The sequence below is a fragment of the Callithrix jacchus genome, chromosome X, assembly GCF_049354715.1.
Source record: "Callithrix jacchus isolate 240 chromosome X, calJac240_pri, whole genome shotgun sequence".
In the NCBI taxonomy this organism is placed as follows: Eukaryota; Metazoa; Chordata; class Mammalia; order Primates; family Cebidae; genus Callithrix; species Callithrix jacchus.
In genome coordinates this window covers 18,646,971-18,718,017 of record NC_133524.1, presented here as the reverse complement: position 1 = coordinate 18,718,017, position 71,047 = coordinate 18,646,971, and the positions used below count along the sequence as shown (strand labels likewise).

At 43.1% G+C, this 71,047-nt stretch overlaps 3 protein-coding genes across 22 annotated transcripts in view; all 3 read left to right on the top strand.

Annotated features, from left to right (window-relative positions):
- The window catches only part of SCML2 (Scm polycomb group protein like 2), a 128,778-nt gene extending 124,448 nt beyond the window's left edge, over positions 1-4,330 (top strand). For 11 of the 13 annotated variants that reach the window (XM_054250760.2, XM_035288247.3, XM_054250764.2 and 8 more), the window contains 2 exons: positions 1,043-1,194; positions 2,251-4,330. In XM_054250760.2, coding sequence (XP_054106735.2) covers positions 1,043-1,194; positions 2,251-2,379 — 281 coding nt within the window. In that variant the 3' untranslated portion in view covers positions 2,380-4,330. The remainder of the gene's footprint in view (positions 1-1,042; positions 1,195-2,250) is intronic. The other 2 variants (XM_054250765.2, XM_078363429.1) reach the window with 1 other exon arrangement.
- Positions 4,331-18,076: 13,746 nt separating this feature from the next.
- Positions 18,077-34,760, top strand: LOC144581105 (sex comb on midleg-like protein 1). Of its 4 annotated transcripts, none has more exons than XM_078363426.1 (8): positions 18,077-18,223; positions 25,829-25,906; positions 27,126-27,221; positions 27,709-27,789; positions 30,548-30,652; positions 31,052-31,424; positions 33,033-33,181; positions 34,497-34,760. In XM_078363426.1, the coding sequence occupies exons 2-8, from the start codon at positions 25,874-25,876 to the stop codon at positions 34,629-34,631; spliced, it is 972 nt and encodes a 323-aa protein (XP_078219552.1). In that variant the 5' UTR covers positions 18,077-18,223; positions 25,829-25,873; the 3' UTR covers positions 34,632-34,760. The 4 variants fall into 4 exon arrangements, with proteins under 4 accessions (XP_078219552.1, XP_078219548.1, XP_078219551.1 ...); XM_078363422.1 differs by having other exon boundaries at positions 27,706-27,789; XM_078363425.1 differs by lacking the exon at positions 18,077-18,223 and adding an exon at positions 18,602-18,680 and having other exon boundaries at positions 27,706-27,789.
- A 15,343-nt stretch (positions 34,761-50,103) lies between these two features.
- On the top strand, positions 50,104-67,060 carry LOC144581203 (sex comb on midleg-like protein 1). Of its 5 annotated transcripts, none has more exons than XM_078364105.1 (8): positions 50,104-50,249; positions 58,133-58,210; positions 59,430-59,525; positions 60,013-60,093; positions 62,852-62,956; positions 63,356-63,728; positions 65,333-65,481; positions 66,797-67,060. In XM_078364105.1, the coding sequence occupies exons 2-8, from the start codon at positions 58,178-58,180 to the stop codon at positions 66,929-66,931; spliced, it is 972 nt and encodes a 323-aa protein (XP_078220231.1). In that variant the 5' UTR covers positions 50,104-50,249; positions 58,133-58,177; the 3' UTR covers positions 66,932-67,060. The 5 variants fall into 5 exon arrangements, with proteins under 5 accessions (XP_078220231.1, XP_078220228.1, XP_078220232.1 ...); XM_078364102.1 differs by having other exon boundaries at positions 60,010-60,093; XM_078364106.1 differs by lacking the exon at positions 50,104-50,249 and adding an exon at positions 50,828-50,906.
- The last annotated feature ends 3,987 nt before the right edge of the window (positions 67,061-71,047 follow it).

Sequence of the window (71,047 nt, the reverse complement as noted above, 5' to 3'; positions counted from 1 at the left end):
AACCAAAATATCGATTACCATGCAATTAAACATGATAAAGGAATTAAATGTTAAAGTTATTTCTGACCTAGCTTAGCAGAAAATAATCTTGTTTTCTTCAAAATTCAGGTAAGTATTTAAGCCACAAGAGACAGGAATCTGAAGAGTAAAGTAATGCTAACAATATTCTTATTGAATACATGAGAGAGATTTGGTAAATGGACTTACTTGCTTATCAAAAATAAACGGATTGTTGAAATTCTTTGATTAAAGTGAATGCATTTAAGCAATTATAAAATTGTAAATTTGGCCAGGTATCATGGCTCATGCCTGTAATCCCAGCACTTTGGGAGGCTGAGGTGGGCAGATTGCTTCAGCCCAGGAGTTTGAGACCAGCCAGGGCAACATGGAGAAACCCTGTCTCTACAAAAATATAAAAATTAGCTGGGAGTGGCAGCATGTGTCTGTAATCCCAGCTACTTGGGAGGCCAAGGTGGGAGGATCACTTAAGCCCGGGAGGTCAACTCTTCAGTGAGCCATGTTTATGCTACTGCACTCCAGCATGGGCAACAGAGTGAGACCCTGTCTCAAAAAAAACAAAAAACAAAACCAAAACCTAAAAAACAAACAATTGTAAATTTGGGGAATTTCCATTGGATTTAGCTAGTAAAATAAACCTAATCTAGACAGATAGAGATTGAAATTCCATAGGTTAGATTAGATTAACCTAATTTTACCCAAGTAACAGATCTTTTGCTGTATTTGCCTATGGCCACGATGCCTTGGGTTGCTTAGTCTGTTTTGTGATCTTTAAAGCTTTAAGGTAACTTCTGAACCTGCTTTTGTTGTTTGGGGGAGGTCAGACTGGATGCTCTTGTGTAGCCATCCTCACATCATCTTTGTATAAGCTTTCATAGTTGGAGTCTTGAGACCTTGTTGGGGAACTTAACAGAAGGTTCCAGGAATGAGACCATTATTCCCTACCTAACATCTCTTCTTTCAGGATAATGATCAGGTCAAGTATGATTTGTCTTTTCTCCCCCCCCCCCCCCCCCCGTTGAAGCTCCAAGCTATATAGCTGTACCTGATCCCAGTGTCCTGAAACAAGGCTTCTCTAAGGACCCTTCAACCTGGTCTGTGGATGAAGTGATACAGTTTATGAAACATACAGATCCTCAGATATCAGGCCCCCTCGCCGACCTCTTCAGGCAACATGTAATGTATCTTTTGATCCGGTTTTCCTGCCTTTGAATGACCTCTGTGCAGGCCCTTCCTTTGGATACTATGTAGATGGTGGGGGAACCCTATCAACTAATTTTTCCTTATGTGAGAAAGGTTATTTTTCTCAAGATTAGTTCCTTAAATGGTAGATTAATGGTCTATTCTTTAAGTGAGTATCCAAGTGCCTAAAATACAAACAGCTTCAACTTTTCAAGACATGGTGATTCAGCATTGTAACTCTCAGGTGTACCTCCCCTTTGTAATGACAGATACAAGGATCCTCCCCAACCTGCTCCCAGCTCAGCCAGGACCATGAGTAGGAGGGATTGACCACAAGTTGTTACAGGGTGGCCTTCCTCCAATGAATCCAGCAACTGTATAAGATTAAGTACAACCTTTTAAACAGGAACTCACAAATACCAAATAATATGCTTCCATGACATAAACTGGTTAAGGTAATAAAGAATTTTAGGAGGATGCCTTGTAACTATTAAGTAGTATTTTCAGTGTTTTCTAACAAATCAAATTACTCATCTATTATCTGAGGTACCCTTTTCAATGTTGCAAGAAAATCAGTAATTAGTTTTAGCTTCTAACCAGCTTCAGACAACTAACTGATTAGCTTTCAACATAATGACAACACTGTATAGCACATTTACAGTTTGCATTGATATTGACATATTCCTGGCCCTTCTCAGAAAGTTATTGACTATCTGAAATTCATTTCTACCATTCATAATTTTTGGCCCTTTATCATAGATATATGTAGTATTCTGTTTAACACACAGTACTTAAAATCAGATTGTTTGATACTTGGCACATTTTTTGAAGATACAAGGTTAAATTTTCTTTTTCTTAAGATTTTAACTAAATTCATAAATCATCAAATGCTTCACTTTATAAATAATATTTTTGATAGTTTTCAGGAAATAAAGCAGATTCAGAAAATATATATCTGGAGTGTACAGTTGCTCTATTTTACATGTTCCTATATATAAATAACTTGATATGAAAGCATTATTAGTGATTATGATTTCCTTCTGTCTGTAGGAAATTGATGGGAAGGCTCTGTTTCTACTCAAGAGTGATATGATGATGAAGTACATGGGGCTGAAGCTGGGGCCAGCATTAAAGCTGTGTTACTACATTGAAAAACTTAAAGAAGGAAAATACAATTAAAAAAATGTGTAAGTTTAGATGGGACATAATTCTCAGGTGTACTGTTAACATTTTAATTTAAAAGTATTTCTCTTAGCAGTTTTTGTTTTGTAGACAGTTTCTAGAAGAGGTTTTATCAGAATTGTAGAACTTTATTAACAGTTCAGTCAACTTTTTTTTTTCCTGGAGTCACCAGCTAGCCTCGGGAGGCACAGCCACCACTCCCCCAGTCTACTTCTTTAAAAAGCATTTAACGTGTTAGTATTAACACATTCAAATTGGCAGTTCTTTATGTCTTTTTAAATTTTCATTGTACAGTTTACAAATATACTTAATGTAGTTAACAGAAAAACCTTTGATTTTGGTTAATCTTTATATCTAGAACCAAAACAGCTAAATCCCAAAGGGGAAAATATCAGGGACTGACAACTTCTATAAGTAAATCCATGAGAAATTTTCCTCACCAGAGAATTTAAAGGTGCACCTATAGATATCGTCTTTTCTCAGATATTTTGTGTGATACTCTGCAGTGTTCTATTCATGTTCTGTCAGTATATCTAGAAAGGGAATAGCCATATAAATTATTTTCCTTTTATTATTTCTCTATATGTTGTATTTGATCCTAAAGGAAAAAAAAGTGAGCTTATAAGCTTTCATAAAGTGTTCTTACAAGTTTTTGATAAAAATTATTTTAAATTATACGATAGAATTGCCATTTTATGCAGGAGATATTTATACTACGAGGGTGTTTTGGATGGAGTCGGATTAAATTTTTTCAGTGAAATGCCTATTATTTTAAAACTTTCCGTATTTTCACTAAGCTTGTACATTTAACTAGGCATTCTTTTCTTACATCTCTATATGAAATACCCATGTCCAAATTTTTTGAAGATATATATTTTATTGTATGTGTTTATTCCTCATATGGTACTTTACCATATTTATATATTGTTTTATACCTATAGGTTTACACACAAGTAAATCTTTTTTTCTTGAATTTAATCTGGCACTTTGCACTGCCACAGAGGTAACGATGAACTATGTATAGAGTTAGATGTTTTGATTTCGTCAAAAATATATGTCCATCGTTTGCTGTCACCAACACCTCTCAACTTACTCTTCAGGGGATATGAAGTAGTCCATAGATTGGTTTCCATACAGGGAAGTTCTCTGTCCTATGCAATGTTTCTCATTAATTTGCTTAATTCTGAGCCATTTATTCTGCTACACTTTGAAAGATATATTAGTTCTGACTTATTGTTTGGGGCTTTATTTTTTGAGATGGAGTTTCACTCCTATTATTGCCCAGGCTGGTGTGCAATGGTACTATCTCGGCTCACCACAACCTCCACCTCTGGGGTTCAAGCAATTCTCCTGCCTCAGCCTCCTGAGTAGCTGGGGTTACAACCATGTGCCACCACGCCTGGCTAATTTTGTATTTTGAGTAGAGATGGGGTTTCTCCATGTTGGTCAGGCTGGTCTTAAACTCCTGACCTCAGGTGATCCGCCCGCCTCAGCCTCTAGAAATGCTGGGGTTACAGGCATGAGCCACTGCGCCTGGCCTTGTTTGGAGCTTAATTTTATAAGTTAGAACTTTGAAGAGGAAATGGTGCTATGTGTTTATTGTTACTACTTTGCGTAACTTGGATGTAATGTTTATAAGCTATGAGAATCAGTTATAAAGTATTAGCCATTTGTTGTAAATGCCAATAAAATATTCACCAGGGGCAAGAATGTACATTTTCTTTTTAGAAAACCAAATGTACTTTAGACATGAATGCAACTATTTAAAGAATAGCTTCATCTTTGTTATTCCTTATATGTCATAAGATTCTTACTTAAACTTGGTTTTCTTTCAAATTGTTTCTATGAAGATGCTCTACCCACTTGAACAGTCCTCAGGTGTTTACATAAATACGTTTTACAGTTTTCATATTTTAAAATATTAATAAAGTTAAATCTCAACGGTTCATTTAAAGCCTCAGATGTGATTTTATTTATCATCACTGCGTTATATTAATGCGTGAATTGGTTGGAACTGAAACAGCCACTCTAGTAAGCTTGTGGCTTTCCACAGTGTCCAAATACTTGAGTTTTAAAACCTGCCCAGATTCTACCTGTAAACAGATGCCTAAGAGCCAAGGGCTGATTTCTTACAGGGGTCTCCAGTGAGACCCCAGGGGGGCTGTTAGAACTTCAGTCGATGAGCCGTATCTGTGGTCAGAGCCTTTATTACTTATGATATCATCAGTGATGCGAGTGTGCTAGAAAACGCCAGTGCCCCGAGGTATCTCACCCCATCTGAGTCCGTACGCCTGGCTGGCAACTCCGGCTGCTCTTTTACCACTGGGGGCCAGAGGCTGCCTCCTGGATGCACCTGCTGTTGGCCCTCTGCCTCCAGATGGCCCAGCTGTCCCGGCAGGATGCCCTTGGAGGACTGGCGTTCCAGTTGCATAGCCTCTCTTACCCTACCCCTACCCCTGTCCCCTTCTCCAGGAGCTGTGGCTACAGCTGAGGACCCTAGAAACCCTCACTGCTCTTGCTCCCCAGCATCGTGTCCTGTGATTTCCTGGAGACAACGGGGTCCTTACCGGGGCTCCAGGGCTGATGCTCAGCGGCTAGAATGGGAGTGTTGATTTGAGTGATCTGAGACTTGAGTGATTTGGGGCCCCTTTTCCCCTCCCATCTGGCTTGTAAACTTTTAGTCCATAGACTATTATGCCATATTACCCTTCCTGTGAATTTTCCAGACTTGAAATGATCTTCCTCTGGCTTTGCCTCTCATTCCATCATTTTCTGCTCTGTAGCCCCCAGAATTCTGCACCTGGTGCTCTAAGACCTTCCAGGCACACCTAGAATATGCTTTGGCCTTTCGTCTGTGATTTCTCATTGTTGAAATGTCTTACAGTACATGTTCTAGAGTGGGATTTCCCAAACTTTTAAACCAAGGTCCCCCTCTGTAGACATAGAGACACCATGCCCTTCTGTAATATTCAAAAGTAAATACTGTGAGTAGTGACAGTGTAATTGGGAGGAAAATCACTGCTTTTTCAAGCTGCAGGAGGGATTGTCCTTGCACTTGGCTGAGTAAAGGAAGTAGGTTAAAATTTCTGGGGCTATGGCTTGATGCTGGGGCTTGCTCACGAAGCACCCTGAGGCTGATCCAGGCAATGTGGGAAAGCTCTAGGTTTGAGAGGACATGCAAGTGAGAGCCCACCATTGCAATATGTGGACAGTCCTTCCTCTCTCTTGGCTGTTTGCCCTATTTTGTCAGCAGGTTGATGCGACTGAACCTTGAGAGTCACACTCCATGGTTAGCACGTGCTCAAGTTGAGCATGGCCACTCCCCCTGCTCTAATTGAGGCAACTCTAGTGTTCTGGGATCATCTTTCTGGCTTTAAGGTTGCTATCAGCATTGAGGGGAGATCTTTAAGAAATAATGGACCTAGCTCCTCCCCTCGAGCTGCCTAGAACATAACAGATAAACCAGCATTCATGAAAAGGAGGACATCAGGGCGCTTATGACAGTACATATGAGTCAGCACCAAGTGCCCGTAAGTGATGTGCCCTGTTCTTCTGCCATAGAACCAAAGCACTTAAGCACATTCATTTCTGGAAATAATCTCTCAGGGACAACAGGGCAGCCAGGGCAGGGTTTTGGCCTTGCCAAGCCCCGCTCCTCCTTTGGCCTCACTCCTCCACCTGGCTTTGGCTGGCCTCGGAGGCTCAAGTGCACTGATGTCAAGGGTGGGGTGGTTGCACATTTTCCATGGGGGCAGAAGTGAGTCCATTGGGAGCAGGACCCGTATCTTAAACTTTCCTTTTATATTCATGTAAGAAGAGAGAGATTAGGCTTTTCTACATTAACGTACAGATTCACTGATGTGTTCTAGAGTGCTGGACATTGTTGGTACTTGCCACCATCCCAGCCCTTCTCGGTTCCTCCCTGTCCTTAGAGACATAAAGCCTGAACGCGACACTTGCCGCACTCCTTTGCCGGTAGACGTGGGTTCTTAACATTCTGTCACAAGAGGGGCTGTGTCCTGATTTTGGAAGGAGGAAGGTGAGGAGAAGCTGTTTCCTTCTGGTGACTGCATGGGACAGGCTTTTGAGCATCAGCAGGAGGCAGATGTGGGGTTTGCCAGCAGCCTCTGGATATCGTCTTGAAGCTCACCTACTTCACTTGTGCAGGCAGCTGAGACCACCCCGGCTGGCAGGGGAGCTTCCCTGCAACTCTTGCACTCCTGGATTTCTAGAAACTTCCTCACCTTAGCCTCCGCCTTCCAGCAGCCATATAAGCTTCTGATTCTGTATTAAACCACTTCCATTCTGAAGATTTAGAATGGCTCATGTGTTCCCAGCCAGACTTGGACTTGTCCACCTTCTTCAACGTATCTGTCCTGTAGAGGTGGCCCACTCTTCAGAAAGAAGAGTAAAACTTTCACAGAAAGTGGCCTTTATATTATCTAGTTTAAACACGAGTGTATTTCATCAAATCTAAGACCCTTTTGATTGTAAGATGCACCACTGTTTACCAAATAGTGAAGGAAAATGCTACCTATTAAACTGTCGCTCACCATTGATTATAATATGCAGACTGGGCCAGCCGTGGTGGCTCACGCCTATAATCCCAGCACTTTGGGAGACTGAGGCGGGCAGATCACTTGAGGTCAGGAATTCTAGACCAGCTTGGCCAACATGGTGAAACCCAGTCTCTACTAAAAATACAAAAATTAGCCAGGTGTGGTGGCAAAATGCGGCAGGTGGCATAGCCGTGAGAGATCCACCAGGCAGCCTCTACCTGGCTGCGAAGATTGGGCAGGGCTTGTGGAGAAGGCGTTGTTTCCACCAAGACCTGAAGCATGATGGACATGGGTCAAGGGAGGTGTATGTTGAAGGCCAAAGACCCTGAGCAGTAGCGAGCTTCTGTCAAGACACACCTGCCCCTCTTCTAGTGGGTGTGTTACTTTCTGTTCAAGTGTCCTCAGTACATCTGACGATGATTTGATTGGAAACCTTTATCTTTTACCCCAGGTTAAACCAATTGTTCCTACATCATTTACTGAATAACCCATCTTTTCCCAAAGGGTAAAGTCATGTGATAAATACCGTTATCACATATTAAATCCTTATAAAATGTTTTAAAAACATAATGTATTATTTGTGTGGAACAAAATTACCCCCAAACTTAGCAGCTTAAAACCACAAACACTCATGATTTCATGCAGGGTCTGATGATCAGAAATCTGGGCACTGCTCAGTCACGTGGTTCTGCCCCAGGGTCTTACAGGTCATACACGTGCTGTTGGCTGGAACTGCAGTCATCTCGAGGCTTGACTAGGATGGGGCTCTGCTTCCCAGGTGGCTCACTCACATGTAGGATGACTATAACTCGTCCCTGGAGTTAGCGCTGAGAGGCTTGTGCCCCGGCTCACCCCACGGTCCTGGGATGGTTGGTCATCCACACACGTTGACTGGAGCCCTCGGCTCCTCTGTGGCTGTTGGCAGAAGGCCTCCGTTCTCATGGAGCTGCCCACCCCAGCTATCTATTCCCTCCGGTAAAAGGCTCCCAAGACTCCAGCGGATGGGAGGCAGAAGTGATCCAGGAGAGAGGCAGAGGTATCTGCGGACCTTTCACAAAACTGAGCACAGGTTCAGCAACAAGGAACATGTGATTTATAGGAAGCAAATACTGTCTTTTGTAGCTTAGGGTCGTAAGAGACACATGACGACTTCTGTGATGTTCTGTTGGCCCACAGACCATCCCTGATTCACTGTGGGGTGGATTACACAAGAACGGGGCTATCGGGGGCAGGGACCACTGCAGGTCAACTTGTGGGCTGATACCACACATAAAAAATATTGAGCTTCACCAGTGATTAAAGAAGCACGAAGTAACACAGGATGTGTGTGATTCTCCACCTTTTGTAAATTTAGCAAAGTCATGGAGGCCATAATCCTAAGTGAATTAATGTAGGAACAGAAAACCAAATACTGCATGTTCTCACAAGTGGGAGATAAATATTGGGTACTGATGGACATAAAGATGGTATCAGTAAGAAAGTGAGGACTACTAGATGTGGGAGGGAGGGAGGAGAGCAAAGGTTGAAACACTCACTGTTGGGTGCTATGCTCACTACCTGGGTGACAGGATCATTCGTACCCCAAGCCTCAGTGTCACATACTATGCCCGGGTAACAAACCTGCACGTGTACTCCCTGAATCTAAAAGTTGAAACAAAATTTAGCAAAAGTCAAACCAATGTCAAATACTCATGCTAATGGTACGTGAATTTGGTGTAGCATATCCAGAAGGCAGTTAGGCATCACACAGAAAAAGCCTGAAAAAGGCACACACCTATTGACTTAGTAATTTCTCTACTTCCAGTGTATCCTGCAGATGTAACCACGTGCTCAAGGAGCAAGGTATTAGCAAGCCTGTTTATCACAACATTGTTAGAAATGACAGCTCATAGGCTGGGCACGGAGGCCGACGCCTGTAATCTCAGCACTTTGGGAGGCCGAGGCGGGTGGATCACGAGGTCAAGAGATCGAGACCATCCTGGCCAACATGGTGGAACCCCGTATCTACTGAAGATACAAAAAAATTAGCTGGGCGTGGTGGCGCGTACCTGTAGTCCCAGCTACTTGGGAGGCTGAGGCAGGAGAATTGCTTGAACCCGGGAGGCAGAGGTTGCAGTGAGCCGAGGTCGCACCACTGCACTCCAGCCTGGTGCCTGGTGACCGAGTGAGACTGTTTGAAAAAGAAAAAAGAAAAGAAAAGAAATGACAGCTCATAAACCAGTCCACAATGGGGGAACTGTTGAAATTCTGTTACACCCATGCAGTCATGAAAAAGTGACACAGGGGAAAGTTATTCACATGGAAAGATACATGATATGTTGATCAAAGCAGGTCACAGGCAGATTTGCAGCATTTCTTCTCTAGGCGATCTCACTGTGTGTTTATACCGAGATGTGTTTACACGTTTAGAAGACGTTTGGAAGATACACATGAACCTGTTTATAGCGTGTATGGAGGGACAGCTGGGATTCTGGCCATGTTCTCTTCACTTTGCTTACCTTCACTCTGCTTTCCCTGCAGTAAGTATATTGCTGTTACAATAATTGTTCAATTTCAAGAACACAGGCTATATCACGTGCAAATCACGGTGGAAGACAAAAGGAAATAAAACATTGCCAGTTATCAGGCAGCAGAAACAGCCAAAACAAGGAAAATCATATGTCAGAAGACCAACTTAATGTAATGACATTACATAGAAACAGATTAAACGCCCACGTTAAAAATATTCCAGGATTGATGTTTTTAAACGATTATATGCTTTTACCTGCCTCATCATTTCCCTTAAACATGAGAATAAAGGGGTGAGCCGAGCATGGTGGTGCCTGCTGTCGTCCCAGCTACCGGGTAGGCTGAGGTGGGAGCGTTGCTTGAGTTCAGGAGTTCAAGACCAGCCTGGGCAATATACGGAGACCACCATAAATAAAGGACTGGACAGAAACCGATCAGCAAGGAAACAGGAAGTGCCACCGTAATAATACTGATCCAGGCGAGGGAGAATTAGAGGAAAAAGCAGTCAATGCCTCAGGGCTGGCTACCTGGTAAGAGGTTCAAGTGCAGATCATGAACTTGTGTATGATCAATTACACGTAATCAAAAGTAGAAACCAGAACCAGATGGACCTTGTGGATAATTAAATAGAAAGGCACAGGAATGAAAGACTTTGTTCTCAGTCTTTGACAGATGTATGCAAAATTAAATGGCAGATATTGATATCATTGTAAAGGCATTATTAATAGACATCAAATTCAAACAGGGAGCATAGCCTTTTCAGGACTCCGTAGAACATTTACAAAATTGGGTACCTACTATGCTACCAAGAACCCTCTGGATGACAGAAAGCACAGTACAGGCTATGGTCTGGGGCATAAAGTTGGAAGTTGATGAGACCCTCTGAGGCACTAACAACAAAATCAATCACTACCACCACCTTTCTAGGCAAAGCTTCCTTCCGGAACTTTCTCCTTTGTGTTCCTGGCCTGTACATCCAACCGTCAGCTAATGTCTTTACCTCCAAGCCACAGCCATCTCCTGCTCATTGTCCCTGAGTCTTTTCCTGTCCTCTTTTTGCCACTCTACCCGTCTCCAGTCCCGCCTGTGTCAATAGCATCCTCAGGGAGGAGTCATGAGAGTGGGTTTGCCAGCTGCTGCATCTCACATCCTTTTCACCTTGCTTAAACCTTCAGTTTTGTCTTGTGACTCTTTTAGGTTTAGACAATCTTTCAAACTCTCTGAACCAGGCAAAATGACATTCCCTTTAACAAAAGCCATATTTCCACGCCACCTTCTAATCTTTTATCAAAGAAATACTATCGTTTGTTTACATACCTTGTATGTAAAACTGTTTTTCCAGTAGTCTCAATTACATATTACAGTGTTAACTCTTAGTAACTTTAATTTTTTTTATCTCGGCTCACTGCAACCTCCACCTCCTGTGTTCAAGCAATCCTCCAGCCTCAGCCTCCTAAGGAGCTGGGATTACAGGGGTGCACCACCACACCCAGCTAATTTTTTTCTATTTTTAGTAGAGATGAGGTTTCACCATATTGGTCAGGCTGGTCTTAAACTCCTGACCTCAAATGATCTGCCTGCCTCTGCCTCTCAAAGTGTTGGGATCACAGGCATGAGCCACCACACCTGGCTAACCAATAATTTTAAAAGCTGTCTTTGTTTCCAAAAGATTGCTAAAGTCACATGAACAAAAGGCATTGAAATTTCTTTTTCTTTCAGTCAGAGTCTTGCTCTGTCACCCAGGCTGGAGTGCAGTGGTGGGATCTCGGCTCACTGCAACCTCTGCTTCTTGTGTTCAAGCAATTCTCGTGTCTCAGCCTCCTGAGTAGCTGGGACTACATGCGGGCACCACCGCACTCGGCTAATTTTTGTATTTTTAGCAGGGATGGGGTTTTGCCATGTTGCAGGCTGGTGTCAAACTCCTGACCTCAAGTGATCTGCCCTCCTCATCCTTCCAAAGTGCTGGGATTACAGGCATGAGCCACTGCACCTGGCCTATGCCTTATTGTATTACTGACACTCACACCAACACAAGGTTTGCTCTGCCCATGTCTGTCTTCCTGACATTCATACCCACACATGATCTGCCTCTGCCCATAGCTTATTGTCTTTCTGTCATTCATACCCACATGTAATAAGGCTCTGCCCATCTCTTCCTGTCTTCCTGCCATTGGTACCCACACAGGATCTGCCCTGGCCTGTGTCATCTTTCTGTGCTCCATCCTCACACCTCTTCTGCTCCTGTCTGTGTCTTTCTGATTTACAAGGGCCCATATTTACCCATGATGTGTTTCCTTCCCTTATCTCGTTGCCTTACTTGATTCTGACACTTACTGAATATTGGACCCATCCTTCCCCTCTTGGCCACTCTTGTGAATCTGCCCTGGCCATTTCTCGGAGCTTCTGCATGTCCAGCTTCCTTCTGAATTCAGGCCCTGCCCTGGCGGTGCCTCTTCCTGGGTTTCTCTGTTCCCAGGGTTTGGGGCGTCTTCTTCTTTGGACCTTTTGTGTCTCAGTTCCAATGTTGCCTCTCAGAGAAGTCTTCTGTGACCATCCCTCTTGGCATGTCCTCCTTCCTTGTCATCCCCTTTTACTTTCTTCACAGTGCCCCACGCCTTCGGAAGGAATTTTGTTCCTGTCTGTTTTCCCTCCCCTTGCTGATCCAGAAGGTCAAGGTCAAGGCCTGGTGTGTGCAGCTGCCCGCTCTGTCCCTGCCTCGTGATAGTGCATGGTGCCCTGGAGGTGCTGGGTGAGGTTGTGCTCAATGAAGAAGTGAATTCTGAGAGAAGATCCAAGATGGCCAAATAGGAACAGCTCTGGAGTCCAGTTCCCGCAAGAACAAAGCAGAGGGCGAATGATCGCAGCATTTCCAAACGAGTTTTCACTGCCCACAGACCAGGAGATTCCCAGGCTGAAAAGTGCCACGAGTTTCGAGCACGGCTGTTTCAGCCAGCGCAGTGGGTCTCCACACACAAGCCCACACACAAATCTGGGCAGCCATTTCAACTGGCACCTGGAACGCCTGGGAGACAGAGCCACCCATTCAACTGATAAAAAGGGGGCCGAAACAGGGAGCCAGGTGATCTGGCTCGGGGGTTCCCACCCCCACAAAGACCAGCAATCTGAAACGCTCAGGACTGAGAGTTTCACAGCAAGCACTGCTGGACCCAGAACGGTCCAGCTCTGCGGGGGGAAGGGCGTCAGCCATTACTGAGGCAGTCCGCCATTACCTAGGCCGTCCACCATTACAGAGGCAGTCGGCCATTACGGAGGCAGACTGCCATTACCGAGGCAATTCTAACTATACCTCTATAAACAAAACCTCAAGGAAGTTCACACAGCAGCTGGGCAGAGCCCATAGCAGCTCAGCAACGCCTCTGATGGTAGTCTGTGACTAGGCTACCTCCTTCCTGGGCAGGGCATCTGTGAAAAAAGGAAGCAGCACACCAGGAACTTCTAAATAAAGCCCTACCGTCTCAGGATAGAGCACCTGGGAAAAAAAGGCGGTTATGAGTTCTGCTGCAGCAGACTTAGACATACCTGCTCAGCAGCTCTGAATGGAACAATGGAGCTCCCAGCACAGCATTTGAGCTCCTATAAGAGACAGACTGTCTCCTCAAGCAGCTCCCTGACTCCTGTAATATCCAAAGAGACACCTCATAAAGGAAAACTCAAGCTGACATCTGGCACCTATCCTTCTGGGATGAAGATAACAGAAAAAGAAATTGGAAGCAACCCTTACTGTTCTGCAGCCACTGCAGGTGATCCCCAAGCAAGCAGAGTCTGCAGTGGACTTCCAGCAGTCCTACAGCGGAGGGGCCCATTAGAAGGAAAACTAAAAAAAACAGAAAGAAAGAACTTCAACATCAACTAAAAGGACATCCACTCAGAGACCCCACCTGAAAGTCACCAACTACGAAGAGCACAGGTAGATAAATCCACAAAGATGGGAAGAAACCAGCACAAAAAGGATGAAAGCACCCAAAACCAGAAAACCTCTCTTCCTCCAAGAGATCACAGCTCCTCACCAGCAAGGGAACAAAGCTAGATGGAGAATGAGTCTGATGGATTGACAGAAACAGGCTTCAGAAGGTGGGTAATAACAAACTTCTCTGAGCTAAAAGAACATGTTCTAACCCAATACAAAGAAACTAAGAACCTTGAAAAAAGGTTTGACAAAATGCTAACAAGAATAGAGAAGAATAAAAATGAAATGATGGAGCTGAAAAAAACACGAGAGCTTCACGAAGCATACACAAGTTTCAATAGCCGAATCAAACAAGCAGAAGAAAGGATATCAGAGAATGAAGATCAGCTCAATGAAATAAAGTGAGAAGGCAAGAATAGAGAAAAAAAGAGTAAAAAGAAATGAACAAAGCCTCCAAGAAATATGGGATTATGTGAAAAGACCAAAGCTACATTTGATAGGTGCACCTGAATGTGACAGAGAGAATGAATCCAAGCTGGAAAACACTCTTCAGGATACTATCCAGGAAAACTTCCCCAACCTAGCAAGGCAGGCCAACATTAAGGTCCAGGAAATACAGAGAACACCACAAAGATATTCCTCCAGAAGAGCAACCCCAAGGCACATAATTGTCAGATTCAACAGGGTTGAAATGAAGGAAAAAATGCTAAGGGCAGCCAGAGAGAAAGGTCACGTTACCCACAAAGGGAAGCCCATTAGACTCACAGTGGATCTCTTGGCAGAAACCCTACAAGCCAGAAGAGAGTGGGGGCCAATATTCAGCATCCTTAAATAAAAGAACTTTTAACCTAGAATCTCTTATCCAGCCAAATTAAGCTTCATAAGTGAAGGAGAAATAAAATCCTTTACAAACAAGCAATTGCTGAGAGACTTCATCACCACCAGGCCTGCCTTACAAGAGCTCCTGAAAGAAGCACTAAATGTGGAAAGGAACAACCAGTACCAGCCACGCCAAAAAGGTACCAAATGGTAAAGAGCATCGACACAATGAAGAAACTGCATCAACTAACAGGGAAAACAACCAGCTAGCATGAAAATGGCATGATAAAATTCACACATAGCAATATTAACCTTAAATGTAAATGGGCTAAATGCCCCAATCAAAAGACATAGACTGGCGAATTGGATAAAAAGTCAAAACCCATCAGTGTGCTGTATCCAGGAAACCCATCTCATGTGCAAGGACTCACATAAACTCAAAATAAAGGGATGGAGGAAGATTTACTAAGCAAATAGAGAGCAAAAAAAAAAAAAAAAAAAAAAACAGGAGCTGCAGTCCTAGTCTCTGATAAAACAGACTTTAAACCAACAAAGATCAAAAGAGACAAAGAAGGGCATTACATAATGGTAAAAGGGTCAATGCAACAAGAAGACCTAACTATCCTAAATATATACGTACCCAATACAGGAGCACTCAGATACATAAAGCAAGTTCAAATCAGATGCATAAAGCAAGTTCAAATCACAGGGGGCCTTATAGCATCATTAATCGTATAGCCATGATATGTCTATTATACTATAATACATGCTGCCTACAACAGACTCATGTTAGGTCTAAAGACGAACATACGAAAAAGTGCTCATCATCACTGGTCATTAGAGAAATGCAAATGAAAACTACATTGAGATACCACCTCACGCCAGTTAGAATGGCGATCATTAAAAATTCTGGAGACAACAGATGCGGGAGAGGATGTGGAGAAATAGGAACACTTTTACACTGCTGGTGGGAGTGTAAATTAGTGCAACCATTGTGGAAGACAGTGTGGTGATTCCTCAAGGACCTAGAAATAGAAATTCCATTTGGCTCAGCACTCCCATTACTGGGTATATATCCAAAGGATTATAAATCATTCTATTATAAAGACACATGCATACATATGTTCACTGCGGCACTGTTTACAATAAATAGCAAATACCTGGAACCAACCCAGCTGCCCGTCGACGACAGACTGGACAAGGAAAATGTGGCACATATACACCATGGAATACTATGCGGCCATAAAAAATGATGAGTTTGTGTCCTTTGCGGGGACATGGATGAAACTGACACAAGAAAAGAAAATCTAACACCACATATTCTCACTCGTAGGTGAGTGTTGAACAATAAGAACACATGGACACAGGGAAGGGAGCATCACACACTGGTGTCTGTTGTGGGGGAATAGGTGAGGGACAGCAGCAGGGGGTAGGGTGGTTGGGGAGGGATAACATGGGGAGAAATGCCAGATATAGGTGACAGGGGGATGGAGGCAGCAAACCACCTTGTCAAGTATGTACCTATGCAACAATCCTGCACGTTCTGCACATGTACCCCAGAACCTAAAGTGCAATAAAATATATATTTTTAAAAAATGGTTGAGGAAAGTACTTTCAAGCTTGCCTGAGGTCTGAGAAGCTGAGCTTTCTGCAATGGTCTGAGGGTAAGCTTTGAGTGGAGTGTTTGAAGGATGCCTTTCCTGTTTGCTTTCTCGGCGTGGAAACGTCAAGATGCAGAATCCAGATAGGTCACTGTAGCCTGGGCCTCTGCGATCTGGATTTGAAGCTGCAGACTGTGTTGAACTGGGCGAGCGGGAGGGCAGAGTGCGCTGGGGTCCAGCCTCCTGGGGTCCTGGAAGGGTGGGATGGTGTAGGCTGGTCCCCCACCCAGAATTAGTCAGAATTTGCTTCCCCACCAGGAGCGAGGTGAGTGACAGGCGGGTCCTGGAGTAGTGCACCTGGTGGTGATCAGCATGGGCTGAAGTGTCAGAGGAGGTGACAGCCCAGGTCTTGCCTAATTAGTAGGTCTCTTCCAGCTGGAGATGCTGCCATCTTCTGTCACCCCTGGGGCACACCTGAGACCCTGCTCCCCGGACCTCCCCCCAGGAGGCTGAGTGCTAGACTCAGCCTGGGAGACAGGCTGAAGTTCTCAGGTAAATTTTACCCTACCGAGGCTGCGGTTTTGTAGGTAACACAGAAATGGGGAGGTGCTAGCCTGTCACTCTCTCCCATGCTCAGTCTCTTCCCTTTTCATCACCATCTCAGCCCCATCCATCTTCCTCCCTCCCTTCCTCCTTCCCTCCCTCATCTCTCTCTTTCTCTCTGACACATGCACACGTGCACACACACACACAGATGTGTGTCTGCCCATGAACACATGAGATCCAGTTTTCACAACTGATGGTGGGAGCTCAGTGCTGTTCTCCAGCTCCTCCGGGCCTTTCTCTGTCCTTACAAAGAAGGTGCCCTGTGATGGTTAATATTGAGTGTCAACTTGATTGGGTTGAAGGATGCAAAGTGTTGTCCCTGTGTGTGTCTGTGGGGATGTTGCCAAAGGAGATGAACATTTGAGTCGGTGGATTTGGAGAGGCAGATCCACCCTTAATCTGGGTGGGCACCATCTGATCAGCTGCCAGCAAAAGCAGGAGGAAGAGCAAAAGCAGGTGGAAGAGCGTGGAAGGACTAGCCTGGCTTAGTCTTCCGGCCTACATCGTTTTCCCGTGCTGGATGCTTCCAGTCCTCAAAGATCGGACTCCAAGTTCTTCAGCCTTTGGACTCTTAGACCTTTAATCACAGACTGAAGGCTGCACTGCTGGCTTCCCTACTTTGGAGGTTTGGGACTCGGACTGGCTTCCTTGCTCCTCAGCTTGCAGACGGTCTGTTGTGGGAATTTACCTTGTGATCCTGTGAGTCAATCCTCCTTAATAAACTCCCCTTTATACATACAACCATCCCATTAGTTCTGTTTCTCTGGAGAACGCTAATACACATTCCTTTGTCAAAACTGCACTTAGGGCCAAAAACCCACTGCAGACCCTGGGGTCAGCAAAGCAGCAGCTCCCAGGGCCTCCTGGAAGCGTGGCGTTGCACATCTCGGCCAGGCCACTGGAGCTGTGTCCAGGGCTCCAGGCCACAGGTGGTGAGCACTGTGCCTGTTGAGATGGACTCCCTCCCCCGCTGCCGTGGCCATCAACGGTGGACTGAATAAAGAAAATGTGGTACAGATACACCATGGAATACTATGCAGCCATATCAAAGAACAAAACCATGTCCTTTGCAGCAGCATGTATACAGCTGGAAGCCTTTCTCCTAAGTGAATTAACAGAAACAGAAAACCACATACTGAATCTTTTCACTTGTAAGTAGGAGCTTAAATATCGGGTACATAGGGACAGACAGATGAGACTAGAGACTGCAGAATACTAGAGGGAGCAGGAAGGAGGGGCAGGGGTTGCTAGGTATTTATTAGGGGCACATTTGCAAAGTTGGCTTGTTTTCGGTTTTGTTCCCAAAGCCGGCATCGGATGTGAGAAAGCAACCTGGAAAACACTAGAAAGTCTGAACACAATTCTCTGATGTTGGACTTTTATTTATGATACCCATTTTGGGAGGAGCAGAATGACACTGTTGGCTACTAGTTCATATCTCTGTATCTCTAGATTTGTATCTGTATCTACATATATTCACACACACATATATAATGTACAACTATATAGACATATATATGTATACTTTTGTAAAAAGAACACTTTAAGAAAGGAGGTCGAAAGCGGGGGGGGGGGCGGAGCGAGGCCCTTTGACCCCCCCGAGACACGCACGCACGCCCAGCGCTACTGCGCAGCCGCAGAGACGTAGTCCAAGCTTTTTCCGCTCGCGCCTCAGTGTGCCTCGTGAGAGGGGAGACAGTTACCACACGGTTACCACACAGCCGCGGCACAGACGTAGGCCTCAGGTCTCCGGCCTCAGGTCTCCGGCCTCAGAGCCAGACCCCGCCACCTCACGATTTCTGACCAGATTGAGGAACAAGGTAAGGTAACCTCCCCTCACCTGCCCCGCTAACTTGGGCCTCAAGTTCTGTCAGAGCCTGGGCCCTGCCCGGTTAGGCGACCATTCAGGGGGCGGCAGGATTGGATGTTCATCGGCGGGGGCATGTTGGGGGCGGCAGGATTGGATGTTCATCGGCGGGGGCATGTTGGGGGCGGCAGGATTGGATGTTCATCGGCGGGGGCATGTTGGGGGCGGCAGGATTGGATGTTCATCGGCGGGGGCATGTTGGGGGCGGCAGGATTGGATGTTCATCGGCGGGGGCATGTTGGGGGCGGCAGGATTGGATGTTCATCGGCGGGGGCATGTTGGGGGCGGCCTCTGGGTATTGGCCATCTGCTGCCGATTGGTCAGGGCGCCCGTGGGAGATTTGGCGTGGTGGACCAAGATGGCGCTGAGTTCAGGGGGTCTCCGGGCTCAAGATGTCCTCGTGGCGTGAGGTGATCTTGAGGTTCATGGCGTCCCTGTGGCGCTCAGTGGCTCGGGGTTGGGGTGACTCGGGCTTGTGCCCAGAGTGCGTCAAGATACTGGGCCTGGTTGCCCTAGGGCCCACGGTTCTTTCCCGAGCCTCGATTGGTTGGGAAACCATCGAGGCGATGGTTGGTCGGCCAGGTGGGGCACCTCCAGGAGTGTGCCTCAAACCCCGGCAGGCGGTGCGGCGGGGCCTGGCGCTACAGCAGCTCTATGCAGCCGCACTTTTTCTGGAATTTGTTGATTTTTCGCTGGTGGGCAGCCGCGGGGCACGGCCTTGTTCAGTGTTCTGGCGTAGCGGCCCTGGTGCAGCCTCAAATGCCGGGTGCTCTGAGGGGGTGCTTTGGGTGGTGCCCGCCGCCTCTCCCGCGGCGCCTGCGCGGGCGACGTTTTGAGATTTCGCACCTCATTAAATCCTTGGGGCTGACTTTCTGGGACTAGCTGATTCTTTTCCAGCTGCTCTCTTTTTGGTGAGGGGTGGTATTGGGGGGCGAGGAATGACTTTTTGTTGTTGTTGTTGTTATTGGGGGGCGAGGAATGACTTTTTGTGGTTGTTGTTATTGGGGGGCGAGGAATGACTTTTTGTGGTTGTTGTTATTGGGGGGCGAGGAATGACTTTTTGTGGTTGTTGTTGTTATTGGGGGGCGAGGAATGACTTTTTGTGGTTGTTGTTATTGGGGGGTGAGGAATGACTTTTTGTTGTTGTTGCTGTTATTGGGGGGCGAGGAATGACTTTTTGTGGTTGTTGTTGGTTTCGCTTTGTTTTTCAGACAGAGTCTCGCTCTGTTGCCCGGGCTGGAGTGCAGTGGCGCCATCTTGGCTCACCACAGCCTCCGCCTCCCGGGTTCAAGCGGTTCTCTCTCCTCAGCCTCCTGAAGAGCTGAGGCTATAGGCGTGGCCGCCACGTAGGGCTAATTTTGGTATTTTTTGTTGAGATGGGATTTCGTCATGTTGCCCACGCTGGTCTGAACTCCTAGGCTCAGGCAATCCTCCTGCCTCAGTCTCCCAAAGTACTGGGATTACTGGCGAGAGCCACCGCATTGGGTGAGAGCTTTGAGTTTAAAGAATTGACCAACTCCCGAGTTGATTTCCTGTCGGACTTTTCGCGGTTGAGACATAGAGTTGGGGTTTTGATGGTAACCGAGTTCCATTAGAGACAGACTGTGCAGCTTCGCTGTTTTATTTTAAATACGTTAATGAGGAGGAAGAGAAAGACAAGACGTAGGGTGTTGGGGGCAGAGGCGGGAGTCGGGAGCGCCTGCGAAATCGGGGTCCCTGTGGAGCTGGGGAGCCGTCGAGGCGCGCGAGGGCCGGGCCCCCTTGCCGCGTGGTCTTTGACAGGAAAGTCTCTGATTTGGTTGGGGTCGGACCGCGTCCCTCCCCCCGCTCCCTCCTCTCCCCGGCTCTCCCGGGCTCTCCCCGGCTCTCCCCGCAGTGGGGCCGACCGGCTTCAGGTTGACTAACAGAGAGCGATTTTCCGAGCAGCTTTGCAGCGCGGCGTTTTCTAAATCGGGGCGTGGGCTGGGTGCCCTTTGGAGCCTCGCTCGTCCCGCCTGCAGCAAGTGCTGGGCGATGGGATGCGGTTTTGGCGGCAGTGGAAGGGCTGCCTTTGAGAGTCCCGCAGGAAGATTTAGAAAGTGATTGTTCTTAAAACGGAGCGGCCTGGCTGTTGTAATTGCCCTGTTTTGCTGTGTGTTCCTCAAAGTGGTCCCCGCGTGAGTGGTCCCTCATTGTGAGCTGTGCCTCATGTCATGAGTTGATGGCCTTGCGCCTTGGAAGCGAATATTTATGACTTTTGAAAATGTGTTTAAAATGTCTTTAACGTCTAAAAAAGTCTCTTAGAAAACCAAATGGCTTCTTGTTGTTATGTTATCAAGAATTTAGATTTCTGTGGTAAATATGAGGTTCATTTTAAGTAAACTCATTGTTATGGGATTTGAGACTTAAACGTGAAATTAATTTTGCACAATCAAGTCATGGCTGGGCTCTTTGAAAATGTTGTAAGGCTGAAATTATTTATCTTGTGCGAAGAAGTGAGAAGGAACTAAAATGTGTGGTGTTGTCAACAGCTTAGGTTTCTGTGGTAAATATAAATGAGTTTCCTTTTAAGTAAACTCATTTTTGTGGAATTTGAGATTTGAAATTGAAATTAATTTTGCACAATCTAGTCATGGTTGGGCTCCGAGAAAATGTTGTAAAGCTGTGATTTATCTTGTGGAAAAAAGTGAAAAGGAGCTAAAGTGTATAGTGTTAACAAGAGTATGAATTTCTGTGGTAGATGAATTTCATTTTAAGTAAACTCATTTTTACAGGATTTGAGATTTAAAGTGAAATTGATTAATTTTGCGCAATCTAGTCATGGCTGGGATCTGAGAAAACGTAAAGCTGAAATTATCTTGTGAAAAGAAGTGAGAAGGAACTAAAATGTATGGTGTTATCAAGAGCTTCGATTTCTGTGGTAAATCTAAATGAGTTTCTTTTTAAGTAAACTCGTTTTTGTGGAATTTGAGATTTGAAAGTGAAATTAATTAATTTTGCACAATCTAGTCACGACTGGCCTCTGAGAAAACGTTGTAAAGCTGTGATTTATCTTGTGGGAAAAAGTGAAAAGGAACTTAAATTTATGGTGTTATCAAGAGTTGGCTGGGCGCAGTGGCTCACGCCTGCAATCCCAGCACTTTGGGAGGCTGATCACTTGAGGTCAAAAGTTCCAGACCAGCCTGGCCAACATGGTGAAACTGGTCTCTACTAAAATTAGCCGGGCGTGGTGGCACATGCCTGTTATGCTAGCTACTCGGGAGGCTGCTTTAACCTGGGAGGCAGAGGTTGCAGTGAGCTGAGATCTTGCCACTGTACTCCAGCCTGGGTGATAGAGTAAGACTCTGTCTCAAAAAGAAGGGGAGGGGGAGTTTAGATTTCTGTGATAAATATAAGTGAGTTTCATTTTAAGTAAACTCATTTTGTGGGATTTGGATTTAAAAATGAAATTAATTTTGCGCATTCTAGTCACGGTTGGGCTCTAAGAAAATGTTGTAAAGCTGTAATTGTTTATCTTATGGGAAGAAGTAAAAAGGAACTAAAATTTATGGTGTGTCTATTATGAACCAGGCATGATGCTGAGAGTTTAACTGTGTCATTTTTGTCCTAAATAGCCCTGTGAAGTAGATATCATTCCAACTTTACAGGTTAGAAATTTGAGGCACAGAGAGATGAAATATTTGCCTAAAGTGAAATGGCAAATTTGGCAATTTGGACTTGGATTCAAGTGTTTCTAACGAAAGCCCAGCTCCTTGCATCATGCCCTCGTACCTAAAAGACATGACCTAATTCATTTCAGGTGCAATGTGAATGAAAATTACATGTTATGACCCAGGCTTGTTGTCTGTGCTCCTTGTTAAATAGTTCTGTTGGATAGATGTGGTCAATACCCAAAAGCTTTTGCTATCTTTGCCAGGCATTGCTCTAAGCACTTGACATGTATTAATTCATTTAATCCTTATAATTCCATGAGGTATGTGCTATTATCATTCCCATTTTACAGACAAAACAAATGAAGCACAGAGGATTTAAGTAAGTTGTTCAACTTACTTACACAGCTAGTATGTGGGGGAGGTGGGACCCAAACCCAGGTATTCTGGCCACAAGCCTAAGGTCTTAATGCCGTTTGATGCTGCCTCTCATGTAACCAGATATGTGTGACAGTTGCTTCACAAGTCTTAAAGTGTGAGTGTTCTTGTAGTTCAGGGAAAGCCATGTCACATCCACATGGGATGATCATTGGCATAGCGCTCTTGCTTTTTGGAGGTGAAACTTGAATTAAGCCTTGAATAGGTTCTCCTGGGTGGAGACACAACAGGGTATTATGGGTAGAGGGCATAACAGGAGCAAGAAGCTCAGAGTGCAAGATTGGTGTTGATTTGCATATGTACCACAAACGTAAACATGTTGGGAGTCCAGGTACACAGTGTTCCCTGTCTACCCCAAGTTTTGACAACATTGTAATTAATCCAACTGGGGAGTTCTCTGTTCTCTGGATGTAAGAGCTTGCAACCATTGTCTGCAAACTCCCCTGTAACAGGCTACATAGTAAATATTTAGGCTTAGAACAAGCAGTCCCCAACATTTTTAGCAAGAGGGACCCGTTTTGGTTTCCTGGGGGGACCGGGAGAGTGCTGGGGGTGGGGGGAATATTGTTTTGCAATGAAATTGTTTCATAAGGAGAGTGCAACCTGCACATGCAGTTCACAGTAGGGTTCCTGCTTCTGTGAGAATCTAATGCTGCAACACATCTGACAGGAGGTGGAGCCCAGGGGGCAATGCTTGTTAGCTCCTGCTGTGCAGTCTGGTTCCTAACTGGCCAAGGACAGGTACCAGGCGGTTCCCCAGGGGCTGGGGACCCCTGGCTTAGAGTAAAGGGGCAAGTGGTAAGAAGTGACCTCTGCGCAGTGGGCAGGGTCCTGATTGTGGAAGGACCTTGCAAGCCATGCTAGGAGTTTGGATTTTCCTGTGTTATTGGCAGCAGAGGTATTCCAGGTGATTTTAATAATGAAGTAAAGCTCGTAGAGTGTGGTGGTAGACTGCACCATTTACTAGCTATAAGACCTTGGTAAATTACTTAAATCAAGCTTGTCCAACCCGACTTATTTTGTTGTTGTTGTTGTTGTCATTGTTGTCCTTCTGTTTTGTTTTGTTTTAGTCTTTCAGCAGCCTGAAGCCATGCTTTCTAGCCTCTGTCTCTAGTGATAAGTGGAAAAGGGGGATGAGGAAGGGGGTTTACTGGACCAACCAGAAACAGAAACTAAGAACCCATGAATGTATTCTCTCCCTTGGACACCCCTAAAAAGAAAGAAAACTGTCTTTGCTTCAGTTTTCTCATAAGGAAAATGCGGATACTAATAGAACCTACCCTAGAGGGTTGTCAGCAATTTAGCAAGATAGAATACCTAGTCAAAGGATCAAAGGAAAGTACAAATTAAATTAGAAATAGTAATTTTAAACCGTGGTTTTGCTAAAATTTCTGTAATTGTGATGAAATGATTATCCTTCCAGATAAAAATAATTTGTCAAAACAACTCAAGGAAAGATAGGATAATTTGCTTAGCTCATTATCCATGGAGGAACTTAGAAAACGTTATAAAAGCTGGACCCAGAGAGTTTCTTTTTTGTTTAATTCAACCCTTTAGAGCACAAAAATTCTGGTGTGATGTAAACATTTTTAGAGCATAGAAAGAGATGAAAGGCTTCCCAGCTAATTTTTCAGAGCAATTTTGATACCAAGTGTTAATAATGTATCAATACTGATTCATTAATTGTGAGAAATATACCATCTCACTAATGTAAGATCTTAGAAATAGAGATGCAAACAATTTCTAAATAAAACACCAACAAATTGAATGTTGTTCTTTATAATCAGCTGGACCCCTCACCCCCAGAACATTAAGAAATGTATTAATACGTTGCATCAGGAGGTCAAAGGAGAAAAGCGATTTAGTCATCTGATGCCAAGAAAGCGATTTGGTACTATTTATCTGTCTTGGTTTTAAAACTACATGCAGGACCGGCAGGATACCACCTTAGTTTAGTTTAGAACATCTGGCTGACCCCAACAGCCCTCCTTAATGGGAAGAAGTAGAGGAGAGTTTTCAAACGTGGATACCTATCCGTTGTTTCTACTTCTAGGAATTTATCCCATAGAACTACTTCCACAGGTGCAAGACTGTTGTGCAGTGTTCTTTGTAAGAGCAAGACTTTAGAAGTAACTTGAATATCTATGAATTTATGAATTGGGGACTGGTTTAATAAATCATGGCATATTTATGAGATAGACCACTAAGAAGTCATTACAGAAACTACAGTAAATCTAAAAGTATTGATTTGGAAAGATTTTCTACCGTAGGTTACTTTTGCCTGTTTTTGAGTTTAATGTCAGTTGAGTCATATACTATATTCTCTTTTTTGTGTCTGGCTGTTTTTAAACTCAAGGTTATGGTTGTGGGATTTGGCCTTCCTGTGTGTGGCAGTAGTTGGTTTATTCTCATTGCTGTGTAGTTCTTTTGTATGAATATACCACAATTGAATTACTCATAGCTTGTGTAAGTCTTATGGTCCGAAAAACTCAAATAGTTTAAAAAGTGAAATTTGATTGAAGTTAGAGCTCCAATTAGAGGTATTTTACAACTTGATACCTCTATGCAACATTAGTGTGCATTTATCTAACTTGAGTTCTCCCATCTTCTTTATCCCCTTTTGATTTCTCTCTTTTGGGCTCATGGTCATTAGTATCTCCACTATAGAATGGTCATTAGTATCTCTACTATAGAATGAAAGGGAAACGGGAAAAGAGATGAAACTTGAATCCCTTACTTGTGCCTCTCATTACTGCTCTGGCTCAGGAAGGATAAAGTGAAGTAGTTCTTTTATTAACATACCCTTCCCAGTAACTGGGATGCAGACCTTCAAAGCAAATCTCTAGTACAAGATATAATCTGATACGGTTGTAGCCAGTATCTTCTATTTCCATAGTTAAGTGATTCAGAGCCATAACTGAACCTTCCTAATTCTAGATTGTTTGGCTTGCCTTTCACAGCCATTTATTTAGGTTTCATATGCAATGTAATAAGGCAATCCTAACTTGAAAACTGAAATGGACCTTAGAGATCGTCTCCGCTGGTATTCAAAACCTGGTGCATGGGAAGATGGTGTCTCTCATGGGCTGTCCAGCCCACATACTGGTGGGGTCTCAATCCAGAATAGACGCCCGGCTTACATTTTGGAGGCAATGTGTTCTCCTTAGTCAAGAGCCTTTTGGAGCTCCTTTACAAAAGCAGTTGGCCCTTATGTTCTCTTGTTCATTTGTTTCCAGCATTTACTCTGTAGGCTTTAAGTTGCTAAGCAGTTGGTAAATGTGTTTGATTCGATTCTTATTTCTAGTCATGGGCAATATAGCCCTTCAGTTTTAAAAGATTTATTCTAAATTGGCCATGGAAGAAATCTGGTTTTGTCACTTTTAAAAATTCAACCCAGAGTCCAATTCAATTTGAATTAGCATTCTGAGAGCATATCCGTATTATTAAGGTAGTAAGGATATGAAGTAACTTTCTTATGCATTGCTTTTCAGGAGTAGAGGTTTGCCACTCTCAGGTGACTAAGCAGTATCACAAAAATGATGTCTAGCAACACCAGTGAAGCTGATGTGGTTTGTATTCAAATTGAAAATGCGTCTTTGTTCTTTTTATTGTGCCATACTTCTATTCTAAATTTAATTTTATATAGTAAAATGCATAGGTAATTGAATTTTTGTTATGTATTTTGGCAGTAATATATAAAGCTCTTGTGACAATTTGTGTTCAAGTTTCTTTGTGAACACACACTTAAATTTCTTTTGGGTCAACAGAAGTTGAATTACTAGGTTATGGAGTTCCGTAAATTTAACTCTGTGAGAATCTGCTGAACAGTTTTTCAAAGTAGTTGTGCTGTTTTTACATTTCTGTTATATTCTTCTATATTTCTTAATCCTTCAAGTTGAATCAGTATATAGATTATTAAACTGTATCTAATTTGGCTTAACAGAAAACACCTTCTTTTAGTTACATAAGGACATAGATAGTAATGCTACCTAAGTAGTCTAGGCAAATCTCTTAACTACTATCAGTTCTACTGTTTTTCAAAAATCTTTGAAGATAATGTTAAGTGCCTACCAAGAGTCATTTTTCTCTGACATAACTATGTAAAAGCACTTTGAAAAGCATGAGGCACTGTACAAGACTAGGATAGTATATTTTTAAAAATACTGAACTGTAACCTAATTCCGTATTTTTTGTAATTTCTATCATGTATTTTCAAACAAAAACATACATAGCTACCAAGTATGTTTATTTTAAAATTATTCCTATAGTTCATAATTCATTCTTAGAATGAAGAGTTATTATATTGAAGTGTAATGGTTATTCACTACTTACTTATTTATACCCTATCTTATTTTAAAAAGTTTTAAGGTACTTTAGAGATTAATTTATGAAGAAAAATAGGTGCTCAGATGTTTTCTGTCTTGTCCACAGAGGGGCACTGTTGGATTATTTAGAAATCAAAAACCATATAACGTTTATTTTTTTGTTCATGGTTAGAAACACTTGCTTTTAAAGTAGTTCTGGTGCTAAAGGACTGGTCTTTCTACCATGAAGCATATAAAGGGTTAAGCTTAGTGAAAACTGTTATCTTAAGTATTGTTGGGTTAATGAGAACACAGTTCCGCAAGCACATCTTTTTGTAGTCATAGTATTTACAATGAGCAAATTTCCTTTGCTATCACAAATAGCCCTTTGTAAAAGCTTCTTGAAAGTGAAATTAAACCCTCAACTTTTCTTTTAGTTCTGTCTTTCATCTTTCCTTTTAATTTGTTGATAAATCTTCCTCAGATAAAAACAAGAATATCTACTTATGATGATGACAACACTGTTGTTCTTCATGCATATGAAACAAAACATAAATTTGCAAATGAAACAAAAACTGAGGTAAGTAGTGTTAATTGCTAATTGCCAAATATATTAACATTTGCTGTTTTAAAGAAAAATATTTAAATTCCTCGTATGCTATGGAGTTCCCATAAACTCACAATCAAGAAAATATCTCTCCCCTGAATTTGAATGCTTTCTTTCATCAGAGAATGAGCACTTAACCATTTTACTTTCCACTTTTTCTTATATAGTAGAAAATTAAGAGTAGTTTTGTACTCACTTTCAGTACAAAACTCTAAACCTGGATTCTTCCGATATAATAAATTCTTTTATTGCCTCCTTCCTCAATTGTCAGTTATCATTTTCATTCTCATCTAAATGTGAATTTCTTAAATCTCTGCTTTAGATTAAGACTTCTGAAAACCATTAAGAAGTTGGTTATAAATAAAAACAATTTAAATAAATAAATACAGTTCCCCTCGCCCCTGGTGTTCAGTTTGACGTTACAGAAAGAAAGCATTAACCACTTTAAAACTACTAGCAGGAACCGATTACTGTAGCTGATGCATCCTGTAATACTGAAGAGCAACCGAAGTCAGTGTATGATGTCCTTACCTATTGCCAGGTATGGAAGTTCTGTCTCTTCAATGTAGTTCTCTAAAATGTTAAGCCAAAATTCTCCTTATCTCACATAAAAGGAAAGTGTACAATTAATTGAAATTTTGCCTATTAAATTATTTATGATTATCATTCCGTTGTGATTATTTTTTAAAAACAATTTCTGGTTAGAGCCACATTTCCTGGTGACATTTTTGAAATAGCAACATGTAGATTTTGTAGCTTTTTAAAAAGCTCATTACCAACCAAATGAAATGGCCCCAAGGGCCCTTCTCCATTCCTCCCAAGGGACTGGCTCTTTCTTCACTTATCCATTCTAGATCACAGGGGTGTCGCTGCAGCCTGCCTTGTTCTTTCATCCCAGTTCCCTCTTGAGTCCACCTCCCTCCTGCTTAGGCTGGGAGCAGAGGAGGACACCCTCTGCTGGCCGTCCCCTGCCTACCTCAGTCCCGTAGTCCTGCCTCTTCGCTCCTAGAGACAGTGGAGCACCTGGGGCAGTCCTCCCTTCCAAGTCCTCATATCTGTCCCCATAGTCAACCAATTGCCCCCATGCTCAGCCTTCTGACCTTTTCACAACCATTTTAGTGACCAGGGTTGACACCCTCACTGCTTTCTGCATCTGGTCCCCTCCCCGAACTCAGAGCTGCCCCCATCGGGCATCCCTCTCTCTCCTCTGGCTTCAGTCCCTGTTCTGCCTCTGGTCCCCTCTCCAAACTCAGAGCTGCCCCCCCATCGGACATCCCTCTCTCTCCTCTGGCTCCAGTCCCATTCCCTCCTTCCCCTCTATAAGTTCTCCCACAGCTTGGAGAAGCCACTTTTCTTGCCTCCCATCCCTCCTTTCCTGTCATCCTCAGTCTCTCCTTACCATGACAGCCCCATTCCTGGAACGTCATTGATACTTGCCGTCTCCACACCTGGCTTCCTGTTTTTCTCTGTGGGTATTTTTGAACCTGTTGTTCCTTCCGCCCTGTAAGTCCTTACATGCATCCTCACCTGCTAAGCACCTTCTCATGTTTTAATTCTCACCTCAGACCTTACCTCCTCTGAAAAGATCTCTATGACTGCCAGCCTGGGTTAGGCCCACTCTTCTCTGCATGCTTAGCCTCCTGTTCCTGCCTGTGTCACGATGCTGGTAATAACACTAGTAACACTAGTAACTAATAACACTGAGCACCGTTGAACTGGGCATAGTGTAGTGTTGTTTCTGTTAGCATTAACCTAATACTATAGCAAGGTTCTCATCAAGAGAACCCTGAGAGAGATTTTCATCCCGATTCCCTACATGAGGACATTGAAGCACAGAGACGTTAAGTAACCTGCCCAGGGTCACAGAGCCAGTAAATGGCTGGACTCTAGTATTTGACCCCAACCATGTTCCCCTAGAGCCTGCACTGTAGAACCCTCGCAGCCCAGTGGTTCTCACCGGGGACATCAGAATCACCTGGGGGCTTGTGAAAACATAGACCACTGCCCCTACTCCCAGAGTTCCCGGTTCCATAGGTCTGGGGTACAGCCTGGAATTTGGCATTTCTGATGAGCTTGCGGGTGATGTTAATGCCACCGTTTTGTCGACCACACTTTGCAAACCACTGTTCCAGGCTATTAATCACTTTGTCTTTTGGAATTCTCTTTTTACTTGTCTCTCCCCCAGCTGAGATGGCAGTTCCTCTAGGAGAGGAGCTTTTTGTTTGTTTTTAAATAGGGTGGGGTCTCACTCCATTTTTCCTGGCTAGAGTGGGGTGGCACAGGCACAGCTCACTGCAGCCTCAACTTCCCAGGCTCAGGTGATTCTCCCACCTCAGCCTCCCTAGTATCAGGGACTACAGGCATACACTGCCACACTTGGCTAATTTTTTGTATTTTTGGTAGAGACGGAGGTTTCGCCATGTTGCCTAGGCTGGTCTCTAACTCTTGAGCTGAAGCCATCCACCTGCCTCAGCCTCCCAAAGTGCTGGGATTACACCTGATCAGGAGCCTTTTTTCAGTCCATGTTCTCAACACCTAGCAAAGTAGTTCTGCCAGGTGGTAGGCTGTCAATAAAGGTTTGGATAAATGAAAGAATTAATGAATGAATTAATGAGGAAATGTTTCTGGCCCTTTGTTAAGTATATTTTTCTTTACCCAAAGTTTCTGCGTATTTCAGGAATTCTCAGATTTTTATCAGTCTCCTATGTGCTTGATTGGCGTATAAATCTCATGTGTACTCCATGGTTTTGTAAGGTTAATTACTGGCTGCATGATTTAAAAGTACTTTGAAGCCAAAAGTCACATCTGTTATATTTGGTTCAGTGTTCCTTCTGGAGTGGAACACTTGCTGTCTATAATATAGACTTCATATTTGTAGATATATGAACATACATGTTACATATGAACATTATAAAGTGAGTCTTTGTTCTTTTAGCAGATTTGAGCATTTCTTTCCTAAAATAGCACCTTCCTTGATGTGCAGTGTCTCCATCATCAGTGTGCTAGTGTAGAGGCATTGTAGCACATTCATTTGCCACCATTAGAGCTTCCTCAGTGCCGACATGGGGTAGAGCAGGGGAAGAGACATTGGGGCTCCTGAACTCAGCCTATTGGCTCTGTGTCACCTACAGCCAGGCCTTGAATAGAAGGAAGACATTTCTGATGGCTTGAGAACTTTTGCTGTGTCTAGCAGTTGACATTTGACTTAATGGTATTTTCATGTTACTTTTCTTTGAAATAGAAACTACATTATATTATACACTGTATACCTATTATATAACTATATTGTATTGTAATAGGTTATATATGATGCTATCCAAAACCTGGATAAGAAGATTGATGGCATTAGCAGAAAGGTTTCAAAAATCCAACGTTTCAATGCAAAAGCAGGGTCGACGAATCGCGTAAGTGTTATAAAAAACATTTTTACAACTATGATAAACCTTTGGTTTGTAAAGATGCCAATCAGCTAGAAGTGAGAGAGTACCAGTAACTGTGTGAGATTAGCAAGGCATGTCTATACTTGTATCAGTAGATGGAGACTACTGACTCTCGGTTGGGAGAATGCCGAAGTTTAGGTTTGATAACTTATGACACTGCGTATTTTTATGTTTGTAACTATCATGTGTAAAATACAATTAAAATGTAGAATTGAAGAAGAATCAATTATATACTCCAAAAGGAGCATTTATTTTTAATAATGTAAAGCAAAGTTGCATGGAAAGTAAGTATTAATGTATTTACTACTCATTTTACTACTTTTTTACTCACCATTGGTTGATGCTGTGTTTCTGTGATTTCAGAAGCCATCTGGCTTTGGATATGGATATGCATACAGAAATTATTCTTGCCTGCTCGCTAAAAAGCTTAAACTCCAGAAAATGAAGAAAAGTCAGGCTTACGAGACATTCTCCTACCCTCAAAGTTATAGTCCCACTTCACCGGTGGCAGTGCGGGCGGATAATTCCCAGAGCAACAATCCAGCACCATCCTTTCACATGGAAGAATACCAGCGAGCTGAGCCGGAGGAGGACCCAGTCCTCAGCTGCACTCCGAGTCCAGTGCATCCCTCAGACCACTCTGAGCATGGTTTTCAACCGTCTTATGCATCTGATGGTGCAATGCCTGGCTCTTCACGGCCCTACCGTGGCAGCGCTAGGGTTAACAGCAGCCAAGGCAAGTACTCACCTGACTGCTCTTTCGCAGTACCACTTTCAGGTATGCTGGCCCAGGGAGAGCCCAGTTCAGTACATGCCCCTGAGATGATGAGTTACTCAGCTTTAGTGGAGATTAGGCACATTGTATCATCTCTCTGCTTCCGTTCTGGTTTTGGTGAGTTTGAAATGCTGTATCTACAAGTAGCACTATTTGACCTGCATTTATCAACATCCTTGATGCAAACTAATAGAAGCTGCTCATTTCCTATTTTGAGGGCTGGTTTTAGGGTATATTCAGAATGATGACTAACATTTATTGAGTGTCTATTATGTGCAAGGCACTGTGCCAATCAACCGACACCCCTCTTCCCCACTTATAATGACACCATGGTGTTGGCACATTTCTTACCCTGTCCCCAAGGTCACAGAGCTGATGAGTAGCACTTCTAGAGCTCTGCCTCATTGTGATTTTTAAAATCTTCTATTTTTTTTTTACTCTTTCCCTAGATAAATAAAAAACACTCCTGAGATGGCAAGAGCCCAGATGATAGGGAAGAAAGGGTATGCTTTGGCTAATTCACACACACACACACACACACACACACACACACACACACACACACATCAAATTGTGTTGTTGGTCTTGGTTGGAGAGACAAATTTCCCTAACTACTTATGAAACCCACTTTAGTCATCACACACTAATTTTAGGGAATCGAACACTCTGGGTGAGTAAAAGAATACTTAGCAGTACACAAAGAAATTTCAACACAGCTTAGTATAGAGCGTAGCTAAAACTTTCTGAAGTATGAGCACTTAAATTGTCTCATATCTCAGTTATTTCTTTCTTTTAACATACAAACCTTTGACCAAAATCTCTATTACTATGCAATTAAGCATGAAAGAGGAATTAAATAAAATGTTATAGTTACTTCTGGCCTAGTTTAGCAGAAAGCAATCTTGTCTTCTTCAAAGTGCACATTAGCACTTAGGCCATCAGGGACAGGAATCTAAAGAGTAAAGTGATACTAAAAATAACCTTATTGAATACATGGTGAAGATTTGATAAAAGGACTGATTTGGTTCTTAAAGATAATGGGGTTGTTATTGAGATTCATTTATTAAAAGAAACAAATTTAAGCAATTATAAAACTGTAAATTTGGGGAATTTCCATTAGATTTAGCTAGTAAAATCAACTTAATCTAGATAGACCAAGAGAGAGATTAAGAGAGCAATTCCTTGAAATACTTGAAGTAAGAGAGTCATACGTTAGGCTAGATTAACCTAATTTTACCCAAGTGACAGATCTTTTGCCATATTTGCCTGTGGCCAAAGAAGACTTGATTTGCTTCATCTGTGTTGTGATCTTTGAAACTTTAAGGTAACTTCTGAACCTGTCTTTGCTATCTAGGGAAGGTCAGATGGGCCGCTCTTGTGTAGGCATCCTCACATCATCTTTATATAGACTTTCACTAGATTTTACAGTTGGAGTCTTGACTCCTTGCTAGGAACGTCACAGAAGGTTTCAACAAAGACACCATTCCTCCCTTCCTAACATCTGTTCTTTCAGGATAATAATCAGGACAAGTGTGATTTATCTTTTTTCTTTTCTCCTCTCCATTGAAGTTACAAGCGTACCAGTGGACAATGACATGTATTTAGAGGACAACTTCATTAAGCACCCTGCAACATGGTCGGTGGAAGCAGTGGTCCTATTTCTGAAGCAAACGGATCCTAAGACATTATCCCCTCTTGTCGATCTCTTCAGAATCCATGTAATGCATCTTTTGATCCTGTTTTCTTGCTGTAATGTCTTTGAATGACCTCTGTGCAAGCCTTTCAGCTGAATACTGTGTGAATAGTGGGTGAACCCTATCAACTGATTTTTCCATGTCAGAAAGGTTATTTTGCCCCAGGTTAGCCTTAAATGGTAGGCTAATAGTCTGTTCTTCAAATGGGTATCAAAGTGCCTAAACTACAAATTGCCTCAACTTCTCAAGACATGATGATTCAGCATGGCCACTCAGGTGTACCTCCCCTTTGTAAGGACAGATACAATGATCCTCCCGCATCTGCTCCCAGCTGGGCACCAGGACCACGAGGAAGAGGGGTTAACCATAAGCTATAATAGAGTAGCCTTCTTTCTATATAACCGGTGATTCAACAACTGATTCTATTTGTCTTATTATTGATGATTTGTGATGCTAATACCCTCTTGCTATTACCAGATCATTTACAAAGTAATATCCTAGGCCAAAGTTTTATAAGATTCGGTTTCTTTAATTTTGAGTTATGCTCAGTAGAAAAAATATGGAAGGTGCCAAACAAAGATTGTACTATAAGAGATTTCAGGTCTTTTCAGATAAGGTTGTACTATAAGGTATTTCAGATCTTTTCAGATAGTGTTAAATGAGTGAGATTTTATTTTTAAACTGGAACATATAAAACCAAGTCATATGCTTCAGCAGCTTAAGTTGCTCAGTTAAGATAAGGAATTTTAAAAGGATGCTTTGTGACTATGAAGAAATATTTTCACACTGTATCCTAACAAATAAAATTAGTAGCCACATAGCTGACTTTCAGTATAGTAAGAAAGTTGGTCATTAGTTTTAGCATCTAATTAGCTTCAGACAACGAATTCACATTCATGGTAAAGACAACATTGTATAGACATTTATAGTTTGCACTGATGCTGACATACTCATCTTCCCAGCCCTTCTCAGAAATTTAATGACCATCTGAAATTCATTTTTGCTCTTCTTGGTCTTTACTATTTTGTCATGGATGTGTAGTATTTTATTCAACGTAGAGTATGTATTTAAAGTTAAGTTTGACACAGTTTATTTTTTAAGATATTAGGTTAAATTTCCTTTTTCTTAGAACTTGAAGTGAGTTTATACATTACCAAGTGGTGCTTCACTGTACAAGTTATATTTTTAATAGCGTTCATAAAGCAGATGCATATTCAGAGAATATACATCTGCAATGAACTGTTGTCTAGTTTGCTTTACATGTTCTCATAAAGAACTAACTGCTCTGTTGAAAATATGGAAGCATTACTAATTATTGTTACGTTTCTTCTCTCCACAGGAAATTGATGGGAAGGCTCTGCTCCTACTCACGAGCGACGTGATGCTGAAGTACTTGGGTCTGAATCTGGGAACGGTCATGAAGCTATGCTACTACATTGAACGACTTAAACAAGGAAAATGCTTTCAAAATTAAAAAAAAAATCCTTGTACAAATTTAGATTGGGCCTACTTCCAGAGATACCAATGCCTTCTTAGTGTAGAATCATTTTTCTGCCCTTTAGTCATTTTTGTTTTTTAGAAAGTATCTCTCAAAATATAGCCAGAGTTGTAGAACTATGTTATCGTCCAGTCTACTACTTTCAAAACCATTTAACTGCTAGATGGTATTAGAATAGTCCAATAGGAAATTCATTCTTTATAGGTCTTAAAAAGTTACTCTTATTATATTGTTTACAAATATTTCATGCAAGAAATGGAAAATAAACCCCTTTGATTCTGGTTCATCTTTATACAGAGAACTAAGACAGCTAAGAGAGGTATTATCAGGGGTTGGCAACTTCCATGATGAAATCTATGGGGATTTTTCCTCAGAAGAGAATTTAAAGGTGTACCCATAGATAGCTCTTTCTGAAGTATTTTGTCTGTCTGATGCTGCCGTGTTCTACCAGTTTCCAGAAAGAGAATAGCCATATAAGTTATTTTTCTTTCTGCTATTATTTGTCTACAAGTTTTACTCAGTTTTAGAGAAAAAAATAAGCTTAAAAACTTTTATGAAGTGCTCTTAACAGTTTTTAGATAAAATATATGATAGATAGAATGGTTATTTTATGCAAGAAATATACTACAAGGGTGGTTTCAATAGTCTGACTACTTTTTTTCCAAAAAACTATTCTTCTAAAACTTTCATATTTTGGCTAAGTTTGGACATTTAACTACACTTTCATTGTTTGCACCTCTCTATAAAGATACCTCTGTCTAAACTTTTAAGATATATAACTTTATTTTATGTGTTTATTCTTTATATAGATAGTATTTTATATTTTATTCTAACATGAAGTATACACACAATTAATTTTTTAAATTTAAAATGGCATTTTGTATTGCCCCAGAGGTAGGATGAGCCATATATTTGTAAGATGTTTTATTTTGTGAAATCTAAGTGGATTATTTACCATCACTAGTACCTGTCAACTTCCTTTTATATTTTATTCTAACCTGAAGTATACACACAATTAATTTTTTAAATTTAAAATGGCATTTTGTATTCCCCCAGAGGTAGGATGAGCCATATATTTATAAGATGTTTTATTTTGTGAAATCTAAGTGGATTATTTGCCATCACTAGTACCTCTCAACTTCCTTTTCAGAGGACAAGAAACAATCTGTGGATTGGTTTCCATACAGGGAAGTTCTCTGTCCTATGGAATATTTCTAATTTGCTTAGTTCTGTGCCATTTATCCTGCTGCACTTTGAATGATACATTAATTCAGACTAATGTTTGGCGGCTTTATTTTGTAAGTTAGAACTTTCAAGTGAAACATATTCAGCACTATTATTTCATTATAAATGTATAACATGTTTATTACATTGTATAACAAATATAAGGTTTATAAGCTATGAGAATTGGTGCTGTCACCATTAGCCACTTAAAAATATGAAGAAAATGTTCACCAGGGGCAATAATGTACCATTTCTTGTTAGAAAACCAAATATGCTTTAGACACGACTGCAACTATTTACAGAATAGCTTCATCTATGTTATTTCTTAAATGTCATAAGATTCTTACTTAAACTTGGTCTTCTTTCAAAGTGTTTCTATGAATATGCTCTACCCACTTGAACAGTCCTTCAGTGTTTACATAAATACTATGTTTTGCAGTTTTCATATTAAAAAAAAATAAAGTTAAATAATCTCAACGATTCATTTAAAGCCTTAGATGTGATTTTATTTATCATCACTGCGTTATATTAATGTGTGAATTGGTTGGAACTGAAACAGCCACTCTAGTAAGCTTGCGGCTTTCCAAAATACTTGAGTTTTAAAACCTGCCCAGATTCTACCTGTAAACAGATGCCTAAGAGCCAAGGGCTGATTTCTTACAGGGGTCTCCAATGAGATCTTAGGGGGGCTGTTAGAACTTCAGTCGATGAGTCGTATCTGTGGTCAGAGCCTTCATTACTTATGATATCATCAGTGATGCGAGTGTGCTAGAAAACGCCAGTGCCCCGAGGTATCTCACCCCATCTGAGTCCGTACGCCTGGCTGGCAACTCCGGCTGCTCTTTTACCACTGGGGGCCAGAGGCTGCCTCCTGGATGCACCTGCTGTTGGCCCTCTGCCTCCAGATGGCCCAGCTGTCCCGGCAGGATGCCCTTGGAGGACTGGGGTTCCAGTTGCATAGCCTCACTTACCCTACCCCTGTCCCCTTCTCCAGGAGCTGCGGCTACAGCTGAGGACCCTAGAAACCCTCACTGCTCTTGCTCCCCAGCATCGTGTCCTGTGATTTCCTGGAGACAACGGGGTCCTTACCGGGGCTCCAGGGCTGATGCTCAGCGGCTAGAATGGGAGTGTTGATTTGAGTGATCTGAGACTTGAGTGATTTGGGGCCCCTTTTCCCCTCCCATCTGGCTTGTAAACTTTTAGTCCATAGACTATTATGCCATATTACCCTTCCTGTGAATTTTCCAGACTTGAAATGATCTTCCTCTGGCTTTGCCTCTCATTCCATCATTTTCTGCTCTGTAGCCCCCAGAATTCTGCACCTGGTGCTCTAAGACCTTCCAGGCACACCTAGAATTTGCTTTGGCCTTTCGTCTGTGATTTCTCATTGTTGAAATGTCTTACAGTACATGTTCTAGAGTGGGATTTCCCAAGCTTTTAAACCAAGGTCCCCCTCTGTAGACATAGAGTCACCATGCCCTTCTGTAATATTCAAAAGTAAATACTGTGAGTAGTGACAGTGTAATTGGGAGGAAAAGCACTGCTTTTTCAAGCTGCAGGAGGGATTGTCCTTGCACTTGGCTGAGTAAAGGAAGTAGGTTAAAATTTCTGGGGCTATGGCTTGATGCTGGGGCTTGCTCACGAAGCGCCCTGAGGCTGATCCAGGCAATGTGGGAAGGCTCTAGGTTTGAGAGGACATGCAAGTGAGAGCCCACCATTGCAATATGTGGACAGTCCTTCCTCTCTCTTGGCTGTTTGCCCTATTTTGTCAGCAGGTTGATGCGACTGAACCTTGAGAGCCACACTCCATAGTTAGCACGTGCTCAAGTTAAGCATGGCCACTCCCCCTGCTCTAATTGAGGCAACTCTAGTGTTCTGGGATCATCTTTCTGGCTTTAAGGTTGCTATCAGCATTGAGGGGAGATCTTTAAGAAATAAGGGACCTAGCTCCTCCCCTCGAGCTGCCTAGAACATAACAGATAAACCAGCATTCATGAAAAGGAGGACATCAGGGCGCTTATGACAGTACATATGAGTCAGCACCAAGTGCCCGTAAGTGATGTGCCCTGTTCTTCTGCCATAGAACCAAAGCACTTAAGCACATTCATTTCTGGAAATAATCTCTCAGGGACAACAGGGCAGCCAGGGCAGGGTTTTGGCCTTGCCAAGCCCCGCTCCTCCTTTGGCCTCACTCCTCCACCTGGCTTTGGCTGGCCTCAGAGGCTCAAGTGCACTGATGTCAAGGGTGGGGTGGTTGCACATTTTCCATGGGGGCAGAAGTGAGTCCATTGGGAGCAGGACCCGTATCTTAAACTTTCCTTTTATATTCATGTAAGAAGAGAGAGATTAGGCTTTTCTACATTAACGTACAGATTCACTGATGTGTTCTAGAGTGCTGGACATTGTTGGTACTTGCCACCATCCCAGCCCTTCTCGGTTCCTCCCTGTCCTTAGAGACATAAAGCCTGAACGCGACACTTGCCGCACTCCTTTGCCGGTAGACGTGGGTTCTTAACATTCTGTCACAAGAGGAGCTGTGTCCTGATTTTGGAAGGAGGAAGGTGAGGAGAAGCTGTTTCCTTCTGGTGACTGCATGGGACAGGCTTTTGAGCATCAGCAGGAGGCAGATGTGGGGTTTGCCAGCAGCCTCTGGATATCGTCTTGAAGCTCACCTACTTCACTTGTGCAGGCAGCTGAGACCACCCCGGCGGGCAGGGGAGCTTCCCTGCAACTCTTGCACTCCTGGATTTCTAGAAACTTCCTCACCTTAGCCTCCGCCTTCCAGCAGCCATATAAGCTTCTGATTCTGTATTAAACCACTTCCATTTTGAAGATTTAGAATAGCTCATGTGTTCCCAGTCAGACTTGGACCTGTCCACCTTCTTCAACGTATCTGTCCTGTAGAGGTGGCCCACTCTTCAGAAAGAAGAGTAAAACTTTCACAGAAAGTGGCCTTTATATTATCCAGTTTAAACACGAGTGTATTTCATCAAATCTAAGACCCTTTTGATTGTAAGATGCACCACTGTTTACCAAATAGTGAAGGAAAATGCTACCTATTAAACTGTCGCTCACCATTGATTATAATATGCAGACTGGGCCAGCCGTGGTGGCTCACGCCTATAATCCCAGCACTTTGGGAGACTGAGGCGGGCAGATCACTTGAGGTCAGGAATTCTAGACCAGCTTGGCCAACATGGTGAAACCCAGTCTCTACTAAAAATACAAAAGTTAGCCAGGTGTGGTGGCAAAATGCGGCAGGTGGCATAGCCGTGAGAGATCCACCAGGCAGCCTCTACCTGGCTGAGAAGATTGTGCAGGGCTTGTGGAGAAGGCGTTGTTTCCACCAAGACCTGAAGCATGATGGACATGGGTCAAGGGAGGTGTATGTTGAAGGCCAAAGACCCTGAGCAGTAGCGAGCTTCTGTCAAGACACACCTGCCCCTCTTCTAGTGGGTGTGTTACTTTCTGTTCAAGTGTCCTCAGTACATCTGACGATGATTTGATTGAAAACCTTTATCTTTTACCCCAGGTTAAACCAATTGTTCCTACATCATTTACTGAATAACCCATCTTTTCCCAAAGGGTAAAGTCATGTGATAAATACCGTTATCACATATTAAATCCTTATAAAATGTTTTAAAAACATAATGTATTATTTGTGTGGAACAAAATTACCCCCAAACTTAGCAGCTTAAAACCACAAACACTCATGATTTCATGCAGGGTCTGATGATCAGAAATCTGGGCACTGCTCAGTCACGTGGTTCTGCCCCAGGGTCTTACAGGTCATACACGTGCTGTTGGCTGGAACTGCAGTCATCTCGAGGCTTGACTAGGATGGGGCTCTGCTTCCCAGGTGGCTCACTCACATGTAGGATGACTATAACTCGTCCCTGGAGTTAGCGCTGAGAGGCTTGTGCCCCGGCTCACCCCATGGTCCTGGGATGGTTGGTCATCCACACACGTTGACTGGAGCCCTCGGCTCCTCTGTGGCTGTTGGCAGAAGGCCTCCGTTCTCATGGAGCTGCCCACCCCAGCTATCTATTCCCTCTGGTAAAAGGCTCCCAAGACTCCAGCGGATGGGAGGCAGAAGTGATCCAGGAGAGAGGCAGAGGTATCTGCGGACCTTTCACAAAACTGAGCACAGGTTCAGCAACAAGGAACATGTGATTTATAGGAAGCAAATACTGTCTTTTGTAGCTTAGGGTCGTAAGAGACACATGACGACTTCTGTGATGTTCTGTTGGCCCACAGACGATCCCTGATTCACTGTGGGGTGGATTACACAAGAACGGGCTATCAGGGGGCAGGGACCACTGCAGGTCAACTTGTGGGCTGATACCACACATAAAAAATATTGAGCTTCACCAGTGATTAAAGAAGCACGAAGTAAAACAGGATGTGTGTCATTCTCCACCTTTTGTAAATTTAGCAAAGTCATGGAGGCCATAATCCTAAGTGAATTAATGTAGGAACAGAAAACCAAATACTGCATGTTCTCACAAGTGGGAGATAAATATTGGGTACTGGTGGACATAAAGATGGTATCAGTAAGAAAGTGAGGACTACTAGATGCGGGAGGGAGGGAGGAGAGCAAAGGTTGAAACACTCACTGTTGGGTGCTATGCTCACTACCTGGGTGACAGGATCATTCGTACCCCAAGCCTCAGTGTCACATACTATGCCCGGGTAACAAACCTGCACGTGTACTCCCTGAATCTAAAAGTTGAAACAAAATTTAGCAAAAGTCAAACCAATGTCAAATACTCATGCTAATGGTACGTGAATTTGGTGTAGCATATCCAGAAGGCAGTTAGGCATCACACAGAAAAAGCCTGAAAAAGGCACACACCTATTGACTTAGTAATTTCTCTACTTCCAGTGTATCCTGCAGATGTAACCACGTGCTCAAGGAGCAAGGTATTAGCAAGCCTGTTTATCACAACATTGTTAGAAATGACAGCTCATAGGCTGGGCACGGTGGCCGACGCCTGTAATCTCAGCACTTTGGGAGGCCGAGGCGGGTGGATCACGAGGTCAAGAGATCGAGACCATCCTGGCCAACATGGTGGAACCCCGTATCTACTGAAGATACAAAAAAATTAGCTGGGCGTGGTGGCGCGTACCTGTAGTCCCAGCTACTTGGGAGGCTGAGGCAGGAGAATTGCTTGAACCCGGGAGGCAGAGGTTGCAGTGAGCCGAGGTCGCACCACTGCACTCCAGCCTGGTGCCTGGTGACCGAGTGAGACTGTTTGAAAAAGAAAAAAGAAAAGAAAAGAAATGACAGCTCATAAACCAGTCCACAATGGGGGAACTGTTGAAATTCTGTTACACCCATGCAGTCATGAAAAAGTGACACAGGGGAAAGTTATTCACATGGAAAGATACATGATATGTTGATCAAAGCAGGTCACAGGCAGATTTGCAGCATTTCTTCTCTAGGGGATCTCACTGTGTGTTTATACCGAGATGTGTTTACACGTTTAGAAGACGTTTGGAAGATACACATGAACCTGTTTATAGCGTGTATGGAGGGACAGCTGGGATTCTGGCCATGTTCTCTTCACTTTGCTTACCTTCACTCTGCTTTCCCTGCAGTAAGTATATTGCTGTTACAATAATTGTTCAATTTCAAGAACACAGGCTATATCACGTGCAAATCACGGTGGAAGACAAAAGGAAATAAAACATTGCCAGTTATCAGGCAGCAGAAACAGCCAAAACAAGGAAAATCATATGTCAGAAGACCAACTTAATGTAATGACATTACATAGAAACAGATTAAACGCCCACGTTAAAAATATTCCAGGATTGATGTTTTTAAACGATTATATGCTTTTACCTGCCTCATCATTTCCCTTAAACATGAGAATAAAGGGGTGAGCCGAGCATGGTGGTGCCTGCTGTCGTCCCAGCTACCGGGTAGGCTGAGGTGGGAGCGTTGCTTGAGTTCAGGAGTTCAAGACCAGCCTGGGCAATATACGGAGACCACCATAAATAAAGGACTGGACAGAAACCGATCAGCAAGGAAACAGGAAGTGCCACCGTAATAATACTGATCCAGGCGAGGGAGAATTAGAGGAAAAAGCAGTCAATGCCTCAGGGCTGGCTACCTGGTAAGAGGTTCAAGTGCAGATCATGAACTTGTGTATGATCAATTACACGTAATCAAAAGTAGAAACCAGAACCAGATGGACCTTGTGGATAATTAAATAGAAAGGCACAGGAATGAAAGACTTTGTTCTCAGTCTTTGACAGATGTATGCAAAATTAAATGGCAGATATTGATATCATTGTAAAGGCATTATTAATAGACATCAAATTCAAACAGGGAGCATAGCCTTTTCAGGACTCCGTAGAACATTTACAAAATTGGGTACCTACTATGCTACCAAGAACCCTCTGGATGACAGAAAGCACAGTACAGGCTATGGTCTGGGGCATAAAGTTGGAAGTTGATGAGACCCTCTGAGGCACTAACAACAAAATCAATCACTACCACCACCTTTCTAGGCAAAGCTTCCTTCCGGAACTTTCTCCTTTGTGTTCCTGGCCTGTACATCCAACCGTCAGCTAATGTCTTTACCTCCAAGCCACAGCCATCTCCTGCTCATTGTCCCTGAGTCTTTTCCTGTCCTCTTTTTGCCACTCTACCCGTCTCCAGTCCCGCCTGTGTCAATAGCATCCTCAGGGAGGAGTCATGAGAGTGGGTTTGCCAGCTGCTGCATCTCACATCCTTTTCACCTTGCTTAAACCTTCAGTTTTGTCTTGTGACTCTTTTAGGTTTAGACAATCTTTCAAACTCTCTGAACCAGGCAAAATGACATTCCCTTTAACAAAAGCCATATTTCCACGCCACCTTCTAATCTTTTATCAAAGAAATACTATCGTTTGTTTACATACCTTGTATGTAAAACTGTTTTTCCAGTAGTCTCAATTACATATTACAGTGTTAACTCTTAGCAACTTTAATTTTTTTTTATCTCGGCTCACTGCAACCTCCACCTCCTGTGTTCAAGCAATCCTCCAGCCTCAGCCTCCTAAGGAGCTGGGATTACAGGGGTGCACCACCACACCCAGCTAATTTTTTTCTACTTTTAGTAGAGATGAGGTTTCACCATATTGGTCAGGCTGATCTTAAACTCCTGACCTCAAATGATCTGCCTGCCTCTGCCTCTCAAAGTGTTGGGATCACAGGCATGAGCCACCACACCTGGCTAACCAATAATTTTAAAAGCTGTCTTTGTTTCCAAAAGATTGCTAAAGTCACATGAACAAAAGGCATTGAAATTTCTTTTTCTTTCAGTCAGAGTCTTGCTCTGTCACCCAGGCTGGAGTGCAGTGGTGGGATCTAGGCTCACTGCAACCTCTGCTTCTTGTGTTCAAGCAATTCTCGTGTCTCAGCCTCCTGAGTAGCTGGGACTACATGCGGGCACCACCGCACTCGGCTAATTTTTGTATTTTTAGCAGGGATGGGGTTTTGCCATGTTGCAGGCTGGTGTCAAACTCCTGACCTCAAGTGATCTGCCCTCCTCATCCTTCCAAAGTGCTGGGATTACAGGCATGAGCCACTGCACCTGGCCTATGCCTTATTGTATTACTGACACTCACACCAACACAAGGTTTGCTCTGCCCATGTCTGTCTTCCTGACATTCATACCCACACATGATCTGCCTCTGCCCATAGCTTATTGTCTTTCTGTCATTCATACCCACATGTAATAAGGCTCTGCCCATCTCTTCCTGTCTTCCTGCCATTGGTACCCACACAGGATCTGACCTGGCCTGTGTCATCTTTCTGTGCTCCATCCTCACACCTCTTCTGCTCCTGTCTGTGTCTTTCTGATTTACAAGGGCCCATATTTACCCATGATGTGTTTCCTTCCCTTATCTCGTTGCCTTACTTGATTCTGACACTTACTGAATATTGGACCCATCCTTCCCCTCTTGGCCACTCTTGTGAATCTGCCCTGGCCATTTCTCGGAGCTTCTGCATGTCCAGCTTCCTTCTGAATTCAGGCCCTGCCCTGGCGGTGCCTCTTCCTGGGTTTCTCTGTTCCCAGGGTTTGGGGCGTCTTCTTCTTTGGACCTTTTGTGTCTCAGTTCCAATGTTGCCTCTCAGAGAAGTCTTCTGTGACCATCCCTCTTGGCATGTCCTCCTTCCTTGTCATCCCCTTTTACTTTCTTCACAGTGCCCCACGCCTTCGGAAGGAATTTTGTTCCTGTCTGTTTTCCCTCCCCTTGCTGATCCAGAAGGTCAAGGTCAAGGCCTGGTGTGTGCAGCTGCCCGCTCTGTCCCTGCCTCGTGATAGTGCATGGTGCCCTGGAGGTGCTGGGTGAGGTTGTGCTCAATGAAGAAGTGAATTCTGAGAGAAGATCCAAGATGGCCAAATAGGAACAGCTCTGGAGTCCAGTTCCCGCAAGAACAAAGCAGAGGGCGAATGATCGCAGCATTTCCAAACGAGTTTTCACTGCCCACAGACCAGGAGATTCCCAGGCTGAAAAGTGCCACGAGTTTCGAGCATGGCTGTTTCAGCCAGCGCAGTGGGTCTCCACACACAAACCCACACACAAATCTGGGCAGCCATTTTAACTGGCACCTGGAACGCCTGGGAGACAGAGCCACCCATTCAACTGATAAAAAGGGGGCTGAAACAGAGAGCCAGGTGATCTGGCTCGGGGGTTCCCACCCCCACAAAGACCAGCAATCTGAAACACTCAGGACTGAGAGTTTCACAGCAAGCACTGCTGGACCCAGAACGGTCCAGCTCTGCGGGGGGAAGGGCGTCAGCCATTACTGAGGCAGTCCACCATTACTGAGGCAGTCCGCCATTACCTAGGCCGTCCGCCATTACAGAGGCAGTCGGCCATTACGGAGGCAGACTGCCATTACCGAGGCAATTCTAACTATACCTCTATAAACAAAACCTCAAGGAAGTTCACACAGCAGCTGGGCAGAGCCCATAGCAGCTCAGCAACGCCTCTGATGGTAGTCTGTGACTAGGCTACCTCCTTCCTGGGCAGGGCATCTGTGAAAAAAGGAAGCAGCACACCAGGAACTTCTAAATAAAGCCCCACCGTCTCAGGATAGAGCACCTGGGAAAAAAAGGCGGTTATGAGTTCTGCTGCAGCAGACTTAGACATACCTGCTCAGCAGCTCTGAATGGAACAATGGAGCTCCCAGCACAGCTTTTGAGCTCCTATAAGAGACAGACTGTCTCCTCAAGCAGCTCCCTGACTCCTGTATATCCAAAGAGACACCTCATAAAGGAAAACTCAAGCTGACATCTGGCACCTATCCTTCTGGGATGAAGATAACAGAAAAAGAAATTGGAAGCAACCCTTACTGTTCTGCAGCCACTGCAGGTGATCCCCAAGCAAGCAGAGTCTGCAGTGGACTTCCAGCAGTCCTACAGCGGAGGGGCCCATTAGAAGGAAAACTAAAAAAAAACAGAAAGAAATAACCTCAACATCAACTAAAAGGACATCCACTCAGAGACCCCACCTGAAAGTCACCAACTACGAAGACCACAGGTAGATAAATCCACAAAGATGGGAAGAAACCAGCACAAAAAGGATGAAAGCACCCAAAACCAGAAAACCTCTCTTCCTCCAAGAGATCACAGCTCCTCACCAGCAAGGGAACAAAGCTAGATGGAGAATGAGTCTGATGGATTGACAGAAACAGGCTTCAGAAGGTGGGTAATAACAAACTTCTCTGAGCTAAAAGAACATGTTCTAACCCAATACAAAGAAACTAAGAACCTTGAAAAAAGGTTTGACAAAATGCTAACAAGAATAGAGAAGAATAAAAATGAAATGATGGAGCTGAAAAAAACACGAGAGCTTCACGAAGCATACACAAGTTTCAATAGCCGAATCAAACAAGCAGAAGAAAGGATATCAGAGAATGAAGATCAGCTCAATGAAATAAAGTGAGAAGGCAAGAATAGAGAAAAAAGGAGTAAAAAGAAATGAACAAAGCCTCCAAGAAATATGGGATTATGTGAAAAGACCAAAGCTACATTTGATAGGTGCACCTGAATGTGACAGAGAGAATGAATCCAAGCTGGAAAACACTCTTCAGGATACTATCCAGGAAAACTTCCCCAACCTAGCAAGGCAGGCCAACATTAAGGTCCAGGAAATACAGAGAACACCACAAAGATATTCCTCCAGAAGAGCAACCCCAAGGCACATAATTGTCAGATTCAACAGGGTTGAAATGAAGGAAAAAATGCTAAGGGCAGCCAGAGAGAAAGGTCACGTTACCCACAAAGGGAAGCCCATTAGACTCACAGTGGATCTCTTGGCAGAAACCCTACAAGCCAGAAGAGAGTGGGGGCCAATATTCAGCATCCTTAAAGAAAAGAACTTTTAACCTAGAATCTCTTATCCAGCCAAATTAAGCTTCGTAAGTGAAGAAGAAATAAAATCCTTTACAAACAAGCAATTGCTGAGAGACTTCATCACCACCAGGCCTGCCTTACAAGAGCTCCTGAAAGAAGCACTAAATGTGGAAAGGAACAACCAGTACCAGCCACTCCAAAAAGGTACCAAATGGTAAAGAGCATCGACACAATGAAAAAACTGCATCAACTAACAGGGAAAACAACCAGCTAGCATGAAAATGTCATGATAAAATTCACACATAGCAATATTAACCTTAAATGTAAAGGGGCTAAATGCCCCAATCAAAAGACATAGACTGGCGAATTGGATAAAAAGTCAAAACCCATCAGTGTGCTGTATCCAGGAAACCCATCTCATGTGCAAGGACTCACATAAACTCAAAATAAAGGGATGGAGGAAGATTTACTAAGCAAATAGAGAGCAAAAAAAAAAAGCAGGAGCTGCAGTCCTAGTCTCTGATAAAACAGACTTTAAACCAACAAAGATCAAAAGAGACAAAGAAGGGCATTACATAATGGTAAAAGGGTCAATGCAACAAGAAGACCTAACTATCCTAAATATATACGTACCCAATACAGGAGCGCTCAGATACATAAAGCAAGTTCAAATCAGATGCATAAAGCAAGTTCAAATCACAGGGGGCCTTATAGCATCATTAATCGTATAGCCATGATATGTCTATTATACTATAATACATGCTGCCTACAACAGACTCATGTTAGGTCTAAAGACGAACATACGAAAAAGTGCTCATCATCACTGGTCATTAGAGAAATGCAAATGAAAACTACATTGAGATACCACCTCACGCCAGTTAGAATGGCGATCATTAAAAATTCTGGAGACAACAGATGCGGGAGAGGATGTGGAGAAATAGGAACACTTTTACACTGCTGGTGGGAGTGTAAATTAGTGCAACCATTGTGGAAGACAGTGTGGTGATTCCTCAAGGACCTAGAAATAGAAATTCCATTTGACCCAGCAATCCCATTACTGGGTATATATCCAAAGGATTATAAATCATTCTATTATAAAGACACATGCATACATATGTTCACTGCGGCACTGTTTACAATAAATAGCAAATACCGGGAACCAACCCAGCTGCCCATCGACGACAGACTGGACAAGGAAAATGTGGCACATATACACCATGGAATACTATGCGGCCATAAAAAATGATGAGTTTGTGTCCTTTGCGGGGACATGGATGAAACTGACACAAGAAAAGAAAATCTAACACCACATATTCTCACTCGTAGGTGAGTGTTGAACAATAAGAACACATGGACACAGGGAAGGGAGCATCACACACTGGTGTCTGTTGTGGGGGAATAGGTGAGGGACAGCAGCAGGGGGTAGGGTAGTTGGGGAGGGATAACATGGGGAGAAATGCCAGATATAGGTGACAGGGGGATGGAGGCAGCAAACCACCTTGTCAAGTATGTACCTACGCAACAATCCTGCACGTTCTGCACATGTACCCCAGAACCTAAAGTGCAATAAAATATATAGTTTTAAAAAATGGTTGAGGAAAGTACTTTCAAGCTTGCCTGAGGTCTGAGAAGCTGAGCTTTCTGCAATGGTCTGAGGGTAAGCTTTGAGTGGAGTGTTTGAAGGACGCCTTTCCTGTTTGCTTTCTCGGCGTGGAAACGTCAAGATGCAGAATCCAGATAGGTCACTGTAGCCTGGGCCTCTGCGATCTGGATTTGAAGCTGCAGACTGTGTTGAACTGGGCGAGCGGGAGGGCAGAGTGCGCTGGGGTCCAGCCTCCTGGGGTCCTGGAAGGGTGGGATGGTGTAGGCTGGTCCCCCACCCAGAATTAGTCAGAATTTGCTTCCCCACCAGGAGCGAGGTAAGTGACAGGCGGGTCCTGGAGTAGTGCACCTGGTGGTGATCAGCATGGGCTGAAGTGTCAGAGGAGGTGACAGCCCAGGTCTTGCCTAATTAGTAGGTCTCTTCCAGCTGGAGATGCTGCCATCTTCTGTCACCCCTGGGGCACACCTGAGACCCTGCTCCCCGGACCTCCCCCCAGGAGGCTGAGTGCTAGACTCAGCCTGGGAGACAGGCTGAAGTTCTCAGGTAAATTTTACCCTACCGAGGCTGCGGTTTTGTAGGTAACACAGAAATGGGGAGGTGCTAGCCTGTCACTCTCTCCCATGCTCAGTCTCTTCCCTTTTCATCACCATCTCAGCCCCATCCATCTTCCTCCCTCCCTTCCTCCTTCCCTCCCTCATCTCTCTCTTTCTCTCTGACACATGCACACGTGCACACACACACACAGATGTGTGTCTGCCCATGAACACATGAGATCCAGTTTTCACAACTGATGGTGGGAGCTCAGTGCTGTTCTCCAGCTCCTCCGGGCCTTTCTCTGTCCTTACAAAGAAGGTGCCCTGTGATGGTTAATATTGAGTGTCAACTTGATTGGGTTGAAGGATGCAAAGTGTTGTCCCTGTGTGTGTCTGTGGGGATGTTGCCAAAGGAGATGAACATTTGAGTCGGTGGATTTGGAGAGGCAGATCCACCCTTAATCTGGGTGGGCACCATCTGATCAGCTGCCAGCAAAAGCAGGAGGAAGAGCAAAAGCAGGTGGAAGAGCGTGGAAGGACTAGCCTGGCTTAGTCTTCCGGCCTACATCGTTTTCCCGTGCTGGATGCTTCCAGTCCTCAAAGATCGGACTCCAAGTTCTTCAGCCTTTGGACTCTTAGACCTTTAATCACAGACTGAAAGCTGCACTGCTGGCTTCCCTACTTTGGAGGTTTGGGACTCGGACTGGCTTCCTTGCGCCTCAGCTTGCAGACGGTCTGTTGTGGGAATTTACCTTGTGATCCTGTGAGTCAATCCTCCTTAATAAACTCCCCTTTATACATACAACCATCCCATTAGTTCTGTTTCTCTGGAGAACGCTAATACACATTCCTTTGTCAAAACTGCACTTAGGGCCAAAAACCCACTGCAGACCCTGGGGTCAGCAAAGCAGCAGCTCCCAGGGCCTCCTGGAAGCGTGGCGTTGCACATCTCGGCCAGGCCACTGGAGCTGTGTCCAGGGCTCCAGGCCACAGGTGGTGAGCACTGTGCCTGTTGAGATGGACTCCCTCCCCCGCTGCCGTGGCCATCAACGGTGGACTGAATAAAGAAAATGTGGTACAGATACACCATGGAATACTATGCAGCCATATCAAAGAACAAAACCATGTCCTTTGCAGCAGCATGTATACAGCTGGAAGCCTTTCTCCTAAGTGAATTAACAGAAACAGAAAACCACATACTGAATCTTTTCACTTGTAAGTAGGAGCTTAAATATCGGGTACATAGGGACAGACAGATGAGACTAGAGACTGCAGAATACTAGAGGGAGCAGGAAGGAGGGGCAGGGGTTGCTAGGTATTTATTAGGGGCACATTTGCAAAGTTGGCTTGTTTTCGGTTTTGTTCCCAAAGCCGGCATCGGATGTGAGAAAGCAACCTGGAAAACACTAGAAAGTCTGAACACAATTCTCTGATGTTGGACTTTTATTTATGATACCCATTTTGGGAGGAGCAGAATGACACTGTTGGCTACTAGTTCATATCTCTGTATCACTAGATTTGTATCTATATCTACATATATTCACACACACATATATAATGTACAACTATATAGACATATATATGTATACTTTTGTAAAAAGAACACTTTAAGAAAGGAGGTCGAAAGCGGGGGGGGTGCGGAGCGAGGCCCTTTGACCCCCCCGAGTCACGCACGCACGCCCAGCGCTACTGCGCAGCCGCAGAGACGTAGTCCAAGCTCCTTCCGCTCGCGCCTCAGTGTGCCTCGTGAGAGGGGAGACAGTTACCACACGGTTACCACACAGCCGCGGCACAGACTAGGCCTCAGGTCTCCGGCCTCAGGTCTCCGGCCTCAGAGCCAGACCCCGCCACCTCACGATTTCCGACCAGATTGAGGAACAAGGTAAGGTAACCTCCCCTCACCTGCCCCGCTAACTTGGGCCTCAAGTTCTGTCAGAGCCTTGGCCCTGCCCGGTTAGGCGACCATTCAGGGGGTGGCAGGATTGGATGTTCATCGGCGGGGGCATGTTGGGGGCGGCAGGATTGGATGTTCATCGGCGGGGGCATGTTGGGGGCGGCAGGATTGGATGTTCATCGGCGGGGGCATGTTGGGGGCGGCAGGATTGGATGTTCATCGGCGGGGGCATGTTGGGGGCGGCAGGATTGGATGTTCATCGGCGGGGGCATGTTGGGGGCGGCAGGATTGGATGTTCATCGGCGGGGGCATGTTGGGGGCGGCAGGATTGGATGTTCATCGGCGGGGGCATGTTGGGGGCGGCAGGATTGGATGTTCATCGGCGGGGGCATGTTGGGGGCGGCAGGATTGGATGTTCATCGGCGGGGGCATGTTGGGGGCGGCAGGATTGGATGTTCATCGGCGGGGGCATGTTGGGGGCGGCAGGATTGGATGTTCATCGGCGGGGGCATGTTGGGGGCGGCCTCTGGGTATTGGCCATCTGCTGCCGATTGGTCAGGGCGCCCGTGGGAGATTTGGCGTGGTGGACCAAGATGGCGCTGAGTTCAGGGGGTCTCCGGGCTCAAGATGTCCTCGTGGCGTGAGGTGATCTTGAGGTTCATGGCGTCCCTGTGGCGCTCAGTGGCTCGGGGTTGGGGTGACTCGGGCTTGTGCCCAGAGTGCGTCAAGATACTGGGCCTGGTTGCCCTAGGGCCCACGGTTCTTTCCCGAGCCTCGATTGGTTGGGAAACCATCGAGGCGATGGTTGGTCGGCCAGGTGGGGCACCTCCAGGAGTGTGCCTCAAACCCCGGCAGGCGGTGCGGCGGGGCCTGGCGCTACAGCAGCTCTATGCAGCCGCACTTTTTCTGGAATTTGTTGATTTTTCGCTGGTGGGCAGCCGCGGGGCACGGCCTTGTTCAGTGTTCTGGCGTAGCGGCCCTGGTGCAGCCTCAAATGCCGGGTGCTCTGAGGGGGTGCTTTGGGTGGTGCCCGCCGCCTCTCCCGCGGCGCCTGCGCGGGCGACGTTTTGAGATTTCGCACCTCATTAAATCCTTGGGGCTGACTTTCTGGGACTAGCTGATTCTTTTCCAGCTGCTCTCTTTTTGGTGAGGGGTGGTATTGGGGGGCGAGGAATGACTTTTTGTTGTTGTTGTTGTTATTGGGGGGCGAGGAATGACTTTTTGTGGTTGTTGTTATTGGGGGGCGAGGAATGACTTTTTGTGGTTGTTGTTATTGGGGGGCGAGGAATGACTTTTTGTGGTTGTTGTTGTTATTGGGGGGCGAGGAATGACTTTTTGTGGTTGTTGTTATTGGGGGGCGAGGAATGACTTTTTGTTGTTGTTGTTATTGGGGGGCGAGGAATGACTTTTTGTTGTTGTTGTTGTTATTGGGGGGCGAGGAATGACTTTTTGTGGTTGTTGTTGTTATTGGGGGGCGAGGAATGACTTTTTGTGGTTGTTGTTGGTTTCGCTTTGTTTTTCAGACAGAGTCTAGCTCTGTTGCCCAGGCTGGAGTGCAGTGGCGCCATCTTGGCTCACCACAGCCTCCGCCTCCCGGGTTCAAGCGGTTCTCTCTCCTCAGCCTCCTGAAGAGCTGAGGCTATAGGCGTGGCCGCCACGTAGGGCTAATTTTGGTATTTTTTGTTGAGATGGGATTTCGTCATGTTGCCCACGCTGGTCTGAACTCCTAGGCTCAGGCAATCCTCCTGCCTCAGTCTCCCAAAGTACTGGGATTACTGGCGAGAGCCACCGCATTGGGTGAGAGCTTTGAGTTTAAAGAATTGACCAACTCCCGAGTTGATTTCCTGTCGGACTTTTCGCGGTTGAGACATAGAGTTGGGGTTTTGATGGTAACCGAGTTCCATTAGAGACAGACTGTGCAGCTTCGCTGTTTTATTTTAAATACGTTAATGAGGAGGAAGAGAAAGACAAGACGTAGGGTGTTGGGGGCAGAGGCGGGAGTCGGGAGCGCCTGCGAAATCGGGGTCCCTGTGGAGCTGGGGAGCCGTCGAGGCGCGCGAGGGCCGGGCCCCCTTGCCGCGTGGTCTTTGACAGGAAAGTCTCTGATTTGGTTGCGGTCGGACCGCGTCCCTCCCCCCGCTCCCTCCTCTCCCCGGCTCTCCCGGGCTCTCCCCGGCTCTCCCCGCAGTGGGGCCGACCGGCTTCAGGTTGACTAACAGAGAGCGATTTTCCGAGCAGCTTTGCAGCGCGGCGTTTTCTAAATCGGGGCGTGGGCTGGGTGCCCTTTGGAGCCTCGCTCGTCCCGCCTGCAGCAAGTGCTGGGCGATGGGATGCGGTTTTGGCGGCAGTGGAAGGGCTGCCTTTGAGAGTCCCGCAGGAAGATTTAGAAAGTGATTGTTCTTAAAACGGAGCGGCCTGGCTGTTGTAATTGCCCTGTTTTGCTGTGTGTTCCTCAAAGTGGTCCCCGCGTGAGTGGTCCCTCATTGTGAGCTGTGCCTCATGTCATGAGTTGATGGCCTTGCGCCTTGGAAGCGAATATTTATGACTTTTGAAAATGTGTTTAAAATGTCTTTAACGTCTAAAAAAGTCTCTTAGAAAACCAAATGGCTTCTTGTTGTTATGTTATCAAGAATTTAGATTTCTGTGGTAAATATGAGGTTCATTTTAAGTAAACTCATTGTTATGGGATTTGAGACTTAAACGTGAAATTAATTTTGCACAATCAAGTCATGGCTGGGCTCTTTGAAAACGTTGTAAGGCTGAAATTATTTATCTTGTGCGAAGAAGTGAGAAGGAACTAAAATGTGTGGTGTTATCAACAGCTTAGGTTTCTGTGGTAAATATAAATGAGTTTCCTTTTAAGTAAACTCATTTTTGTGGAATTTGAGATTTGAAATTGAAATTAATTTTGCACAATCTAGTCATGGTTGGGCTCCGAGAAAATGTTGTAAAGCTGTGATTTATCTTGTGGAAAAAAGTGAAAAGGAACTAAAGTGTATAGTGTTAACAAGAGTATGAATTTCTGTGGTAGATGAATTTCATTTTAAGTAAACTCATTTTTACAGGATTTGAGATTTAAAGTGAAATTGATTAATTTTGCGCAATCTAGTCATGGTTGGGATCTGAGAAAACGTAAAGCTGAAATTATCTTGTGAAAAGAAGTGAGAAGGAACTAAAATGTATGGTGTTATCAAGAGCTTCGATTTCTGTGGTAAATCTAAATGAGTTTCTTTTTAAGTAAACTCGTTTTTGTGGAATTTGAGATTTGAAAGTGAAATTAATTAATTTTGCACAATCTAGTCACGACTGGCCTCTGAGAAAACGTTGTAAAGCTGTGATTTATCTTGTGGGAAAAAGTGAAAAGGAACTTAAATTTATGGTGTTATCAAGAGTTGGCTGGGCGCAGTGGCTCACGCCTGCAATCCCAGCACTTTGGGAGGCTGATCACTTGAGGTCAAAAGTTCCAGACCAGCCTGGCCAACATGGTGAAACTGGTCTCTACTAAAATTAGCCGGGCGTGGTGGCACATGCCTGTTATGCTAGCTACTCGGGAGGCTGCTTTAACCTGGGAGGCAGAGGTTGCAGTGAGCTGAGATCTTGCCACTGTACTCCAGCCTGGGTGATAGAGTAAGACTCTGTCTCAAAAAGAAGGGGAGGGGGAGTTTAGATTTCTGTGATAAATATAAGTGAGTTTCATTTTAAGTAAACTCATTTTGTGGGATTTGAGATTTAAAAATGAAATTAATTTTGCGCATTCTAGTCACGGTTGGGCTCTAAGAAAATGTTGTAAAGCTGTAATTGTTTATCTTATGGGAAGAAGTAAAAAGGAACTAAAATTTATGGTGTGTCTATTATGAACCAGGCATGATGCTGAGAGTTTAACTGTGTCATTTTTGTCCTAAATAGCCCTGTGAAGTAGATATCATTCCAACTTTACAGGTTAGAAATTTGAGGCACAGAGAGATGAAATATTTGCCTAAAGTGAAATGGCAAATTTGGCAATTTGGACTTGGATTCAAGTGTTTCTAACGAAAGCCCAGCTCCTTGCATCATGCCCTCGTACCTAAAAGACATGACCTAATTCATTTCAGGTGCAATGTGAATGAAAATTACATGTTATGACCCAGGCTTGTTGTCTGTGCTCCTTGTTAAATAGTTCTGTTGGATAGATGTGGTCAATACCCAAAAGCTTTTGCTATCTTTGCCAGGCATTGCTCTAAGCACTTGACATGTATTAATTCATTTAATCCTTATAATTCCATGAGGTATGTGCTATTATCATTCCCATTTTACAGACAAAACAAATGAAGCACAGAGGATTTAAGTAAGTTGTTCAACTTACTTACACAGCTAGTATGTGGGGGAGGTGGGACCCAAACCCAGGTATTCTGGCCACAAGCCTAAGGTCTTAATGCCGTTTGATGCTGCCTCTCATGTAACCAGATATGTGTGACAGTTGCTTCACAAGTCTTAAAGTGTGAGTGTTCTTGTAGTTCAGGGAAAGCCATGTCACATCCACATGGGATGATCATTGGCATAGCGCTCTTGCTTTTTGGAGGTGAAACTTGAATTAAGCCTTGAATAGGTTCTCCTGGGTGGAGACACAACAGGGTATTATGGGTAGAGGGCATAACAGGAGCAAGAAGCTCAGAGTGCAAGATTGGTGTTGATTTGCATATGTACCACAAACATAAACATGTTGTGAGTCCAGGTACACAGTGTTCCCTGTCTACCCCAAGTTTTGACAACATTGTAATTAATCCAACTGGGGAGTTCTCTGTTCTCTGGATGTAAGAGCTTGCAACCATTGTCTGCAAACTCCCCTGTAACAGGCTACATAGTAAATATTTAGGCTTAGAACAAGCAGTCCCCAACATTTTTAGCAAGAGGGACCCGTTTTGGTTTCCTGGGGGGACCGGGAGAGTGCTGGGGGTGGGGGGAATATTGTTTTGCAATGAAATTGTTTCATAAGGAGAGTGCAACCTGCACATGCAGTTCACAGTAGGGTTCCTGCTTCTGTGAGAATCTAATGCTGCAACACATCTGACAGGGGGTGGAGCCCAGGGGGCAATGCTTGTTAGCTCCTGCTGTGCAGTCTGGTTCCTAACTGGCCAAGGACAGGTACCAGGCGGTTCCCCAGGGGCTGGGGACCCCTGGCTTAGAGTAAAGGGGCAAGTGGTAAGAAGTGACCTCTGCGCAGTGGGCAGGGTCCTGATTGTGGAAGGACCTTGCAAGCCATGCTAGGAGTTTGGATTTTCCTGTGTTATTGGCAGCAGAGGTATTCCAGGTGATTTTAATAATGAAGTAAAGCTCGTAGAGTGTGGTGGTAGACTGCACCATTTACTAGCTATAAGACCTTGGTAAATTACTTAAATCAAGCTTGTCCAACCCGACTTATTTTGTTGTTGTTGTTGTTGTCATTGTTGTCCTTCTGTTTTGTTTTGTTTTAGTCTTTCAGCAGCCTGAAGCCATGCTTTCTAGCCTCTGTCTCTAGTGATAAGTGGAAAAGGGGGATGAGGAAGGGGGTTTACTGGACCAACCAGAAACAGAAACTAAGAACCCATGAATGTATTCTCTCCCTTGGACACCCCTAAAAAGAAAGAAAACTGTCTTTGCTTCAGTTTTCTCATAAGGAAAATGCGGATACTAATAGAACCTACCCTAGAGGGTTGTCAGCAATTTAGCAAGATAGAATACCTAGTCAAAGGATCAAAGGAAAGTACAAATTAAATTAGAAATAGTAATTTTAAACCGTGGTTTTGCTAAAATTTCTGTAATTGTGATGAAATGATTATCCTTCCAGATAAAAATAATTTGTCAAAACAACTCAAGGAAAGATAGGATAATTTGCTTAGCTCATTATCCATGGAGGAACTTAGAAAACGTTATAAAAGCTGGACCCAGAGAGTTTCTTTTTTGTTTAATTCAGCCCTTTAGAGCACAAAAATTCTGGTGTGATGTAAACATTTTTAGAGCATAGAAAGAGATGAAAGGCTTCCCAGCTAATTTTTCAGAGCAATTTTGATACCAAGTGTTAATAATGTATCAATACTGATTCATTAATTGTGAGAAATATACCATCTCACTAATGTAAGATCTTAGAAATAGAGATGCAAACAATTTCTAAATAAAACACCAACAAATTGAATGTTGTTCTTTATAATCAGCTGGACCCCTCACCCCCAGAACATTAAGAAATGTATTAATACGTTGCATCAGGAGGTCAAAGGAGAAAAGCGATTTAGTCATCTGATGCCAAGAAAGCGATTTGGTACTATTTATCTGTCTTGGTTTTAAAACTACATGCAGGACCGGCAGGATACCACCTTAGTTTAGTTTAGAACATCTGGCTGACCCCAACAGCCCTCCTTAATGGGAAGAAGTAGAGGAGAGTTTTCAAACGTGGATACCTATCCGTTGTTTCTACTTCTAGGAATTTATCCCATAGAACTACTTCCACAGGTGCAAGACTGTTGTGCAGTGTTCTTTGTAAGAGCAAGACTTTAGAAGTAACTTGAATATCTATGAATTTATGAATTGGGGACTGGTTTAATAAATCATGGCATATTTATGAGATAGACCACTAAGAAGTCATTACAGAAACTACAGTAAATCTAAAAGTATTGATTTGGAAAGATTTTCTACCGTAGGTTACTTTTGCCTGTTTTTGAGTTTAATGTCAGTTGAGTCATATACTATATTCTCTTTTTTGTGTCTGGCTGTTTTTAAACTCAAGGTTATGGTTGTGGGATTTGGCCTTCCTGTGTGTGGCAGTAGTTGGTTTATTCTCATTGCTGTGTAGTTCTTTTGTATGAATATACCACAATTGAATTACTCATAGCTTGTGTAAGTCTTATGGTCCGAAAAACTCAAATAGTTTAAAAAGTGAAATTTGATTGAAGTTAGAGCTCCAATTAGAGGTATTTTACAACTTGATACCTCTATGCAACATTGGTGTGCATTTATCTAACTTGAGTTCTCCCATCTTCTTTATCCCCTTTTGATTTCTCTCTTTTGGGCTCATGGTCATTAGTATCTCCACTATAGAATGGTCATTAGTATCTCTACTATAGAATGAAAGGGAAACGGGAAAAGAGATGAAACTTGAATCCCTTACTTGTGCCTCTCATTACTGCTCTGGCTCAGGAAGGATAAAGTGAAGTAGTTCTTTTATTAACATACCCTTCCCAGTAACTGGGATGCAGACCTTCAAAGCAAATCTCTAGTACAAGATATAATCTGATACGGTTGTAGCCAGTATCTTCTATTTCCATAGTTAAGTGATTCAGAGCCATAACTGAACCTTCCTAATTCTAGATTGTTTGGCTTGCCTTTCACAGCCATTTATTTAGGTTTCATATGCAATGTAATAAGGCAATCCTAACTTGAAAACTGAAATGGACCTTAGAGATCGTCTCCGCTGGTATTCAAAACCTGGTGCATGGGAAGATGGTGTCTCTCATGGGCTGTCCAGCCCACATACTGGTGGGGTCTCAATCCAGAATAGACGCCCGGCTTACATTTTGGAGGCAATGTGTTCTCCTTAGTCAAGAGCCTTTTGGAGCTCCTTTACAAAAGCAGTTGGCCCTTATGTTCTCTTGTTCATTTGTTTCCAGCATTTACTCTGTAGGCTTTAAGTTGCTAAGCAGTTGGTAAATGTGTTTGATTCGATTCTTATTTCTAGTCATGGGCAATATAGCCCTTCAGTTTTAAAAGATTTATTCTAAATTGGCCATGGAAGAAATCTGGTTTTGTCACTTTTAAAAATTCAACCCAGAGTCCAATTCAATTTGAATTAGCATTCTGAGAGCATATCCGTATTATTAAGGTAGTAAGGATATGAAGTAACTTTCTTATGCATTGCTTTTCAGGAGTAGAGGTTTGCCACTCTCAGGTGACTAAGCAGTATCACAAAAATGATGTCTAGCAACACCAGTGAAGCTGATGTGGTTTGTATTCAAATTGAAAATGCGTCTTTGTTCTTTTTATTGTGCCATACTTCTATTCTAAATTTAATTTTATATAGTAAAATGCATAGGTAATTGAATTTTTGTTATGTATTTTGGCAGTAATATATAAAGCTCTTGTGACAATTTGTGTTCAAGTTTCTTTGTGATCACACACTTAAATTTCTTTTGGGTCAACAGAAGTTGAATTACTAGGTTATGGAGTTCCGTAAATTTAACTCTGTGAGAATCTGCTGAACAGTTTTTCAAAGTAGTTGTGCTGTTTTTACATTTCTGTTATATTCTTCTATATTTCTTAATCCTTCAAGTTGAATCAGTATATAGATTATTAAACTGTATCTAATTTGGCTTAACAGAAAACACCTTTTTTTAGTTACATAAGGACATAGATAGTAATGCTACCTAAGTAGTCTAGGCAAATCTCTTAACTACTATCAGTTCTACTGTTTTTCAAAAATCTTTGAAGATAATGTTAAGTGCCTACCAAGAGTCATTTTTCTCTGACATAACTATGTAAAAGCACTTTGAAAAGCATGAGGCACTGTACAAGACTAGGATAGTATATTTTTAAAAATACTGAACTGTAACCTAATTCCATATTTTTTGTAATTTCTATCATGTATTTTCAAACAAAAGCATACATAGCTACCAAGTATGTTTATTTTAAAATTATTCCTATACTTCATAATTCATCCTTAGAATGAAGAGTTATCATATTGAAGTGTAACGGTTATTCACTACTTACTTATTTATACCCTATCTTATTTTAAAAAGTTTTAAGGTACTTTAGAGATTAATTTATGAAGAAAAATAGGTGCTCAGATGTTTTCTGTCTTGTCCACAGAGGGGCACTGTTGGATTATTTAGAAATCAAAAACCATATAACGTTTATTTTTTTGTTCATGGTTAGAAACACTTGCTTTTAAAGTAGTTCTGGTGCTAAAGGACTGGTCTTTCTACCATGAAGCATATAAAGGGTTAAGCTTAGTGAAAACTGTTATCTTAAGTATTGTTGGGTTAATGAGAACACAGTTCCGCAAGCACATCTTTTTGTAGTCATAGTATTTACAATGAGCAAATTTCCTTTGCTATCACAAATAGCCCTTTGTAAAAGCTTCTTGAAAGTGAAATTAAACCCTCAACTTTTCTTTTAGTTCTGTCTTTCATCTTTCCTTTTAATTTGTTGATAAATCTTCCTCAGATAAAAACAAGTATATCTACTTATGATGATGACAACACTGTTGTTCTTCATGCATATGAAACAAAACATAAATTTGCAAATGAAACAAAAACTGAGGTAAGTAGTGTTAATTGCTAATTGCCAAATATATTAACACTTGCTGTTTTAAAGAAAAAAATTTAAATTCCTCGTATGCTATGGAGTTCCCATAAACTCACAATCAAGAAAATATCTCTCCCCTGAATTTGAATGCTTTCTTTCATCAGAGAATGAGCACTTAACCATTTTACTTTCCACTTTTTCTTATATAGTAGAAAATTAAGAGTAGTTTTGTACTCACTTTCAGTACAAAACTCTAAACCTGGATTCTTCCGATATAATAAATTCTTTTATTGCCTCCTTCCTCAATTGTCAGTTATCATTTTCATTCTCATCTAAATGTGAATTTCTTAAATCTCTGCTTTAGATTAAGACTTCTGAAAACCATTAAGAAGTTGGTTATAAATAAAAACAATTTAAATAAATAAATACAGTTCCCCTCGCCCCTGGTGTTCAGTTTGACGTTACAGAAAGAAAGCATTAACCACTTTAAAACTACTAGCAGGAACCGATTACTGTAGCTGATGCATCCTGTAATACTGAAGAGCAACCGAAGTCAGTGTATGATGTCCTTACCTATTGCCAGGTATGGAAGTTCTGTCTCTTCAATGTAGTTCTCTAAAATGTTAAGTCAAAATTCTCCTTATCTCACATAAAAGGAAAGTGTACAATTAATTGAAATTTTGCCTATTAAATTATTTATGATTATCATTCCGTTGTGATTATTTTTTAAAAACAATTTCTGGTTAGAGCCACATTTCCTGGTGACATTTTTGAAATAGCAACATGTAGATTTTGTAGCTTTTTAAAAAGCTCATTACCAACCAAATGAAATGGCCCCAAGGGCCCTTCTCCATTCCTCCCAAGGGACTGGCTCTTTCTTCACTTATCCATTCTAGATCACAGGGGTGTCGCTGCAGCCTGCCTTGTTCTTTCATCCCAGTTCCCTCTTGAGTCCACCTCCCTCCTGCTTAGGCTGGGAGCAGAGGAGGACACCCTCTGCTGGCCGTCCCCTGCCTACCTCAGTCCCGTAGTCCTGCCTCTTCACTCCTGGAGACAGTGGAGCACCTGGGGCAGTCCTCCCTTCCAAGTCCTCATATCTGTCCCCATAGTCAACCAATTGCCCCCATCCTCAGCCTTCTGACCTTTTCACAACCATTTTAGTGACCAGGGTTGACACCCTCACTGCTTTCTGCATCTGGTCCCCTCCCCGAACTCAGAGCTGCCCCCATCGGGCATCCCTCTCTCTCCTCTGGCTTCAGTCCCTGTTCTGCCTCTGGTCCCCTCTCCAAACTCAGAGCTGCCCCCCCATCGGACATCCCTCTCTCTCCTCTGGCTTCAGTCCCATTCCCTCCTTCCCCTCTGTAAGTTCTCCCACAGCTTGGAGAAGCTACTTTTCTTGCCTCCCATCCCTCCTTTCCTGTCATCCTCACTCTCTCCTTACCATAACAGCCCCATTCCTGGAACGTCATTGATACTTGCCGTCTCCACACCTGGCTTCCTGTTTTTCTCTGTGGGTATTTTTGAACCTGTTGTTCCTTCCGCCCTGTAAGCCCTTACATGCATCCTCACCTGCTAAGCACCTTCTCATGTTTTAATTCTCACCTCAGACCTCACCTCCTCTGAAAAGTTCTCTATGACTGCCAGCCTGGGTTAGGCCCACTCTTCTCTGCATGCTTAGCCTCCTGTTCCTGCCTGTGTCACGATGCTGGTAATAACACTAGTAACACTAGTAACTAATAACACTGAGCACCGTTGAACTGGGCATAGTGTAGTGTTGTTTCTGTTAGCATTAACCTAATACTATAGCAAGGTTCTCATCAAGAGAACCCTGAGAGAGATTTTCATCCCGATTCCCTACATGAGGACATTGAAGCACAGAGACGTTAAGTAACCTGCCCAGGGTCACAGAGCCAGTAAATGGCTGGACTCTAGTATTTGACCCCAACCATGTTCCCCTAGAGCCTGCACTGTAGAACCCTCGCAGCCCAGTGGTTCTCACCGGGGACATCAGAATCACCTGGGGGCTTGTGAAAACATAGACCACTGCCCCTACTCCCAGAGTTCCCGGTTCCATAGGTCTGGGGTACAGCCTGGAATTTGGCATTTCTGATGAGCTTGCGGGTGATGTTAATGCCACCGTTTTGTCGACCACACTTTGCAAACCACTGTTCCAGGCTATTAATCACTTTGTCTATTGGAATTCTCTTTTTACTTGTCTCTCCCCCAGCTGAGATGGCAGTTCCTCTAGGAGAGGAGCTTTTTGTTTGTTTTTAAATAGGGTGGGGTCTCACTCCATTTTTCCTGGCTAGAGTGGGGTGGCACAGGCACAGCTCACTGCAGCCTCAACTTCCCAGGCTCAGGTGATTCTCCCACCTCAGCCTCCCTAGTATCAGGGACTACAGGCATACACTGCCACACTTGGCTAATTTTTTGTATTTTTGGTAGAGACGGAGGTTTCGCCATGTTGCCTAGGCTGGTCTCTAACTCTTGAGCTGAAGCCATCCACCTGCCTCAGCCTCCCAAAGTGCTGGGATTACACCTGATCAGGAGCCTTTTTTCAGTCCATGTTCTCAACACCTAGCAAAGTAGTTCTGCCAGGTGGTAGGCTGTCAATAAAGGTTTGGATAAATGAAAGAATTAATGAATGAATTAATGAGGAAATGTTTCTGGCCCTTTGTTAAGTATATTTTTCTTTACCCAAAGTTTCTGCGTATTTCAGGAATTCTCAGATTTTTATCAGTCTCCTATGTGCTTGATTGGCGTATAAATCTCATGTGTACTCCATGGTTTTGTAAGGTTAATTACTGGCTGCATGATTTAAAAGTACTTTGAAGCCAAAAGTCACATCTGTTATATTTGGTTCAGTGTTCCTTCTGGAGTGGAACACTTGCTGTCTATAATATAGACTTCATATTTGTAGATATATGAACATACATGTTACATATGAACATTATAAAGTGAGTCTTTGTTCTTTTAGCAGATTTGAGCATTTCTTTCCTAAAATAGCACCTTCCTTGATGTGCAGTGTCTCCATCATCAGTGTGCTAGTGTAGAGGCATTGTAGCACATTCATTTGCCACCATTAGAGCTTCCTCAGTGCCGACATGGGGTAGAGCAGGGGAAGAGACATTGGGGCTCCTGAACTCAGCCTATTGGCTCTGTGTCACCTACAGCCAGGCCTTGAATAGAAGGAAGACATTTCTGATGGCTTGAGAACTTTTGCTGTGTCTAGCAGTTGACATTTGACTTAATGGTATTTTCATGTTACTTTTCTTTGAAATAGAAACTACATTATATTATACACTGTATACCTATTATATAACTATATTGTATTGTAATAGGTTATATATGATGCTATCCAAAACCTGGATAAGAAGATTGATGGCATTAGCAGAAAGGTTTCAAAAATCCAACGTTTCAATGCAAAAGCAGGGTCGACGAATCGCGTAAGTGTTATAAAAAACATTTTTACAACTATGATAAACCTTTGGTTTGTAAAGATGCCAATCAGCTAGAAGTGAGAGAGTACCAGTAACTGTGTGAGATTAGCAAGGCATGTCTATACTTGTATCAGTAGATGGAGACTACTGACTCTCGGTTGGGAGAATGCCGAAGTTTAGGTTTGATAACTTATGACACTGCGTATTTTTATGTTTGTAACTATCATGTGTAAAATACAATTAAAATGTAGAATTGAAGAAGAATCAATTATATACTCAAAAAGGAGCATTTATTTTTAATAATGTAAAGCAAAGTTGCATGGAAAATAAGTATTAATGTATTTACTACTCATTTTATTACTTTTTTACTCACCGTTGGTTGATGCTGTGTTTCTGTGATTTCAGAAGCCATCTGGCTTTGGATATGGATATGCGTACAGAAATTATTCTTGCCTGCTTGCTAAAAAGCTTAAACTCCAGAAAATGAAGAAAAGTCAGGCTTACGAGACATTCTCCTACTCTCAAAGTTATAGTCCCACTTCACCGGTGGCAGTGCGGGCGGATAATTCCCAGAGCAACAATCCAGCACCATCCTTTCACATGGAAGAATACCAGCGAGCTGAGCCGGAGGAGGACCCAGTCCTCAGCTGCACTCCGAGTCCAGTGCATCCCTCAGACCACTCTGAGCATGGTTTTCAACCGTCTTATGCATCTGATGGTGCAATGCCTGGCTCTTCACGGCCCTACCGTGGCAGCGCTAGGGTTAACAGCAGCCAAGGCAAGTACTCACCTGACCGCTCTTTCGCAGTACCACTTTCAGGTATGCTGGCCCAGGGAGAGCCCAGTTCAGTACATGCCCCTGAGATGATGAGTTACTCAGCTTTAGTGGAGATTAGGCACATTGTATCATCTCTCTGCTTCCGTTCTGGTTTTGGTGAGTTTGAAATGCTGTATCTACAAGTAGCACTATTTGACCTGCATTTATCAACATCCTTGATGCAAACTAATAGAAGCTGCTCATTTCCTATTTTGAGGGCTGGTTTTAGGGTATATTCAGAATGATGACTAACATTTATTGAGTGTCTATTATGTGCAAGGCACTGTGCCAATCAGCCGACACCCCTCTTCCCCACTTATAATGACACCATGGTGTTGGCACATTTCTTACCCTGTCCCCAAGGTCACAGAGCTGATGAGTAGCACTTCTAGAGCTCTGCCTCATTGTGATTTTTAAAATCTTCTATTTTTTTTTTACTCTTTCCCTAGATAAATAAAAAACACTCCTGAGATGGCAAGAGCCCAGATGATAGGGAAGAAAGGGTATGCTTTGGCTAATTCACACACACACACACACACACACACACACACACACACACAGATCAAATTGTGTTGTTGGTCTTGGTTGGAGAAACAAATTTCCCTAACTACTTATGAAACCCACTTTAGTCATCACACACTAATTTTAGGGAATCGAACACTCTGGGTGAGTAAAAGAATACTTAGCAGTACACAAAGAAATTTCAACACAGCTTAGTATAGAGCGTAGCTAAAACTTTCTGAAGTATGAGCACTTAAATTGTCTCATATCTCAGTTATTTCTTTCTTTTAACATATAAACCTTTGACCAAAATCTCTATTACTATGCAATTAAGCATGAAAGAGGAATTAAATAAAATGTTATAGTTACTTCTGGCCTAGTTTAGCAGAAAGCGATCTTGTCTTCTTCAAAGTGCACATTAGCACTTAGGCCATCAGGGACAGGAATCTAAAGAGTAAAGTGATACTAAAAATAACCTTATTGAATACATGGTGAAGATTTGATAAAAGGACTGATTTGGTTCTTAAAGATAATGGGGTTGTTATTGAGATTCATTTATTAAAAGAAACAAATTTAAGCAATTATAAAACTGTAAATTTGGGGAATTTCCATTAGATTTAGCTAGTAAAATCAACTTAATCTAGATAGACCAAGAGAGAGATTAAGAGAGCAATTCCTTGAAATACTTGAAGTAAGAGAGTCATACGTTAGGCTAGATTAACCTAATTTTACCCAAGTGACAGATCTTTTGCCATATTTGCCTGTGGCCAAAGAAGACTTGATTTGCTTCATCTGTGTTGTGATCTTTGAAACTTTAAGGTAACTTCTGAACCTGTCTTTGCTATCTAGGGAAGGTCAGATGGGCCGCTCTTGTGTAGGCATCCTCACATCATCTTTATATAGACTTTCACTAGATTTTACAGTTGGAGTCTTGACTCCTTGCTAGGAACGTCACAGAAGGTTTCAACAAAGACACCATTCCTCCCTTCCTAACATCTGTTCTTTCAGGATAATAATCAGGACAAGTGTGATTTATCTTTTTTCTTTTCTCCTCTCCATTGAAGTTACAAGTGTACCAGTGGACAATGACATGTATTTAGAGGACAACTTCATTAAGCACCCTGCAACATGGTCGGTGGAAGCAGTGGTCCTATTTCTGAAGCAAACGGATCCTAAGACATTATCCCCTCTTGTCGATCTCTTCAGAATCCATGTAATGCATCTTTTGATCCTGTTTTCTTGCTGTAATGTCTTTGAATGACCTCTGTGCAAGCCTTTCAGCTGGATACTGTGTGAATAGTGGGTGAACCCTATCAACTGATTTTTCCATGTCAGAAAGGTTATTTTGCCCCAGGTTAGCCTTAAGTGGTAGGCTAATAGTCTGTTCTTCAAATGGGTATCAAAGTGCCTAAACTACAAATTGCCTCAACTTCTCAAGACATGATGATTCAGCATGGCCACTCAGGTGTACCTCCCCTTTGTAAGGACAGATACAATGATCCTCCCGCATCTGCTCCCAGCTGGGCACCAGGACCACGAGGAAGAGGGGTTAAGCACAAACTATCATAGAGTAACCTTCTTTCTATATAACCGGTGATTCAACAACTGATTCTATTTGCCTTATTATTGATGATTTGTGATGCTAATACCCTCTTGCTATTACCAGATCATTTACAAAGTAATATCCTAGGCCAAAGTTTTATAAGATTCGGTTTCTTTAATTTTGAGTTATGCTCAGTAGAAAAAATATGGAAGGTGCCAAACAAAGATTGTACTATAAGAGATTTCAGGTCTTTTCAGATAAGGTTGTACTATAAGGGATTTCAGATCTTTTCAGATAGTGTTAAATGAGTGAGATTTTATTTTTAAACTGGAACATATAAAACCAAGTCATATGCTTCAGCAGCTTAAGTTGCTCAGTTAAGATAAGGAATTTTAAAAGGATGCTTTGTGACTATGAAGAAATATTTTCACACTGTATCCTAACAAATAAAATTAGTAGCCACATAGCTGACTTTCAGTATAGTAAGAAAGTTGGTCATTAGTTTTAGCATCTAATTAGCTTCAGACAACGAATTCACATTCATGGTAAAGACAACATTGTATAGACATTTATAGTTTGCACTGATGCTGACATACTCATCTTCCCAGCCCTTCTCAGAAATTTAATGACCATCTGAAATTCATTTTTGCTCTTCTTGGTCTTTACTATTTTGTCATGGATGTGTAGTATTTTATTCAACGTAGAGTATGTATTTAAAGTTAAGTTTGACACAGTTTATTTTTTAAGATATTAGGTTAAATTTCCTTTTTCTTAGAACTTGAAGTGAGTTTATACATTACCAAGTGGTGCTTCACTGTACAAGTTATATTTTTAATAGCGTTCATAAAGCAGATGCATATTCAGAGAATATACATCTGCAATGAACTGTTCTCTAGTTTGCTTTACATGTTCTCATAAAGAACTAACTGCTCTGTTGAAAATATGGAAGCATTACTAATTATTGTTACGTTTCTTCTCTCCACAGGAAATTGATGGGAAGGCTCTGCTCCTACTCACGAGCGACGTGATGCTGAAGTACTTGGGTCTGAATCTGGGAACGGTCATGAAGCTATGCTACTACATTGAACGACTTAAACAAGGAAAATGCTTTCAAAATTAAAAAAAAAATCCTTGTACAAATTTAGATTGGGCCTACTTCCAGAGATACCAATGCCTTCTTAGTGTAGAATCATTTTTCTGCCCTTTAGTCATTTTTGTTTTTTAGAAAGTATCTCTCAAAATATAGCCAGAGTTGTAGAACTATGTTATAGTCCAGTCTACTACTTTCAAAACCATTTAACTGCTAGATGGTATTAGAATAGTCCAATAGGAAATTCATTCTTTATAGGTCTTAAAAAATTACTCTTATTATATTGTTTACAAATATTTCATGCAAGAAATGGAAAATAAACCCCTTTGATTCTGGTTCATCTTTATACAGAGAACTAAGACAGCTAAGAGAGGTATTATCAGGGGTTGGCAACTTCCATGATGAAATCTATGGGGATTTTTCCTCAGAAGAGAATTTAAAGGTGTACCCATAGATAGCTCTTTCTGAAGTATTTTGTCTGTCTGATGCTGCCGTGTTCTACCAGTTTCCAGAAAGAGAATAGCCATATAAGTTATTTTTCTTTCTGCTATTATTTGTCTACAAGTTTTACTCAGTTTTAGAGAAAAAAATAAGCTTAAAAACTTTTATGAAGTGCTCTTAACAGTTTTTAGATAAAATATATGATAGATAGAATGGTTATTTTATGCAAGAAATATACTACAAGGGTGGTTTCAATAGTCTGACTACTTTTTTTCCAAAAAACTATTCTTCTAAAACTTTCATATTTTGGCTAAGTTTGGACATTTAACTACACTTTCATTGTTTGCACCTCTCTATAAAGATACCTCTGTCTAAACTTTTAAGATATATAACTTTATTTTATGTGTTTATTCTTTATATAGATAGTATTTTATATTTTATTCTAACATGAAGTATACACACAATTAATTTTTTAAATTTAAAATGGCATTTTGTATTCCCCCAGAGGTAGGATGAGCCATATATTTGTAAGATGTTTTATTTTGTGAAATCTAAGTGGATTATTTGCCATCACTAGTACCTCTCAACTTCCTTTTCAGAGGACAAGAAACAATCTGTGGATTGGTTTCCATACAGGGAAGTTCTCTGTCCTATGGAATATTTCTAATTTGCTTAGTTCTGCGCCATTTATCCTGCTACACTTTGAATGATACATTAATTCAGACTAATGTTTGGCGGCTTTATTTTGTAAGTTAGAACTTTCAAGTGAAACATATTCAGCACTATTATTTCATTATAAATGTATAACATGTTTATTACATTATATAACAAATATAAGGTTTATAAGCTATGAGAATTGGTGCTGTCACCATTAGCCACTTAAAAATGTGAAGAAAATGTTCACCAGGGGCAATAATGTACCATTTCTTGTTAGAAAACCAAATATACTTTAGACACGACTGCAACTATTTACAGAATAGCTTCATCTATGTTATTTCTTAAATGTCATAAGATTCTTACTTAAACTTGGTCTTCTTTCAAATTGTTTCTATGAATATGCTCTACCCACTTGAACAGTCCTTCGGTGTTTACATAAATACTATGTTTTGCAGTTTTCATATTAAAAAAAATAAAGTTAAATAATCTCAACGATTCATTTAAAGCCTTAGATGTGATTTTATTTATCATCACTGCGTTATATTAATGTGTGAATTGGTTGGAACTGAAACAGCCACTCTAGTAAGCTTGCGGCTTTCCAAAATACTTGAGTTTTAAAACCTGCCCAGATTCTACCTGTAAACAGATGCCTAAGAGCCAAGGGCTGATTTCTTACAGGGGTCTCCAATGAGATCTTAGGGGGGCTGTTAGAACTTCAGTCGATGAGTCGTATCTGTGGTCAGAGCCTTCATTACTTATGATATCATCAGTGATGCGAGTGTGCTAGAAAACGCCAGTGCCCCGAGGTATCTCACCCCATCTGAGTCCGTATGCCTGGCTGGCAACTCCGGCTGCTCTTTTACCACTGGGGGCCAGAGGCTGCCTCCTGGATGCACCTGCTGTTGGCCCTCTGCCTCCAGATGGCCCAGCTGTCCCGGCAGGATGCCCTTGGAGGACTGGGGTTCCAGTTGCATAGCCTCACTTACCCTACCCCTGTCCCCTTCTCCAGGAGCTGCGGCTACAGCTGAGGACCCTAGAAACCCTCACTGCTCTTGCTCCCCAGCATCGTGTCCTGTGATTTCCTGGAGACAACGGGGTCCTTACCGGGGCTCCAGGGCTGATGCTCAGCGGCTAGAATGGGAGTGTTGATTTGAGTGATCTGAGACTTGAGTGATTTGGGGCCCCTTTTCCCCTCCCATCTGGCTTGTAAACTTTTAGTCCATAGACTATTATGCCATATTACCCTTCCTGTGAATTTTCCAGACTTGAAATGATCTTCCTCTGGCTTTGCCTCTCATTCCATCATTTTCTGCTCTGTAGCCCCCAGAATTCTGCACCTGGTGCTCTAAGACCTTCCAGGCACACCTAGAATTTGCTTTGGCCTTTCGTCTGTGATTTCTCATTGTTGAAATGTCTTACAGTACATGTTCTAGAGTGGGATTTCCCAAACTTTTAAACCAAGGTCCCCCTCTGTAGACATAGAAACACCATGCCCTTCTGTAATATTCAAAAGTAAATACTGTGAGTAGTGACAGTGTAATTGGGAGGAAAAGCACTGCTTTTTCAAGCTGCAGGAGGGATTGTCCTTGCACTTGGCTGAGTAAAGGAAGTAGGTTAAAATTTCTGGGGCTATGGCTTGATGCTGGGGCTTGCTCACGAAGCACCCTGAGGCTGATCCAGGCAATGTGGGAAAGCTCTAGGTTTGAGAGGACATGCAAGTGAGAGCCCACCATTGCAATATGTGGACAGTCCTTCCTCTCTCTTGGCTGTTTGCCCTATTTTGTCAGCAGGTTGATGCGACTGAACCTTGAGAGCCACACTCCATAGTTAGCACGTGCTCAAGTTGAGCTTGGCCACTCCCCCTGCTCTAATTGAGGCAACTCTAGTGTTCTGGGATCATCTTTCTGGCTTTAAGGTTGCTATCAGCATTGAGGGGAGATCTTTAAGAAATAATGGACCTAGCTCCTCCCCTCGAGCTGCCTAGAACATAACAGATAAACCAGCATTCATGAAAAGGAGGACATCAGGGCGCTTATGACAGTACATATGAGTCAGCACCAAGTGCTCGTAAGTGATGTGCCCTGTTCTTCTGCCATAGAACCAAAGCACTTAAGCACATTCATTTCTGGAAATAATCTCTCAGGGACAACAGGGCAGTCAGGGCAGGGTTTTGGCCTTGCCAAGCCCCGCTCCTCCTTTGGCCTCACTCCTCCACCTGGCTTTGGCTGGCCTCGGAGGCTCAAGTGCACTGATGTCAAGGGTGGGGTGGTTGCACATTTTCCATGGGGGCAGAAGTGAGTCCATTGGGAGCAGGACCCGTATCTTAAACTTTCCTTTTATATTCATGTAAGAAGAGAGAGATTAGGCTTTTCTACATTAACGTACAGATTCACTGATGTGTTCTAGAGTGCTGGACATTGTTGGTACTTGCCACCATCCCAGCCCTTCTCGGTTCCTCCCTGTCCTTAGAGACATAAAGCCTGAACGCGACACTTGCCGCACTCCTTTGCCGGTAGACGTGGGTTCTTAACATTCTGTCACAAGAGGGGCTGTGTCCTGATTTTGGAAGGAGGAAGGTGAGGAGAAGCTGTTTCCTTCTGGTGACTGCATGGGACAGGCTTTTGAGCATCAGCAGGAGGCAGATGTGGGGTTTGCCAGCAGCCTCTGGATATCGTCTTGAAGCTCACCTACTTCACTTGTGCAGGCAGCTGAGACCACCCCGGCGGGCAGGGGAGCTTCCCTGCAACTCTTGCACTCCTGGATTTCTAGAAACTTCCTCACCTTAGCCTCCGCCTTCCAGCAGCCATATAAGCTTCTGATTCTGTATTAAACCACTTCCATTCTGAAGATTTAGAATGGCTCATGTGTTCCCAGCCAGACTTGGACTTGTCCACCTTCTTCAACGTATCTGTCCTGTAGAGGTGGCCCACTCTTCAGAAAGAAGAGTAAAACTTTCATAGAAAGTGGCCTTTATATTATCTAGTTTAAACACGAGTGTATTTCATCAAATCTAAGACCCTTTTGATTGTAAGATGCACCACTGTTTAC

What these genes read in the sequence shown, in the direction of transcription:
- LOC144581203 (XM_078364102.1), top strand. Translation starts at nt 58,178, where the DNA reads ATGATGTCTAGCAACACCAGTGAAGCTGATGTG. An exon ending in ATGTCCTTACCTATTGCCAG is followed by an intron (nt 60,094 to 62,851) that starts GTATGGAAGTTC and finishes GTATTGTAATAG; the next exon opens with GTTATATATGATGCTATCCA. An exon ending in AAGCAGGGTCGACGAATCGC is followed by an intron (nt 62,957 to 63,355) that starts GTAAGTGTTATA and finishes CTGTGATTTCAG; the next exon opens with AAGCCATCTGGCTTTGGATA.
- LOC144581105 (XM_078363422.1), top strand. Translation starts at nt 25,874, where the DNA reads ATGATGTCTAGCAACACCAGTGAAGCTGATGTG. An exon ending in CAAATGAAACAAAAACTGAG is followed by an intron (nt 27,222 to 27,705) that starts GTAAGTAGTGTT and finishes TAAAACTACTAG; the next exon opens with CAGGAACCGATTACTGTAGC. An exon ending in TCGATCTCTTCAGAATCCAT is followed by an intron (nt 33,182 to 34,496) that starts GTAATGCATCTT and finishes TTCTCTCCACAG; the next exon opens with GAAATTGATGGGAAGGCTCT.